Here is a 72,089-nt window from a genome sequence, read left to right as displayed (position 1 = left end):
CCGAGAACTCCCTGCTAGGTTTTGACCATAGCCATGTTTAGATAGTTCATGTTACGAGCTTCGTTTTGATATGTGGTTCGTTTGATTCCGATGTACGGTTTAGGAGAAACGGCCGTTTTAAGTAACGACGTTTCGCGAACGAAACATTACCCCTCGCCTTACTTTGAAACATAGGTTAAAGACCTAAAAAGGGTTAATTAGTCTATGAAACAATTATGTTAAGTGTTTCAGGCAGTTGGTAAGACACTCGCAAAAGAATCGCCTTAAAACTCGTAATGGTTAAATTATTAAAAATGGTGGAGCCGAGGGTACTCGAGTGACTTAAGAGAATCAGTAAGCGCAAAGCGAGCGTTAGAGTCTAATTTGGTTAAAGTATAGATTTACAAGTGACTTTGGTTTAATTCCAACTCACATGTTGTTTATAGGTTACCAGACTCGTCCCGAGCCATTTGTAACCCCCAGTCACTCAGGCAAGTTTTCTACCCGTATAACTGTTGTTGTGATGTATATGTGTATATGCATGATCTTGCGATAAATGCATATTTGTTATTAACAAATTCTTGCGATATATTGTAGCATGTGATATGGTATATATGGATGCCTGTTTCATATTCTTGATTTATATATCTGTTGGTTCAAATGCTTATAGTTGCATAATACCTATGCTAGAGATAAGCAGTATATGAGTTTACCCTTAGTATAGGGGACCCAAAGGTGAATATATTTCTAAATCGGTAGTCGATGTTTCCGAGTATAATATATATATTTATATATATATATGGTTATAGTTTTCAAAACTCTTAATCGAATAAGGTTTATTCGATAACTTTAACTTTATTTTATTTAATGAATATTAATTATAATATTCATTCGAGGGCTTATGACTCAGTTATATTATTTAATGAATATTATTTGAATATTCATTTGAGGATGTATGACTCCGTTTATTTTATTTAATGAATATTAATTATAATATTCATTCGAGGTATTATGACTCCGCTTATTATTTAATAATATTCTTTATTTTATTAAAGAATAATGTTTCGATAATCAAACTTATTTTCGATTATTCAAATAAAGATAGTACTTTCGTATAAGTATATCTTTGGTTATTTAATATTCATTTCAAGTATGAGTTTTAAAACTTCTATTTTGATTATTTTTATAAGGATTATCTTTATGAGAATATTATTTAAATAATAATATTCAGATATTTCTAATATATCGGGACTGATTTATTTTAATAAATCAGCAGTACTCCAAACATTCTTAAAAATGTTTTCGAGTCTTCAAAATGATTTCTAAAAGTTAGGGCGGATCCCAAAACTCATTCTTTTATATTTAAGATCCTCCTTTCGAAGGGGATTTAAATACTCGCTCAAAACCTGGGGGATTCGGCTCTGTGGTGTATTTTACATTCGCAACGTGGTTGCTATTTTGAGAAAACAATTTGATTACTTGCCCAACGTTCGGGAAGTAAGTCCCTCTAATTGAGTCGGCATAAGCGACAGGCCGGGGTACAGTCTATCAAAGTGTAAGTGGCTGGGTGGCAGTCCATCAACGCGTAAGAGGCCGGGTGGCGGTCCAGCACAAGGTCCTTATGTGGCCAGGGTGATGACCGGTGGGGGATTCATCCATCTACTAGTAGAAAAGGTTACTTATTGGTATCTTTGCCTGATCAGCAAGATATCAGGTTTATGCCAAAATTTCTTTTCTTTCCAAATTCATTGGATATTGCAACTCTGTTCATACTTTATATGACAGAGGTTTTCAGGAAATGTATGAGAGATATATATAGGTGTATATATATATCGGGACTTAATGAAGTATCTCGTAAATTCATTTCATTCAATAATATTTCAAAGATTGAATCTATTCAAGTATTATCTTGTAGTCTCATCTATGTGATGAACTTTTGAAACTAATTATAACTTGAACGGTGGTAGTTCAAGTAGTATTTGGAAAAGATATAAGTATATTGGAGTATCTCGTAACTTCATCTTTTAAAGTTATATCTAGTAAATGATTATCTTATGTATGTCAAAGATTTTCAGAAAAACGTTGAGACAAGGTTAGATATATGAGATCACCTTGCAACGATAGTTTTATACAGTTATAAACTGGAACTCTGTGTATATTATGCATGGAAGAGGACTTCCAAGATTTTGAAAAGTATATATATCTATATATACTGAATATTTTGTGACTTCATCGCATAAAGATATCAAACTTGGTCCATTTCTTTCGACCAAGACTTTCATGAGTACTATGAGAAGGCTCATATATTGTTAATCATTATACATTTTATTTTGGTGGGCTTGCTGCTCACCCTTGCTTTCTTCTTTCATCACACAACAACAGATAGAAAAGATGAACAGGACCAAGCTCCCAATTCGCGAGCGGATAGGAAACGTTCCGCAGTTTCCTATAGGCATTGGTGTCGCTGTAGCTGAGGTAGGAACTACCAATAGGCTAGGCTTCAACTTTTGATGTACCAGATTTATGTATATTTATGAATTGTAATAATGGCAAAGAAATGTAAATTATTCAGAAACCCTTTTAAGGTGTATTGGCAGATAATTGTGGAATAAAATGACTTGTGATTATTTTTTGGATATTCATCTCTCAGACTATAACTTGTGGTGTGTGTGTTTATTGTGGGGTCACAGTACAGAGTAGTTGATTATTTATTAAGATTGGGTGTTATTAAGGGAAATGGAACTCGTGACAACCCGGATCCCCGACCCCGGATTTGGGGGTGTTACACTATTCAACAATCACTTCACATACAAGAAAGCTTTGGTCAAGACTGTTAACTTCTTTAAGGTGATTATGGTAGTAACCAAAGATGGTGTCAGGGAAAAGAGAGTTGTGGTCAATATAAATGACTCTGGTGTGGATAGATGTTTACAGGTGTCCATAAATTTTCTCACATCAACGAGGGAGTCTGTGTAACACCCTCCAAATCCGGGGTATAGATTTGGGGCATTATTAATATCAACTAAAAACTAAACCTGCACAAGCGGAATATAAATATAATAATTACCGCGAACTACTGCTACTCGGGATCTTTTAAGGTTAAGAGTTGAAAACAAGAACGACACACTAACTTTATTACAAACCCAAATAAAAATAATCTGTCTCAAAAACTTTATTCTATCTACATTCACATCACACAACTTTTATTCAAACCAACATTACTACTTATCCTGTTACACCTGATCTGATAACTCAAAGCTCTCTTCTGGAATAGGGATGAACACTCTTGGTATAAGAGGGTCCCGCTGCTTGACTCGCTTCTTGACTATGCGGGTTCTGATGGGTTTCATTCTCTACCTTAACTGAAAAACAATATGAATAACAATAAAAGGGGATGAGCCAAAATTGCTCAACAAGCCTGCAACAATATATATAGATATAGTGTAAAGGATAAGAATAAATGGATCGGTAAGCTGTTGGTTTGAACAACCATCTGTTTCTGTAAAGAATAACAATTTTCCAATACTGGCGAGTGCCAAATGAACAAGACTGGAAATAAGAACCAACATATGCATTATAACCTGCTGATCAGTCAGGATACAGTGCGGATCTATACCCACATAGACCCGACCAACATAAGGAGTACTCAGGAAACTATGGCCTATTAATTAAAGGTTTGGGTAAAACCCAGCCCGTATCATATCCATCCAGTCCAAAGCTTAGCATCCGGAACAATGGAATGCTTTTGATGTATCCCGACATCAGGATATATCAGAGTATATATAACAAGGATAAAATTATTGGAATATGAACAGAGGATTCAATAAATTGGGAGAAATCAAGAATCGAAATGAAATAAAAATAAGAATCAATAATTGCGTAACAGTGTATATGAACAAGAATTATCAAAGTGTAACTGATATGAAAAATGGGGCATAATTCACTATTCTGGACTTAGAATTGGGGAAAAACTTGCCTAGCGCGTATTTAACCTGGTTCAACTCACCACCTTCTGTCTCTTGCTTGTTCTACCTTATTGATACTGGATCAATCATAGAAAGATAGTCGTTTAGATAACTTACTTCATACGCGTATCTCGAATTGATACCATGTAAGCTTAATTATCTACCCATACGTTTCTATCTGACTCGCATATCTAAACATATAATTATATAGCACATAAGTTTCATATAATCATGTAAAGCACATAACACATAAAGCACATGATTGATTTTTTTGGACTTATAAATATTTTTAGAATCGATACTAGACTCATACCTGTATTAATTAACCCTATTTGGTTTTATTTATAATTTTTCAGAATTTATTTGACTCGATTCTACCCCTATTAGGGCATATAAACAATTAATTAACACAATACCACTCTCTTTCGGAGGAAATTATGATTTACAATTATTTTTATTAGATTCGTTTCATTTTTCTGAGTCTAAGGGTCTTCGTTTCGCTCAAATCGGACTAACAGTTTAATTACTACGAATTAAACAAGATTTAATTAATTAATAATCAATTATAAATAATTAATTATATTTAAGTAATCCTTAATTATATTTTTAAATAATTATTTGATATTTATTGCATTTTAAAATAATTAATCCTTAATTATTAGGATTAATTACAAATTATTACAATTATTTACAAATTATTATCACTTACTCGATTAGATCGATTATTTACAAATAATCAATCGATACGATTAACTGATACGCTATTTATCGAATAACTAATTATTACTCGCACCATAATCTAACTCCACGATCAACTACTCGTATAAATACGAGCTACTCGCATTCCTCGCATAATTATCGAATTATTATTATAACTTATACGATTAATTAATTATATGTACTTAATTATTCGATACGAATAATCATTTCGACACTCTTCGAATAAATAAATTATCGCTCGAATAATAATTTTAATTATCGAATCACTACTCGTATAGATACTAGTTACTCGTAATATTCAACTAATTATCGAGTTATTAATCATATTATTCAATTATTTTTAATCCTTATTTATTAATTAATTACCTAATTATTAATTAATTAAATAACTAATAATAATTAGATAAATAATTAAATAATTAATTAAATAACTAATTTCAAATTTTTTAAATAAATAAAATAATTAAAAAAAATTATTAATAATAATTTTCAGAATTTAAATCTAATTTTTATTAGATTTTTAGAATTTATAAAACAAAATTTTGATTTTATAAAATAAGAATAAATAATAGAAAAATCAGAAACAGTTTTTAGGAAATGTTTTCAGAGTTTTGAAGATCAAAACCGGGTTTTATTTTCAGAAAAACGGGTCGTATTCGGGTCACCAAGAACTGGGTCGACCCGCCGGAAACTGGAAAGAGCTCTGGCCACCGCCTGCGTTTTCCGGCGAGCCCGATTTCAGCTTACAGGTCATCGTTTCTTCAGGGTCTTGGTTCTGTAATCAGTCCCAATACTCAACAACAATCAAAACATCACCAAAATCACAAAAAACGAATCCAAAAATTTCTAAAAACCCAAGAACTTGAGAACTACCTTCCCGGGGTTATACAAATCAATTAACCCTGCAAAATCATTCCTCAACTTGATATAAAGCTATATAACTTATCAAAACAAACAAACAATTCTCAAATCACAAACGCCTCAAATCACAAACGCCTAATTCAAGCATAAACCCTAAAAATCGAATTGAAAATCAAATCAACAAAATACGAAATTGATGGTATGAATAGAAAGTAGAGATCAAGAGGATTGTTTTGGTTACTCATATGTTTGATTTGGATAACAGAATCACTCCCAAATCTGCAGTTGAATTCCTTAAATGTTCTTTACCAACACTAATTATTTCTTGATTATCTAAATTTTTAATTATAATTAACTAATTAATAATAAAAAAGCTATTTATAGTACTGAAAATAATACCCCTAAATAAAATTAAGGGGCTAATTACATATCTAATAAAAATATTTGGCCCCAATTTTTATAATTTTTGGGTATTGATAATGAATTTTTAAATATCCAATAAATACAAAATTAATGCGAAAATTTCCAAAAATTATGAATATAACACAAATGCAAAGAAAAATGATGTATGATAATTTCATGATCATATAAAAATAAAAATATGATTTTTGTGGGGCTTTTGGTACCCGAAGGGGTCCGGAAAAGTCGTTAAAAAAGGTAAATTTGTAAAACGTCTAGGGGTTCAGAATAGCGTTATGGTATAGGTTGTTTTTGGCAAAATGGGGCCAATGATTTTGTTTAAAATACGGGCTTTTAAAACACGGTTTAAGCTGTACGGGCTTTGATATAAAGTATATAACTTACGATAAAACACTCAGTAAATATCCAAAACACGTTCGGATCAAAACAGACAACTCGTAGCACCTAACAATTAGGGTTTAACTACTCAACACCTTTAATCACATAATAATACACATAATTTATCTTTATTATGATATAATATAAGCGTAGTTTCTCGGTCGTTACATTCTCCCCCCTTAATAGGATTCTGTCCTCAGAATCACACTATGTAAATAACTGAGGATACTTCTCTAACATATCACTCTCAAGCTCCCAGATTGATTCTTCAACCACTGGGTTTCTCCAAAAAATTCTCACTAATGGTACAGACTTATTCCTTAATACCCTCTCTTGCCGATCTAGAATTTTTATCGGCTGCTCTACATACGACAAATCTGCCTGAAGTTCTATTGGCTCATATTCTATTACATGCCTTGTACCAGGGTTATACTTCTTAAGCATAGATACATGAAATACGTTATGAATATGCTGCATATGGGGCGGTAAAGCTAACTCGTACGCAACCTTTCTGACTTTCTTCAAAATTTCAAATGGTTCAACATAGCGAGGTTTCAATTTGCCCTTGTTGCCAAACCTGGTTAGTCCCTTCCATGGTGATACCTTTAGCAGTACATGTTCCCCTTCCTGATAGTCCACATCTTTTCTGGATAGATCTGTATATTTACACTGTCGATTCTGCGCTGCTTCAAGTCGCTTTCGGATAAGTTCTACTTTTTCCTTGGTCTGCTGAATCAGTTATGGACCTAGAATCTTGCGCTCTCCTACTTCATCCCAGCAGGTAGGTGATCTGCATCTTCTTCCGTATAAATCTTTATAAGGTGGCATCCCGATACTTTCTTGATAGCTATTATTGTAAGAAAATTCCACTAGCGGTAAGTGTTCGTCCCAATTGCCTTCAAAGTCTATTGTACACACTCGTAGCATATCTTCAATTGTCTGAATAGTTCTTTCACTTTGCCCGTCCGTTTGTAGATGATAAGCAGTACTCATGTTCAACTTGGTTCCTAGACATTCTTGGAATTATCTCCAAAATCTTGAATTAAAATGGGGATCTCGATCCGATACAATAGATACGGGTACTCCATGATGCATTACGATTTTCTTGAGATATAAGTGAACTAATTTGTCCAGTGAAAACCTTTCGTTGATTGAAGAAAATGTGCTGACTTCGTTAATCGGTCAATGATAACCCAAATTGCATCATGATTTGCTTTCGCCCTTGGAAGTCCCACTACAAAATCCATAGCTAAGTGCTCCCATTTCCATTCAAGAATATTTAGTGGTTGTAGTAATCCGCTCGGGCGTTGATGTTCAACTTTAACCCTTTGGCATGTATAACACTTACTAACCCATTCCGCTATTTCTTTCTTCATGTTTGAACACCAAAAGTTTTCCTTCAGGTCTCTGTACATCTTCGTGCTTCCGGGATGAATCGAATATCTTGAGCTATGAGCGTCTTGTAAAATTTCCGCTTTCAATTCCGATACATTAGGTATCCAGATCCTTGAAGCAACTCGAAAAATTCCTTTGGCATCCTTCTGACTGGTAATCTCTTCTCCTGTCAAATTGTCGATCTCCTGATCCATTACTTCTTCTTGACACCTTCTTATTTTATCTAATAGTTCTAGCTGAAAAGTTATAGCATAAATCATTTCAGTAGAGCTTTCTGGAACACGAACTTCAATCTCCATTTTATCGAATTCCTTGATCAAGTCTTCTGAAGAGGTTAACAGGTTCAATCGTTCCTTTCAACTCAGCGCATCTGCTACTACATTAGCTTTGCCTGGATGATAATTGATTGAGACGTCGTAATCCTTGATTAACTCTAGCCAACGTCGCAGTCGCATATTGAGTTCCTTCTGTGTGAAAATATACTTCAAACTTTTATTGTCCGTGTAAATCTCACATCTTTCACCGTATAGATAGTGTCTCCAGAGCTTCAGTGCAAATACAATTGCTTCTAGTTTGAGATCGTGCATTGGATATTTCTGTTCATGCGACTTTAACTGTCTAGAAGCATATGAGATCACGTTGCCATGTTGCATCAAAACACATCCTAGTCCTCGATAACAAACGTCGCTGTATATGACAAAATCTCCTTGATCGTTAGGTAAAACAAGTACAGGTGCAGTTATCAATCGATTCTTCCATTCTTGGAAACTTACTTCGCATTTCTCGTTCCATTCGAACTTTTCATTCTTTCGTGTCAACTTCGTCAATGGGGTGGCTATCTTTGCAAAATCTTTAACAAATCTTCTGTAGTAACCTGCTAATCCTAAGAAACTTTGGACTTCCGTTGGAGTCTTTGGCCTTTCCCAATTTAGAATAGCTTCAATCTTTGCTGGATCCACTTGAATTCCTTCAATACTAATAATGTGTCCTAAAAATTGCACTTCCTTCAACCAAAATTCACATTTTGAAAATTTTGCATAGAGTTGTTCCTTTCGTAACGTCTCCAATGTCGTTCTTAAGTGCGCTGCATGTTCTTCTTCTGTATTTGAATAGATTAGAATGTCATCAATAAATACAATGATAAACTTATCCAGATACTTCTTGAACACTCGATTCATCAAATCCATCAATGCTGCAGGTGCATTCGTCAGTCCAAAAGCCATCACGAGAAATTCATAGTGTCCATACCTCGTCCTGAATGCAGTCTTTGGAATATCTTCTACCTTGATCTTTAACCGATGATAGCCTGATCGTAAGTTGATTTTCGAAAACCATGCCGCTCCTTTCAGTTGATCAAATAAGTCATCGATGCGAGGTAAAGGATATTTATTCTTGATAGTTAACTTGTTCAACTCACGATAATCAATACATAGTCGCATGCTACCGTCCTTCTTTTTCACGAACAATAGTGGTCCGCCCCATGGGGATACACTCGGCCTTATGATTCCTTTATCGAGAAGATCCTGTAATTGCTTTTCTAATTCCTTTATTTCAACAGGTGCCATTCGATATGGAGCTTTCAAAATTGGTTCAGTGCCTGGTGCCAAATCAATTGTGAACTCGATTTCTCGATCCAGAGGTAGTCCTGGAAGTTCATCTGGAAAGACGTCGGGAAACTGACAAACTACAGGAATATCTTCAATCTTCGGGCTTTCTTTTTCGGTGTCCAATACGTAGGCTAAATAGGCTTGACATCCTTGACGTAGCAATTGTTTCATCTGCATTATTGTTAAGAATCTCTGCTTTTGCTTTTCACCTTTAAATGTTACCGTTGTATTTTCTTTGGTTTGCAATTTCACTTTCTTATTTGCGCAATCAATCTGAGCATTATTACTAGCTAGCCAATCCATTTCTAAAATAACATCAAATTCTCCTAACCTGAAAGGTATCAAGTCAACTGAGAAATGACATCTCCCTATTTCAATATCACAACCTGGGCATACTCGATCTACCGTAACCTGATCATCATATGCTAATTTTATGACTAGCACTTTATCTAACCACTGAACCTCACAATCTATCTTAGTAATAAAACCTTCAGAAATAAAAGATCTCGTAGCTCCTGAATTAATCAATACTTGAGCATTTACGGAATTCACAGGGAGTGTACCTGCAACCACATTCGGACTCTGTACAGCTTCCTTCATTGACATGTTGAAAGTCCTTGCCCTGGGCTGATTTTGTGGTGGTAGTGGAGGCGGAGGTAATGCTAAAACCCTTGGAATGCTAGCGGTCATTGTAACTCCTCTGCAGTCCTTGGCAATATATCCTTTTCTTCCGCACTGGAAACAAATGACTTCTGCCTTTCCCATCGGACATTCTCCAGAGTAGTGTCCCCTCTGCTTGCACTTTAAACACGTGACATTTGGCTTGCTGTAAATCCCAGTATGCTTTTTACCACATGTTCTGTAATCAGGTATAGGTGGTCGGATAAGTCTTTGCTGATTCGGGGCTGGGAGTCGATTACCCATCCTCTGGTTGCCCTATTCTGGTCTCCTGAAGTTTACCTTTCCCCGGGCTTGAAATCCCGGGCTTCTGTTGAAACGGTTCTGGGAATTTCCTGGTCCCTTCTTTTTCTGAGCTGCTTCACTCTCACCTTCAATGAACATGGCCTTCTGAACAACAGCCGTATAAGTCGTCAGCTCAAATACTGCTACTCTGCTACAAATCCAGGGCTTCAGTCCCTGTTGGAATCTCTTGGCCCGCTTTTCATCCGTATCCACTTGCTCAGGAACAAATTTGGCCAATTCAGTGAACTTGGTCTCATAATCCGCGACCGATAAGTTGTCTTGCTTCAGTTCCAGGAACTTAATCTTCATCTGATTCTTTATGTAGCGAGGAAAATATTTCTCCAGGAAAAGATCAGTGAATCTATCCCAGGTCACCACACCTTCTCCTTCCAAAGCTTTCTTTGATTCCCACCAGTAATTAGCTTCGCCCTTCAGAAAATAGCTAGCAAAATCCGTCTTCTGTTCTTCCTCAACCTTAACCAACGTAAAAGCCTTTTCTATCTCCTTCAACCAAGCTCTCGCCTTTGTAGGATCTGTGGAACCGGCAAATTCCGGAGGCTTTATCGACTGGAATTACTTGAAAGTAACTACAGGTGCTGCTGGTGGTCCTTGATGTTCTGGATGAGCAGCTTGCTGTAGCATTTGTTGTTGAAACTGCTACTGTTGCTGCTGCATCTGTTGCTGCATCATCAGCATCTGCTGTTGCATGAGATGAAACATCTGATCCATCTGATTATTATCGTTCTGGCCCTCGGTATTTCCATTAGATGTGTCAGGTCTCGCTTTTCTTTTAGGTGCCATATTTTTGATAATAAAATAATGGGTTCTTTTAATAACAGTTTACTAAACAAGTGTTATGGAATAGAAACAGTCTTTATAATATTAAAACATCATTAAAATAGTTGATATGGGAAAGAAAACAATTTATCAAATATCTAAAATAAGTGAGTAAAAACAGTGTGATGTTTAAATAAATCATTTTGAAATAAATTAATTTTTTTTTGTAAACATAAAAGGTACAACACGATTGTAAATAAAAATAACATTTTAAAATATGCAACAGTAAAACAGTAAAATAAATGTAAATGCTTTAATGACTGGAAAAAATAAAATAAAGAAAACATGAAAAAGTTCATCTTATATATATATGGGTAGGACACCGGCTGCAGGTGTCAATGCTTGATACAAAAGTCTATAATATGTCAGTCGTACTGCTATTGTAATCAATCAAAACTAGTAGCTACACTCATACAAACTAGTCATACAATACCACGCTGCATCTATCTACATATAATATACAAGATACAACACTCCATTGTTTGCCTGCGATATGCTGCCTCTGTACGCATGTCCTGCTGCCATAAGTCAGTAAGCTCCTGAGAACCAGCCCTATGGATCTGGCATAATCTCTCTCTCAAGATGTAGTCTGGTCGAAGTGCTCGAACTGGACCGTCCTCTTGTGTCTCAAACAACCCAAGAATCTCCCTACACTGATCCTGACATCTGACCCTCTCCTCTCTCTCTGACTGGTACATCTGATATGGAACCGTACGAGGCTCGCGAAGATCTGTACGGGAACCTCGAGAAGGCAATGGTAATGGCTGATCCACCACTACCTCATCCATAAACTCTGGCTGCGGGAACTGGTATACTCCGGGCACAGGGGCATAGATAGCTAGCGGTGCAGGAAACAAAACAGGCTGCTCCTGGGGTGCATATACAGGGGCTCTAGCTCTGGCTCCATCTGAGGAATCTCTGGAATCTCAACCGGTGGCGCAGGAACCTGTGGCTCTAAGTCCTTCCACTGTAGAATGTCAACCATATCAGGAACATCAAATATCAAAAACTCCAATGGTGGAAAATCAGGTATCTCTGACACAAAATAAGGGAAATAATCAACAAAGTCTGGTACCTCTGGTGCAGGCCCATGTGGCAATGGAAGAGGTGGTGGTAACGAAGGAAAAACCTGCAGTGATGCTGGGGATAGTACTGGTGCCGCTACTGGGTCTGACTCAGTCCGCTTCGCAGATGATGCTGAAGAAGCCATCTAATATACCTGCTAGCACTACAAAAAGCTCCGGTCTTAACGCCCCATCCATGGACCTTGTATGTCTTAAGACAGTAAAACAATAATAACGCAAGAACAATCAAATCACAATCCTAGATCTCATAACTTCTAATCACATAAACAAACAATCCTAACATTCTTACTTCTATCCTATATGATCTTTCTATCTTATCTTAACCCCAATGTTCTTGTTTTCAAGGGTCAAAACCTATGCTCTGATACCAACTGAAACACCCTCCAAATCCGGGGTATAGATTCGGGGCATTATTAATATCATCTACAAACTTAACCTGCACAAGCGGAATATAAATATAATAATTACCCCAAACTATTGCTACTCAGGATCTTTTAAGGTTAAGAGTTAAAAACAAGAATGACACACTAACTTTATTACAAACCCAAATAAAAATAATCTGTCTCAAGAACTCTCTTTATTACAAAAACTTTATTCTATCTACATTCTCATCACACAACTTTTATTCAAACCAACAAAACTACTTATCCTGTTACACCTGATCTGATAACTCAAAGCTCTCTTCTAGAATAGGGATGAACACTCTTGGTATAAGAGGGTCCCGCTACTTAACTCGCTTCTTGACTATGCGGGTTCGGATGGGTTTTATTCTCTACCTTAACTGAAAAATAATAGGAATAACAATAAAAAGGGATGAGCCAAAATTGCTCAACAAGCCTGCAACAATATATATATAGATATAGTGTAAATGACAAGAATAAATGGATCGGTAAGCTGTTGGTTTGAACAACCATATGTTTCTGTAAAGAATAAAAATTTGCCAATACTGGCGAGTGCCAAATGAACAAGACTGGAAATAAGAACCAAAATATGCACTATAACCTGCTGATCAGTCAGGATACAGTGCGGATCTATACCCAACTGCATAGAGCCGACCAATATAAGGAGTACTCAGGCAACTGTGGCCTATTAATTAAAGGTCTGGGTAAAACCCATCCCGTATCATAACCATCCAGTCCAAAGCTTAGCATCCGGAATAATCGGAATGCTTTTGATGTATCCCAACATCAGGATATATCAGAGTATATATAACAAGGATAAAATTATTGAAATATGAACAGATGATTCAATAAATTGGGAGAAATCAAGAATCGAAATGAAATATAAACAAGAATCAATAATTATGTAACAGTGTATATGAACAAGAATTATCAAAGTGTAACTGATATAGAAAATGGGGTATAATTCACTATTCTGGACTTAGAATAGGGAAAAAACTTGCCTTGCGCGTACTTAACCTGGTTCAACTCACCACCTTCTGTCTCTTGCTTGATCTGCCTTGTTGATACTGGATCAATCATAGAAAGATAGTCGTTTAGATAACTTACTTCATACGCGTATCTCGAATTGATACCATGGAACCTTAATTATCTACCCATAAGTTTCTATCTGACTCACATATCTAAACATATAATTATATAGCACATAAGTTTCATATAATCATGTAAAGCACATAGCACATAAAGCACATGATTGATTTTTTTTTTGACTTATAAATATTTTTAGAATCGATACTAGACTCATACCTATATTAACTAACCCTATTTGGTTTTATTTATAATTTTTCAGAATTTATTTGACTCGATTCGACCCCTATTAGGGCATTAAACAATTAATTAATACAAGACCACTCTCTTTTGGAGGAAATTATGATTTATAATTATTTTTATTGGATTCGTTTCAGTTTTCTGAGTCTAAGGGTCTTCGTTTCGCTCAAATTGGACTAATGGTTTAATTACTACGAATTAAAAAAAATTTAATTAATTAATAATCAATTATAAATAATTAATTATAATTAAATAATCCTTAATTATATATTTAAATAATTATTTGATATTTATTGCATTTAAAAATAATTAATCCTTAATTATTAGGATTAATTACAAATTATTACAATTATTTACAAATTATTATCACTTGATTAGATCGATTATTTACAAATAAGCAATCGATATAATTAACTGATACGCTCTTTATCGAATAACTAATTATTACTCGCACCATAATCTAACTCCACGATCAACTACTCGTATAAATACGAGCTACTCGCATTCCTCGCATAATTATCGAACTATTATTATTATTATTATAACTTATACGATTAATTAATTATCCGTACTTAATTATTCGATACGAATAATCATTACGACACTCTTCGAATAAATAAATTATCGCTCGAATAATAATTTTAATTATCGAATCACTAATCGTATAGATACTAGTTACTCGTAATATTCAACTAATTATCAAGTTTTTAATCATATTATTCAATTATATTTAATCCTTATTTATTAATTAATTACCTAATTATTAATTAACTAAATAACTAATAATAATTAGATAAATAATTAAATAATTAATTAAATAACTAATTTCAAATTTTTTAAATAAATAAAATAATTAAAAAAATTATTAATAATAATTTTCAGAATTTAAATCTAATTTTTATTAGATTTTTAGAATTTATAAAACTAATTTCTGATTTTATAAAATAAGAATAAATAATAGAAATATCAGAAACAGTTTTCAGAGTTTTAAAGATCAAAACCGGGTTTTATTTTCAGAAAAAACGGGTCGTATTCGGGTCACCAAGAACTGGGTCGACCTGCCGGAAACTGGAAAGAGCTCCGGCCACCGCCTGCGTTTTCCAGCGAGCCCGATTTCAGCTTACAGGTCATCGTTTCTTCAGGGTCTTGGTTCCGTTCGATTCCCCGTGACTGTAGCAACGTCCCCAACACACCACCGTCGTCCCGTCGTCCTTCTTCCACCATCTCCGGCCAAAAGGCCGAAGCTTTCCGGCGAGACAATCGGAAAAAGCTCCTCCCCAAAAACGAAACCAAGCTCAGCGATTGTTATACGAAATCGAAGCTCCTGAGTTCTGTAATTAGTCCCAATACACAACAACAATCAAAACATCACCAAAATCACCAAACACGAATTCAAAAATTTCTAAAAACCCAAGAACTCAGGAACTACCTTCCCGGGGTTATACGAATCAATTAACCCTGCAAAATCATTCCTCAACTTGATATAAAGCTATATAACTTATCAAAACAAACAAACGATTCTCAAATCACAAACGCCAAATTCAAGCATAAACCCTAAAAATCGAATTGAAAATCAAATCAACAAAATACGAAATTGATGGTATGAATAGAAAGTAGAGATCAAGAGGATTGTTTTGGTTACTCACGTGTTTGATTTGGATAACAGAATCACTCCCAAATCTGCAGTTGAATTCCTTGAATGTTCTTAACCAACACTAATTATTTCTTGATTTTCTGAATTTTTAATTATAATTAACTAATTAATTAATAATAAAACAGCTATTTATAGTACTGAAAATAATACCCCTAAATAAAATTAAGGGGCTAATTACACATCTAATAAAAATATTTGGCCCCAATTTTTATAATTTTTGGGTATTAATAATGAATTTTTAAATATCCAATTAATACAAAATTAATGCTAAAATTCCCAAAAATTATGAATATTACAAAAATGCAAAGAAAAATGATGTATGATAATTTCATGATCATATAAAAATAAAAATGTGATTTTTGTGGGGCTTTTGGTACCCGAAGGGGTCCGGAAAAGTCATTTTTCGCGAAAAAAGGTAAATATGTAAAACGTCTAGGGGTTCGGAATAGCGATATGGTATAGGTTGTTTTTGGCAAAATAGGGCCAATGATTTTGTTTGAAATACGGGCTTTTAAAACACGGTTTGAGCTATACGGGCTTTGATATAATTATATAACTTACGATAAAACACTCAATAAATATCCAAAACACGTTCGGATCAAAACAGACAACTCGTAGCACATAACAATTAGGGTTTAACGACTCAACACCTTTAATCATATAATAATACACATAATTTATCTTTATTATGATATAATACAAGCGTAGTTTCTCGGTCGTTATAATTTGAAATGGACATTTTGATTAACAAAGTAAATAGAGTGATTCCTGAAGACACTATCTTGCTGACTGAATTGAAGAATGCTCAAACAACTGCTTTTCCAGAAACATATCTACAGCCAAGCAAGGGAGTGGTATACATATGTCCAACCACCAAACATTACAAACATTTCCAAATTCCAAAATAATGTGTCATAGCAAATAAGAAGCTAATAATGTTCATTGAGACTGGTTTGAAGACTAAGAAGAACTAGACAGTTGAGGACATTGAGATGATAAAGATTTTGGGGAGATACTTAAGAAATGCTGAAACTATGCTGCCTCAAACTAAAATTAACACTAAGGATGATTTGGATGATGATGAGCAGAAGAAAGATGATCAAAAACCTTCTGGCTCAAATCCAAGTCAATCCTCTAAGGCAGCTGGAAGCAAGGTGTATGAAAAGAGGAGAGGTCAAGATGACAAGAAGGGGGATGGGAAAAGAAATAGGTAGGAGGGAGAAGGGGATTCCAAGAAGAAATGTGTCCAAGTCCAACAAATCCACTCAAACTAATCAGACCCCTAAACCTAAATCCTTAAATATTCAACCACCTTTAACCACTAATCCCAAGTTTTTGTACAAGCCAACTGCAGACACCCTACCCAAAATACCAATCACATCTAGCCAATCCACCTTGAGGAAAATCACAAGCCTATCCTCATTCAAGCCGCCAATCAAGACTCACTAAAAAATTGTTGGAAGAAAACCAAAGAAACTGTAAGTTACTGAGAGGGCTATCTGGAACTGTTTTAATCAAAATAATTTTCTACCTCTAAACTGGTGCACAACAGATTAAGACTACTTTCAACAATTATCTGAAGAAATAATCAGAGTTTGTGTTGAATCATTAAGAGATGTCAAAATCTACTATCAAGATGGCTCATTCACTCTACTTAGCAGGGATTTAATGGATACAAATTCAACCACAGAACTCAAGAGGATGATTACCTTAATGAAGGATAAGGATACTAGTACAAGGGCATGGAGGGCTGTGATGTGTGTTTGATTGAGAAGAAGGGATGATATAAGTGCAAAAAGAAAGGCTGAAAAAGAAGACAATGATAGGAAGTATGTAGAAAAAAATTTCTATATTTGAACAAAGATCAAATAAGTTAAAGTGTGACGGCCTCAACCCCGGGGTCAGGAGTTGACGTCACCAACAACAATAATAACAGTCATAATTCAATCCAAATAATTAATAATACACAACTACGACCCCCTTTACCAAGACCTTTTCCAGGTTTAAGTATGAATTAGGTTACACTTAATATAAAACTAACCTATAACAATAATCTGAACAATAATATCTTAATACAACAACTCAACAGACCTTCTTTGGTCCAACACAACTGCCTCAGAGGAGCCTGACGCGAAAGAAACTGGAACTCTGCCCTGACTACCGCGGAAGAATCTCCTAGGCATCTGCAATACATATATAAAACATTCTGCAAGGGTGAGCAATCAATTGCTCGGCAGTACCACTATATGAATAACAAGTAAATAAGTGTATAATAAAGCAGTGATAGGAACAGAGATTATAGCTCACTTGCAAAACATGTAAAACATTCATAAAATGGATATTCAAAACTAGCATGCTTTCAACAAAACAAACGTAGTAGTGTGCTGTGTACAAATACCAGAGTTTAATGCTAGCATGCCATTTTCATTTCCAAATCCACTGTATAACTCACTTGTTCCGTTACGAGAATCACAAATCCAAATCAGATACGGATATATGAAGACAGCTGATCAGGCTATCAACACCAGACGGCTCTAACTGCCATCCCATTTACCTGTTCCAGAACTCAGAGACTAGCTAGGTCTCTGACCTCCTGGACTAATCGGTTATATATTGCGCCCAATCGAATTAGCCTCTTACGCCACCTCAATAGCGCCTACTCTGGCCCCTATGTATCCTATATCTGATCGTTTTATCCTGTTTTCAAAACACTTGTACCTATCTCATTTTCAAAATCATTTATTTAACCAGCACACATATAAAATCCAGTTCGTAATTCATTTCATTCGAGATAGGTACCTTTCGAAGTTACTTTTCCCCAATACAATTTGATAACAGTGTTTTATAACTACAGGGGATACGTAACTTAAAATGTTTCTGTTCCATTACGAGAATAAAACATTTAGCTATTCATACATACTGAACCATAAAAGAATGGTCAGAGGTACTTGCCTTGCAGAGCTTTACAACTATCACTGATCGACTCTGATCCGACTCGGATGCTCAGGCTTTATCGTCTAACCACTAGATCACCTTGGGTTCGACTTCAGTACTCAAGTCCTTCGGTTAAAACCCTACTGAGCTCGTCATCTGTCCACTAGGTTATCTTTAGTCCCACGTCCACTTTCGGTTTCCCGACTAGAACCTACAGGGTCGAAATATCCTACGTTAGACGTCCAGGTATGCTTGACATATCCTCAATAACACATCTACCCTTCGATATCTAATCTCGACTCGTACTTACATACATTATTACATTAAACACATCAATTTAGGGTTCACATTCTCGAAAAATCGGTTCGGTTTTCGTTTTCGGAAAATACATATACTTGTCATTTTACAAAACTAGGGTTATTACTTGGAAAAACAGTTCACCACCACATACAATCAGATTTCGTATACAACATATATATGTGTTTATATACTCGTTCAACAGCCCGATAATTACTGGATACGCCCCCCGTATTTCCGTAGTTCGATTTATCAGAAATTAGGCAACACCTCCTTTATTTATCGGACTAACCCGTCGAACAATTCGACGTCAAACCAATTCACAACAACTATAACGACAACCCAATCACAATCCAATTGTACAAATCCCAATCACCGATTCATACCAGTAGTATCAATCGAAATCCATAAATTTCCAAAGTTCAAATCAATTATACTTACTAATTATTATCCGTCTTTTATATTTTTAATTTGTAGGACTCAGAACAACGTCATCACCGTCCACCGTCGGCTCGCCAAGGCTCATCGCCGACGGCGGTAAAACCCGGAGGTACCCAAATCGGATTCCAAAATTGCGGGTTTCACCGATTAACTCGTAATCTTTAAAAATAAAATTCGAGTAATTATGGGGATTTATTCGAAATATTTACCAAATAATTCGAGTAAATATTTTAAGTATTTACTTCAAATTTTCAGAAGTTACTCGAATAACCCAATTAATCAATCGAATTTTACCAATTTCAGTTCATCCAAATTCAGAAAGAAAACAGAGATGACCATCAACTTTGAGCAACACATGCACACGCGTGTATTACAAAATCAGCTGCCGGAAACAAAACGTCCAGCCGAAAGAACAGAGCAACAGGAACACATGAACATAGGTACACACAGAGATATCAGCCAAATAACAACAATACTCTCTACTAGGATATACACACACGCATGTGCGTGTATAAACATCCAAACCAACAGCTAAACCGATACCAAGGAGGCAGAATCGCCGGACTACCGCTGGCAACGAAGACAAAATAATAGGGTGCGGTAGTAATTACTGATAAAGGAAAGAGACATAGCAAGAGAAGAGACACAGCTGCCGAATCGAAGAGAGCACCAAAGCAAAAAGAAATAAAATAGGGAAGTAAAAGGGGAAGATGAGAAATAAAAATAAAAGAACCCGAATTGTATTAATCTGCCATGTATTACTCGATTGACAAGGAAGCAACAAGTGTATATTATATCACCTGACAACTTAATTTTTAATCACATTTTCACAATTTATCGAACCAAGTAGCACATAAAATAAATTCATAAAATTATGAAAATAGTCTTAAAAGGTTAAAAATATCCCGAAGTTTATAAAAACATAAATTTCGAAATTTTAAAATAATTTTTGAAACGTAATTTATACCCGCTTTTAACAAATAAACGAATCAACGCGCGGGTGAAATTAACCTCAAAAATCCCCAAAATAATTTTAAAATTCCCAGAATATTCCCAACCTAAATAAATATGAGTTTCGTAATTTTGGAAGAATTCGGGAATTAAATATAGATTTTATAAATAAATGCAATCAGAAAATCATATAGGGTTAAATAACTGATGAAATATTGATTTCTGAATTTTATAAAATCCCAAAAATAAATTTTGAGATTATTAAGTCATAAAAATAATTTTAGAAACAATTCACATATTTACACAAATAAACTTGTATTAAATTCACTTTTAAAAGTGAGAACAATTCAATATAAGTCCATAATTAATTACACGAACCACCCTGGACACCATAATTCACACACATATATAAAAGTAAAACAACATATAGCTGACAGATGCTATACACATATATTATTCATTTAATAATTCCATAATTACACTTTAATTAAATATAAAAGTATACGAGTCGTTACATAAAGGCAAAGGGATTGAACAGAGTTTCAAAGGATGAAGTTCTTCTTAATATAAAAATTGGCACTCGTTCAAGATTCTTGGTCAATTACTTAAACGTCTACAGACTAGATGAATGGCTCAAGCTGGTGGAAGCTTAAGAGGGACTCAAATTATTAAATAGCTAAATGTACTTATAAATCTCAAAGACCTCATTAGGGTAGAGCCAGACTATGAAAACTTCACCTAGTTTCTGTACTGCTGAACAAATGTATTGACTTAATGAAAATGTGTAAGTAGTAATGTTTGCCAATTGTTCATGTATTTGATTTTAGCTTGGGGTTAGTCTTGTTATCATTCATGAATTTGTGATAAGCAATCTTCTCACAAATTGGGGGATATTGTTGTGCAACACATGCCTATACAATAACAAGACTAAGTCAAATTGACAACCCTAAGATTCAGTTGTATTGGTAATTAAATTTGTATTCTGTATTGTATTACTTAAGTCTATAAAATGGTTAAAAGATCAAACTGAAGTATTTTCTTATAAACAGTTCAAGCCTAAGGAATAAACTCCGTAAGAAGATCTAGACAGATCATGCCTCAGAGAAATGATACAGAAGCTTGGAGTTGAATAAATCTATTTATGGAATATATTCTAAGTCAAGATATCGATAAGTCACAGATTAAGTCATATAGAGAAGTCATTCGAGAAGTCCAGAATGACTTATCGAGAAGTCCAGAATGACTTATCTAGAAGTCCTGAAGAACTTATTGAGAAATCTAAGAGATATCGACAAGTCAAATGAACACATGAATATTGGAGATATCGACAAGATATTGCTACATATCGAGAACTAGGAGATATCGACAAGTCAAAATGAATACATGAAGATTGAAGATATCGACAAGTCAGTTTCTCACATAGAGATCTCAGAGATATCGACAAGTCAAAATGTATATAGAAATCTCTGAGATATCAACAAGTCAGTTCCACATGTAGAAATCTCAGACATATCGACAAGTCAATTCAAGTGAAAGTATTTAGAGACCTCAACAAGTCAAGTATACCTATAGAGAACTCAGAGATCTCGATAAGTCATTATACGTATCGAGATGTCACTGCTCTATAGATCAAACTAGAGATCTCGATATACTTTTCAAGTACAGAATGCAGACAAGTTAAAGATCCAATATTATCAATCAACAAATAATTCATTCAATAAATTGAAAAGTCTACAAAAGTAGCTTAAAGAGTACAAGATCAAGGGCAAAGAGTAACTGAAAAAGGAAGGTCACAGATCTACAAGATATGGAAAGATTTTCTAAGCCAGAAATGGGAAGTATTAGTGACAGCTTAGAAAAGGGTTTAGTACATCATATTACATGTCGTGTAAACCGGTGTGTCACTAATGTATAAAGTAAACACTGGTCCTTTGTTAGAAAAATAACAAAACATATCTAGATTTTCTTGTAACTCTCTCAAGATAGAAGCTGAGTTCTTTACTTACAAAGAACCCATAAATTTGTAGCAAGACATACTTAATTTTAATACAATGTTAAGTGAGTTTTGAAAATACTGTGTTTATTGTGCATGCTTTATTAATTCTGTTTAAACACAATATCTCTACAAATTAGACTTCTTTGTTCACCATTCTAAATAGTTGTAAAAAGACTTAAAAATATTAAAAACACATTCACCCCCATATTGTATTCAATATCTAACAATATTCATTATAAATAATCATCGATTAATTGAGGAAAATTTATTAAAAATTCCTTGGATAGTTGAAATAAAGTATAAATAGCGCTGAGTTGAACAAGAAGGTCATAATCTATGAATGAAAGTTCAGGGATCAACTAAAAGAATTGAACAAGTCCTGATGCGGAGAAAGACTATTCAAGTTGTTGGTCACATCAGAAGTTCAAAGTAGGGAACTAAAAGGATTGACTGATATGACTTATCAAGGCTATGCGAATGATAAAAAGTTTGGAGGGAGTAGTTTGACGGTGAGTAGATGCCAAAATAATTCACTGATTATCCTAACCCTCGTTATTATCCATCCGAGGATGATCCCATCTCTTTGTTTTCATAATTCCATGTTTCAACCAGTGTCTCCCTCAACATCATTTCGAAGTCACTTACTAAATTGACTTTTTCAAGTATATCTATCATTCCGGTGTTTTACCTTGAAGACCTTTCTCATAATTATTCCAAAAGTATCTGTTAAGCCGATGGGGGCCTGCTACACGCATCCTTTACTAATTACAAGTGGCTAGTTTCCCCTGGGAACAGATCAAAGAGATCTCTCAGGGATCTCAATATAGTCCTTAAGTTCGGTGGCATGTGTGTGTAAGTGAACATACATTACCAAGTATATTAGAGGTCTACGAGTATATATACGTCTAACATCATTTCTACCGAAGAATTCCACTCTAGACTCTCTATTCTTTTAGAAGGTTCTAAGATCGAACCATCACTCGTTGTAATCTTACGCCATTTAATTGTAGACATGCATCAATTCTCGACGCTATTGATCTCTATGCTAAACCATCATAACCTTACATTTTAAGCACATTAATAATATCATGTAGTGTAATCGTTTCACGATAAATTTCTTATATTACATTCAAATCTTCGTTAATAGAGATAAAATCCTTAAGGGTATATTGGACACTATCTCTGACGAATTTGTTATTAATACGATATTCAAATCCTCATTGGTAAAATGAAACCTTCCACTAGTGTGGGTCAATAACCTCAACTGTAAATTAATAATTAGACTTTATTATTCTCACATGTGATTCCCCCTCATGGGCAACCTATAAGGAACTACGAGTAACTAGACTCGTGTTATCAAAATGAACATATGGTGTTGGTAATACCATCTTTACCCCAAATGCTCTGGAGACGAGTTCTACATCCACATCCTTGCCAAATCATATATGATTCTAAATTTTCTTCTCATCATTCTGGTAATCTCCAATGGTTCTATTAGTCATACTTTAATACCTCAAATATACACTTATCTGAACCTACACATTGGGGCTACATCCGGTAGTCCAATGATGAACTCTCTATGAGTTCTTACGCAATCTCGTATCTAGACAGACTCCTAACACTCTCATCTCTGAGTACTATAACTTATTGCTCTGATACCATTTTTGTAAAGCCCCCAAATCCGGGGTCAGGAATCTGGGTCGTCACACAATTCTTCAATCATATGTAACCTGTATTAACTCAATAAACCAGTAACTCTATGTCATCAGAATTGAGAAATTCTATAGCTCGAATATAGACCCCCAATCTCACACATACACACACACAAGTTATAGCCTTAGAAACGATGTACATAATGTAATCTTATTTTATTACAACTCAAATGTACTTTATAGGATCTTAAATAATTATTCGTAACCTCTACATGAAGTTACAATAATTACTACTAACATCTTATGCCTATCTGAATATTCTGGTTCACCTGAGACAAAGTTGTAAGGGATTCTCCCCACGATTTCAAGTGACTAGGTTCCACGCCAACATACTGGTAATATGTTGTGTTGTAACATTTAAAAGAGAGCAAGAGTGAGCAAGAATGCTCAGCCATAATAATCAACAGTATAAAAAGATTGTTATTAATCTGTGTAAGGATATGTATTTATTCAAAGTAGTTTTCTTGGTGAGACACACCTCTTTTCAAATTTTTTTTTTGATTGACTTATTAGTCTAAAAATACCTTAATGGTAAACCCAGCATATAGGCTTGGGTTACGGCATTGCATCACAATTCCAATTGGAAGAATGGGACAATCTCCAGAGCCCTACTATACGATGATCATTCATACATCTAAATAACATTGTTCTCTACTTTTATTTATTTTAGAGTCACAATTTGACATGTAGAAGGAAGACTTCCTTACTCCCGGTTATCACCCTGGCCGCATATGGACTATGTGTCCCATTCTGGGTGTACACACACTTCGTAGGTCCTTGAGTACACATGGTACTGTCTCCTATGGTACTAGTAGTCTCCGCAGTACACGAAGTACTGGATCTCTACCCCTCACTTGTCGTGGAAGAATCCTACCATATTTCTGGAACTCGAACTATATCAAAGTTCCCCAAGCGTTTTACTTGTTGATAAGCACAACTCATCTCATATATGTATATATGTACTTCCAAAAATTTTCGGAGGGAGTACTAAGATAATGTGAGTTGACCGTTGTCAACAGATAAATAAATAAAGGGGAGTTTCTTTTGACGTTGTAGTCAAATTATTTAAAGTATGTCGAGATAATATTTAAAATAGTTTTTATGATTTTTAAATGATATTAATCATTTAATAAATATTTAATAATTAAATAATAATTATTAAATAATTAAACCTCGAATAATTAAATTTTAAAAAAATATTTGAAATAATATTCCTCAACTAATTTATGTTTAAGTTTATATTGATTTATAATAATATTAAATAACTGAATTTAAAATAAAATAATTATTGGAGAATACTTCTCCTATTTAAATGAATATCCGAAATACTATTCATTGATCGAGTAATTAAATATAGTTGAGGGAATACGATCTTTAGAAATTGTTTTAATTAAATTCGAGGTAATTAATCTTTCGCAAGAGGGCATCGAGTCCTTTGGAATAAAATAGCTATAAACTTTATTGTCCAAAATATCTCCGGGATGATTCTCGGGTTTATACTTATAAAATATGACCGACTCTCATTCTTACAACTTATACATCACGCTCTACTATAGCATTAATATTCTTAAATAAAAGACCTCCGGAATACTTCTGGTTTTCATCAAATTATACTGACCAATCCTCGGTCTAAAATATACAGCTCATATATACAACGCTACTTTCTAGCGTTATCGATTGAAATTCGGTAATATTCATAAACCAAAATCATTAACATATCGTATGATATTATATATCACAATTTGTAAAATATCGTAATACAATATCACATATATATAGCATTTATTTGAGAACAAACACAACACAACAGTTTTAAAAGGTTGGGTTTGAAAACTTCCCTTGGTTCTAGGGAGTGCACGACCTCGATTTCTCGGATGACAACCTATAACAAAGGTCACGTTCTCGGTTAGCACCCGACTAACGTCCTAGTTTAACTATTAACTTCCGTAAAAATGTAAATGCAACTAATTTCTGTTTTACCCATACTTGGCACTTAAACAATATATTTACGACCTTGACAGGTTTTCTTATCGCTCGTGAGAAAACGTGCGTCGAATCATCCTTTTTACGCGTTTTCTCCTTGCGCGCTTTTAACTTGAACATTTTTATAAAATCAAAATATTCAATTTTTAACCCAATTCTTTTTAGGATGTTTTCTTTCTCTCTTAGCCAGTTTTTGAAATTTTTCCAAATCCTTGGAATGCTTTTAAGGGTTACAAAAGCGTCCAACTCTAAGACCAATTTTCTGCAGTTTGCACTCGTGTAAGTGTTTTATTAAAATAGTCATATCTCCTAAACCGTAAATTGCCTTGATCCGTTCTTTATATGTACGTAAACTAAAAATCAAGGGCTAGCTTGAAATGTCCAGTGGGTTTTAATTTATATAACTTATATGGCTTAAACCTTCTATTTAACCAGTTTATGTGCAATCAAAGTCTCGAATCCAGAACAACATCAAATCCTTGAGTTTTTCATTCCTCAAATCTCATACCAACACTCAAACTCACCAATATTCATCCATTAACATGTATTTCAGTTTATATTAATCAACATCCAAAATTCAAATCTTCAAAATAAGCATTACTCATCAAGATTCGATCTTAAGTGTACTAAACTTTGAAGAACTCAACATACTAAATCTTATCTCAACATCAATCATAAAACTCATCCAAGAAATATTTAAAAGTAAGTGTTTATACCTTCTTGAGTAAAAGGGATGCTAGAACTATGTTTTTTAGGACTTGTATGGCTTGGATGATGCTTATACTGGGTAGATCCTTCAAAACCTAAGCCAAGAATACAAAGTTAATTTTCGGATTTACTATTCATCACCAACTTTGAGCAAGGATGCGACTATGCTATACTAATCCAAAGGCCATAAAATTTTGAACACACCTTGTAAATGATATGAGGAATATTTGATTAAAATTTTGTGATTTTTGAATTCCTAGAACTCGATATATGGATTTTTTTCTTGGTGGTTTCTGCTGGGCAGTTTCCATACATCTCTGCAAAGATCTGGATAAATGAGGGACTTACATTGCTTAAATGGAAAAGTCGTGTGAGATAATAAATAAGGGAGATACATCCTTTATAAGCTAATGTTCTCAGTCAGGCAGGGTAGAAGAAAAGAAAGAGAATTTAGCTTGCTTGCTTGGTTGCTTCCTTGATAAGTGTTGACTCATTTAATGTATATAATCTATATATGCATATCTTGATCAAATATAGTAGCTTGGTCATTTTTCAAAGCCTAAAACCTAGCCAAGTACTATGGTTACTATTCTTGCTACTATTCACCATACTAGGTTACTCTTCTCCTTAGCTAGGTTACTATTCTCCTTAGCTAGGTTACTATGCCCCTTGGTTGATCACTATTTGATTTAATATACATGATAACATTTTTACTAATTAGTTTTCATGGCTTGATACATTTTATTTATTCGCTTACGTATTTGCTTGGTCGTTTATTCATTTTCGTAATAAATCTTCGTAAGCGATTCGCGGGGTAAATCTTTTCTTATAAATCCTTTATGCTTTGAAACCTTGTACTTGGATTTTAATTTATAGAATTATAAATTCTTAATCGTAATGTGATTCTCGTATTCCTCTATAGTCCGTAAGATAAGGTCATTTTATAAAGTTCATTTTCTCCGAAAACGAATGGCTTTTACATACACTCATTTGGTACGTATAATCACAATATCAACTCGGAATCTTAAATTAAAAACTAGTATATGGTGTGGTCGCAAAAGTTTTTATTAAACTGCAAGGTTAATATTCATAAAGGTCTTTTACCGATGACAAAAATTCAGTTTTTACAACTAATATATTGTTGTAATGATCATAAACGTTTTACTCTTAATCACGTGCGTAAAGTTGATATGCAATTTTGATTGTGTTATTCAACCTTAAAAATTTATCATATTAAGTGAACTCATCATGCTATTTAATATCCACCAAATTGCATATACCTGAAATGCTCAGTTTTAGCCACTTTCAGTACTTTGGCCAACACTAACATTTTGTTACAATGATTAATCACGTTTAACTCTCATTCATCTTAAAAATATTGTTAATGTGCAATATAATATGCACATTCACATCAAACATTACATAATATATTTCTATATGGGCTTACCAAAATTTTCTAACATTTTGTAAGTCTCCAACATTAATTAGTCTGTCTTCATAAATCGTGATAAAATCAATCATCTTTTCTTGTCAATCTTTTCGATATGTCCCAATCTATTGAAAAGTTGACAATTAATTGCTGTACTCAATCTCGAAGATTGTACTTGTTTAATTTAAGAAGAATTATTTCTAAAAAGACATGTAAGAGTCAATCACTGATGACTAATACCATCACAATAATATTGTGTCCTTTCATTAATTTCCTGCAACAATCCTAAAAGATTACTGAAATAATGTTGTTATCTAGTTTATTTCCAGAAAACCTTCATTGATGTCATTATTTATTGTATATATTGAGTAGAGATAAAATTTAGAACAAACTTATAAAATATTAACCATCATAGATGTCGTTATTTATTGTAGATTGTATTAAAAATGCAAGAGACGTGCCCAAATTATATTTATGATGGCTAATTTATTTTTATCTATCAACATTATACTATTATAAGAAGAACAACATCTATTTGGTAGTTGTTATTCGGTTGTTCGGTACAGTAAATAACAATCATTAGATCTTAAGTCAGATAGATGGGAACCGCTAGACGTAATAATAAAAATAATATTCGATATACTAATATCCCAAACTAGTTTTAGCTTCAGAGTTCAAATCCCATCAAAAATATATTATAGTTACACATTTATATTCTTTATTTCTATATTCTGTATTTTCTAAACAATAATTACAGGTTCAATGTTTGAGTCATGTCAACAACATATTATATTTTGACTTAATATTATCTATTTTCTTTCATGACTCAAAATACCATAAAATATATAATATTATAACTTATTATCTTCTTTAATTTATTTTCCAACTATAGAAAATATATATATTAAAATATAAATAAAATTAAGATAAAATATATTATTAAAAAATTATTTGTGTTCCAAGTTATTTTTGCATCGCATATGTTATAAGTGTTGTGGAATAAAAACTAGGATTTCATTTGTAGTTAATGTTATATTTGTTGAGCTTCGAACTTTAATGGTCGTGCATGTGTTCGAGACCAAACGGTCCTTACAAGATGGTTACGTATCTCCGCGTTGTAGAAATTCAAGCAAAAAACATAGTTTTAGGTTGAGGGGTAAAGCCCTTTATATAGATGTTGAGTCTAGGGTTAGACTTAGGTTGGGAGACTTGGTGGACAAGTCTCCAACTTATATGGTAAGTAGAATTTCTCAAGATGGTGGATTCTTGATCCTTACTTGTAAGAGTCCATTTCCATGTTATACATTACTTTGGTGTCATTGTGGACCTCATTTTCAGGTCACCTCGACGGGCCTATCATGTAACTTATTTTGGGTCATGGACGTCACGACGCACTTTAGATCGTGGCCGTCATGACCTACCCGGGTCACTAGAACTAACATTGGGGTGTGGTAGCCATGACCCACTTTGGTTATGGTGTTCATGGGCTTTGACTGCGGACTTTCAAGTCAATATCGGACAAAATTAATTTAGCATTAATTATATCTTTACATATTACTTTTCATCCATATAATTTGACCCCCAACTTTCGGAAAAACTTCTTGAGTTTCGTGGAAGTTCTAATGGTCTAATCGCGACTCAAAGGTTATTTCGTCTCTTTTTGGGTTCGGTCATATTCTGAAGTATGGAGCAACCTACACCTTCATAGTGACTTCATATATTTAAAGTTGGTTTCACACTTTGGGTCTTTACGAGGCTAATTTGATAGAGTTTGAAAATAATGTGTAATGCCCCCAAATCCGAGGTCAGGAATCTGGGTCATCACGTAATCATCCAATCATCTGAAATATGTATTACTTCAATAATACAATAAATCTACATCACAAACCCCCAATCTCTCATACACACAAGTTATAGTATTAGAAACGATATACAACAAGTAACATCTATTATTACAAACTAAATGCACTTTCAAGGATCTTACACAATTATTCACAACCTGTACATCAAATTGTAATAATTTTTAATAATAACCGGAACCTATCTGAATGCTCTGGCCTACCCGAGGCAAAGCCGTAAAGAGTTTACGAAAGACCTCTACATTTTCCATATGATTTGTTGTGAATATGTTGTGTACTTGATGATCACCTTAACAAAATGTCTAAGTAGATTTTACTTAGTGAAATTATATAGCACTCGACGGATAAGAGTTTTAGTCCCGACGGATAACTCATTATAGTCCCGACGGATGATTAACTTATTATCCATCGAGTGAGTAGCTTATGTAATAATAAGTTTGTAGCACAGTGATGTATGCACCTTTGTATAGAATCTGTAGTAGCATATAAGTCATGTTGACTTTAACTAGATATGTAGAATAGGTTGATTAACTGTACATAAGCAATGTTTTGTAATTCTGTATAAGTGAAATGAAGTCAAGTGCCAAAATAGCTACCGACAGATGATTAACAAAGCTTCGACGGATGATCAAATGACTATCAACGGATATTTAACATAGCAGTCGACGGATGATCAATTAAGTCATCGACGGATCATCTGAAAGTTGACGGATGATCATATCAAGATTCAAACATCAGTTGAACAGTGAAAGCTGATATTTTGATTACTTATATTTTGATTCATTCAAGTTTACATTCCGCATTGTGCTAATCAAAACAAATATATCCATAATCGAGTTGAACATTTTTATTTCAAGAAAAAGGTTCAAGAATTCCATTCAACCCCCCTTCTGTAATTCTTGCTATATTGTTAAGGGACTAACAATTGGTATCAGAGCAAGCTCTTAATCTACAAAGAGTTTAAAGATTAAAACAATTCAGCAAGATGAACAAGAAAGATGTTGGAGTCAAGATTCCTTTTCTTGATAAAGATAATTACCATCATTGGAAGGTAAAGATGCATCTTCATATGCTTTCTCAAGATGAGGCCTATGTGGACTGCATAGAAAGAGGCCCTCATGTTCCAATGAGAGCTGCAACAGGAAATGAACCATCTGTTCCAAAGCCAAGGCATAAATGGTCTGATCCTGATATTGAACAAGTCAGGAAAGATAAAAAGGCCATGAACATTCTGTTCAATGGTGTTGATGCAGACATGTTTGATAACATTATCAACTGCAAGACTGCCAAGGAAGTTTGGACACAATACAGATAATCTGTGATGGTACTGAGCAAGTAAGAGAAAATAAAATGCAGCTCCTGATTCAGCAATATGAGCATTTTCATAATGAAGAAAGTGAGTCACTCACTGACATTTTTAGTAGATTCCAAAAGCTACTAAATGCTCTTAAATTGCATGGAAGAGTCTATCAGACTAAAGACTCCAATATGAAATTTCTCAGATCTCTTCCAAAGGAATGGAAACCAATGACAGTCTCATTGAGAAACTCACAAAATTATAAGGAGTTTACTTTGGAGAGACTGTATGGCATTCTGAAGACCTATGAGCTTGAAATAGAGCAGGATGAAAGAATGGAGAGAGGAAAGAAGAAAGGAGGATCCATTGCACTAGTTGCTGATCTGGAAAAGGAGAAGAAAGTGAAGATGGAAGCTGTGGAATCAACTTCAAAGGCCTGTGAAAGCAAGGGTAAAGGGCTAGCTGCAGAAAATGAAGATTCATTGAGCCAAGATGACATGGAGGACATTGATGAGCACCTAGCATTCCTTTCAAGAAGATTTGCCAAGCTCAAGTTCAAGAAGAACTTTGGAGCTACCAAGCCAAATAGAAACATGGTGGATAAATCAAAATTCAAGTGTTTCAAATGTGGCTTGGCAGGGCATTTTGCAAATGAGTGTAAAAAGTCAGATTCCAGTAAGAAAAGATTTGAGTCTGTAGATTACAAGCAAAAATACTTTGATCTACTCAAACAAAAGGAAAGGGCTTTTATTATACAAGAGAATGACTGGGCAGCTGATGGCTTGGATGAAGATGAAGATGTCAGCTATGTCAATCTAGCCCTTATGGCCAAGTCTGATGAAACAGAGACAAGTTCCTCAAGCAATCAGGTAATCACTACAAACCTTGCACATTTATCTAAAGCTGAGTGTAATGATGCAATAAATGACATGTCTACAGAATTGTATCATTTGCGTGTTACACTTAAGTCCCTCACTAAAGAAAATGCTAAAATCAAAGAAAACAACTTGTTTTTGAGTGAGAGGAATAATGTGCTTGAGTCTCAGTTTGTTGAGTTTGAGAAACTAAAAATTGAGTGTAGAATTGCCAAGGAGGAATTAACTGAGTCCTTGAAAAAGGAAGAAATTTTAAAGAAGCAGCTCGATCGTGAACAAGAGGTGATTAAAGCATGGAAAACATCCAGAGATGTTCATGCTCAAATCACCAAGGTTTAAGGAATTGAGTCTTTTTGTGATGAAGCCTGGAAAAAGAATAAGGAGAAACTAGAACCTATTTTGGTAGATGGGTTGCTGACAGATGTAGACTCGACGGATGATGAGGACTATCCGTCGGATAACAAAAAGTGTTATCCGTCGAATGATAAAAATCCTCATCCGTCGGCTATAAGCAAACCCATTAGCAAAGCCAAATTAACCAAGCTAAATGATAAGTATGGGTCTGTTTCCAAGAACTTTGTTTCAGGAGAGTCAAGTCAAGCCAAGAAAAGGAACAAGGCTAATGTTGGTCACATGACTGTCAAACAGTTAAGTGACAGACTTGAGAAGATAGAGGTAAAAACAGAGACTAAAAGGAAAAACAATAGAAATGGTAAAGTAGGGATTAACAAACGCAATAACTACACACCTGATAAATATGCTCCTAGAAAAATCTGTGTCAAGTGTGGTAGTGTAAATCATTTGTCTGTTAATTGCAAATCTGCCATCCCTACTCCCATATCTATTCAGCCTCAATTCTCTAACATGAATGCCATGCCTCCCATGCCTGTTAATGCTATGCCTACACAGAACATGAATGCACAGTTTGCTAATATGCCATTTGCACCTAATCCATATTATGCTGCATACAATATGCCTCAAATGCCATTTAGCATGCCTTACTGGAATAACATGTTTGCACCAAGCATGCCATTTCCTGTTAGCCATAACATGCATGATAATTCTGTTGCATCTAGTGGTTTCAAAGGCCCAACCCAAATGACTAAGGAAGAATCTGAAATTCCTAAGTCAAATGAGTTAAGACCTAAGAAACAGAAGAAGAAAGCTAACACAGCAGGACCCAAGGAAACTTGGGTACCAAAATCAACTTGATTTGATTTTGATGTGTGCAGGGAAACAGAAGGAATCTTTGGTACTTGGATAGTGGTTGTTCAAGACACATGACTGGTGATTCTACCCTGCTCACAGAGTTTGAAGAGAGAGCTGTCCCAAGTATCACTTTTGGAGATAACAACAAAGGTTATACTGTGGGATATGGCTTGATTTCAAAGGACAATGTCATCATTAAAGAGGTTGCCTTAGTGGATGGTCTCAAACACAATCTGTTGAGTATCAGCCAGCTTTGTGACAAAGGCAACTCAGTAACCTTCAACAAAGAAACCTGTGTTGTGATTAACAATCAAAACAACAAAGTGGTTCTCACTGGTGTGAGAAGAGGAAATGTGTATCTAGCTGACTTCAACTCAACTAAAGCAGAATCTGTAACTTATCTTCTCAGTAAAGCAAGTCAAGATGAAAGTTGGTTATGGCACAAGAAGCTATCCCATTTAAACTTCAAGACCATGAATGAGCTCGTAAAGAAAGAACTAGTAAGAGGCATTCCTCTAGTGGAGTTTACAAAGGATGGACTGTGTGATGCCTGCCAAAAGGGAAAGCAGATCAAAGCATCATTCAGGAAGAAACTTGATTCAGCAATTGAAGAGCCTCTGAAACTACTCCATATGGATTTGTTTGGACCAGTCAATGTATTGTCAATTTCAAAGAAAAGATTTTGCCTAGTAATTGTAGATGATTTCTCAAAGTTCTCTTGGACATATTTCCTAAAGTCCAAAGATGAGGCTAGTGAAATCATCATTAATCACATAAGGCAAGTTAACAATCATCCTGATTTCAAAGTTAGAAGAATCAGGAGTGACAATGGAACTGAGTTCAAGAACTATGTCATGAGAGTATTTTATGAGGAAAATGGGATCTTGCATGAGTTTTCAGCAGCAAGGACTCCACAACAGAATGGAGTAGTGGAAAGAAAGAATAGATCTCTTATTGAAGCTACAAGGACAATGCTTGAAGAATCAAAATTACCAACTTATTTTTGGGCTGAAGCTGTAAACACTGCATGCTACACTCAGAACATCTCTCTGATTAATCAAGCAAGATGCATGACACCTTATCAATTGTTCAAGAACAAGAAGCCAACTCTAAACTTTCTTCATGTCTTTGGCTGTAAATGCTATATTCTAAAAAATCAAACTGACCAAAATGGGAAGTTTGATGCTAAAGCAGATGAAGGAATTTTTATTGGATATGCTGTTGGTAAAACATATAGAGTCTACAATCTAAGAACCAACATTGTTGTTGAATCTATACATGTTGTGTTTGATGATAAAAAGATTGAAGGACTAAGAGATGGAGATTACCATGAAAGCCTCAAATTTGACAATGTTGAGATGGTCAGTGATGAAAGTGATGATGAGAGTGATCAAGAAACAGTGTCTAAGGATAATGCAGACAAATCTACCACAAATAAAGCACAAAACTCAACATCCGTCGAGTTACATAATGCTTCATCCGCCGGAAGGCAATCTGTATTATCCGTCGGAAGACAACCTGCCTCATCCGTCGGTACTCAAGATTCACCATCCGTCGGGTTATCAAAAGGAGCAGGAAGTCAAGGCAGATCACCCATAAAAAGTACCCCTATCTCAAATCAAAGATCCATAAACTCAGGGGGGAGTTTCTAGCAATCAAAACTCAATCACACATCAAGACAACATTGAGGTCTCTTCATCTAGGGCTAATCTACCTCAATCAAGAAAATGGACAAAAGATCACCCCTTTGAACTGAGTATTGGTGATGTTTCTTCCAGAGTTCAAACCAGGAGAGCAACTCAAGAAGAATGTCTATACAGCAGCTTCCTGTCTAAGGAAGAACCAAAGAAGGTAGAAGAAGCCTTGTTAGATCCTGATTGGATTTTAGCTATGCAGGAGGAGCTAAACCAATTTGAAAGGAATAAAGTATGGAAGCTGGTATCAAGCCTAAAGGAAAGAATCCAATAGACACCAAATGGGTATTCAGAAACAAGATGGATGAAAATGGCATAGTAGTAAGGAACAAAGCAAGATTGGTTGCTAAAGGCTATTGCCAGCAAGAAGGGATAGATTTTGATGAAACATTTGCTCCTGTTGCAAGACTTGAAGCCATCAGAATCTTCTTAGCCTATGCAGCCCATGCCAATTTCAAGGTCTATCAAATGGATGTCAAAAGTGCCTTTCTGAATGGAGATTTGGAGGAAGAAGTGTATGTAAGTCAACCTCCTGGCTTTGAAGATCCAAGTTTCCCAGAGTATGTCTATTATCTACTGAAAGCACTTTATGGACTAAAGCAAGCACCTAGAGCCTGGTATGACACTTTATCAAAGTTCCTTTTGGAAAATCACTTCATAAGAGGTACTGTAGATAAAACTTTATTTTTCAGAAATGTTAATGGCTCTAGCATACTTGTTCAAATTTATGTAGATGATATTATATTTGGCTCTACAGATGAGAAACTTTGTAAAAAGTTTGCCAAACTGATGCAAAGTAAGTATGAAATGAGTATGATGGGAGAACTAACTTACTTTCTTGGTTTACAAGTTAAGCAAGTTAGTGATGGAATATTCATTAGTCAAACTAAATATATTTTTGATCTTTTAAAGAAGTTTGATCTAATGGATTGCACATCTGCAAAAACTCCCATGGCCACTGCAACTAAGCTTGAACTAAACACTACTGAAAAGTCTGTGGATATTTCAAGTTATAGAGGCATGGTTGGCTCACTTCTGTACTTAACAGCTAGTAGGCCAGATATAATGTTTGCTACATGTTTATGTGCTAGATTTCAGGCTGATCCTAGAGAGTCTCACTTAATAGCTATTAAGAGAATTTTCAGATATCTCAAAGGAACATCAAAACTTGGCATTTGGTATCCTAGAGATTCTGGTTTTGATCTAACTGGTTATTCAGATGCAGACTATGCAGGTTGCAGAATTGACAGAAAAAGCACAACAGGAACCTGTCAATTTTTAGGAGACAAGCTTGTGTCCTGGTTCAGTAAAAAGCAAAATTCAGTTTCTACTTCTACAGCTGAAGCTGAATATATTGCTGCTGGCAGTTGCTGTGCACAGATTTTATGGATAAAAAATCAATTGCTAGACTATGGTTTGCAAGTTGAAAGGATTGCTATTTTCTGTGACAACACAAGTGCAATTGCCATCACTGAAAATCCAGTGCAACATTCAAGGACAAAGCATATAGACATCAAGTACCATTTCATAAGGGAACATGTAATGAATGGTACCGTAGAGTTACATTTTGTTCCAAGTGAGAAGCAACTTGCAGATATTTTTACCAAGCCACTGGATGAATCCACCTTTTCTAGGTTGGTAAGTGAGTTAGGTATGCTTAATTACTCTTGAATTTATCTGAATTATTTTGCAAGTTGAAAAGTAGCCAGAAATTTAGTTGATTTTTAGTCTTGGATGAAATTTTGGCTAAGTCAAAATTTGCATCTCGACGGATGACCATTATCCATCGGGTTGAGTCATCCGTCGATATACAAATTGTAAATAGAAATCAATTACTTTTCTGGAATATTTTAAAGCTCGACGGATAACAGTTTATCCTCATCCGTCGAAGTGTCTAAATCTTAACCGTTAATTCACTGAACATAATCCATCGAGTATACTTACAGTTTGTAAGCATTACACGACGGATAATGGGTGGAATTTTTACAGTTTATTTTAAAACGGCTATTTTAGGCAATTTCTATTGGGTAATTTACTTCTCTTTATTATTTTTATCCGTTGATTTTGAGTAAAGTATAAAAGCTTATTTCATTCTAATCATTTTCTTTTATCACTCTCAAATTCAACTATGTTATTTCATTCTCTCTCAAGCAAAAATCGTCTTTCTCTTCAAGCTTTTCTTCTCTAACAATGGCACCCGTAGTAAAGATCATGTCACAGATTGGGTTCATCTATGAGAAGAACAACTTCACTGCTTTGGTCAATAAGGGTATTCAGCAATCTGAAGACTATCATAAGATGATGGACTTCATGAAGAACTGCAAGTTAAGTTTTGCCATGCTGGAATCACCCACAATTTATTGTGAAATTGTTGAGGAGATGTGGACAACAACAATCTACAACTCTACTGACAAAACCATCACTCTGACCATCATAGGTAATGATTTCTGTATCAATAGTGATGTAATAAAAGCATGTTTCAAGATTCCTGATGATAATGTAACTGCACCACACACTGACACTGATATTGTCAATATGCTCAATTCCATTCATTATGCACTTCCTACTACAAAACTAATTGAAATTAGAAGATTAGGTCTTAGGAAGGAATTGAGTTATTTGTGTGATGTTGTAACTAAAGTCTTTATTGGAAAAATCAGTAATTTTGATTCTGTGAACATTTCCATGCTTAACATGCTATACATGCTAGTTACAGACAAATATTACAATTTCAGTGACCTTGTTGTGTATGAGTTAGGTTTTAAACTAGGTGAGTTAGCCAAAAGAGGAAAGAATATTTACTATGCTAGATTTTTTATGCTTTTGGATAACCATCTTTGTCAAGAGATTGTACTTGAGAACCCAGACAACAAATTAGCTTGTTGGGTTCAAGAGAGAAGAATCAATGCAGACTTGAACAGAGCCAACCATCACAGGGATGTGCCAATGTTCTATTTCCCTGCAATGCTGGCACCTCAGGTAAGTGAGGTAAGTTCATCCATACCCTCAACTACTCCAATCTCCTCTATTTCTTTGACTTCAGGCATAGCTATGGCAACTGTGACAATGACCAAACAGTTGCCTACCAAAGCTGCCAAATCAACTGTAATTTCCAAATCCAAATCAAAGAAAACCCCCTCTGGTATCTCTCAAAAGGTACCAGTTGAAAAATCTACCAAAGCCAAAGAGGGGAGTGTGAAGGAGAGTAAGATAGGTGAGGGAAGGGGTGAACATCAAAGAAACCCCAAGGATAAGGTTGGAGAGTTGAGTGAATCACAGCCTAGCCACACTGCAGTTTCCCAACAAACTGCAGTGCTTAAAAAGGACAAAAGCTCACTTCTAGCTGCATCCTCCCAAAAGGATGTGGCTATTGAACAAAGCTGTCATCCAAGAGCACAGGCCAAAAGGGTTAGGGACACAAGATCACCCCAAACTTACACCAGAAAGAAGAAATCCAAAACAACTGGGGATGCACAGGGCATACACTTAGTGCAAACTGGTGCTAAAGACACAGTCCCTGCACCTTCTCAAATTCAGATTGATGTGGCTCCAATAAATGTGGAGTCACAGCCAAAATCTCTCATTATAGAAGCCACTGAAACACCATACTCACCAACTAACTCACTGGAAGTGCACATGATAAACACTTCAATTCCCTTCTTTAACTCTGTTGGGGAAGCCAAAATCTAGTGCAAGTGAGCATCATCTTTTAGATGATTTGTTGGCTCACTTGCCAATTCTTTCAGATTCTATTGTGACATCTGTGCCTCAAATAACTTCAATCAACACAGAGTCAACAATAGTTTCTCTTCCCACCTCATTCATTTCTACTCTCTCGATGGATATTGCTCATCCATCGAGTAGTGATTCTATCCCGACGGATAAGCTTAACAGCAGTTATCCGTCGGATAGCTTTACCACTCACCCGACGGATATCACTTATCCGTCGAGTGTCTCTGCACAACTTCAAACTTCAATAATTTCAAGTGCAGAAGATTTAGTGGTAATACAATCACTCTTAGGACTGAGAGAGGAGAGTGCATTGAGTGAGAGGCTGGGTTGCTCCCAGGCAAAAGGAGAGGAAAATAGTGAATCTCAGCAATCCATTCATTCAGGATTGGCAAAAGTGAGTGAGAGGAGTCCCACCTTAGTAGGTGAAGGTGAGGGTGTGAGGGTGGGGAGCCAGGGTGAAACCCTGATGTAACAAAAGAGAGAATATGAGAGAAAGGCAGGTACAGGAGAAATAAGGATGGAACCAGCCATTGCTAGTGAGTCAATGATTGTGGATGATGCTGAAAAGGAAAGACAATTTTAGCAACATTACAAAGCTGTAATTGATAACATTTCCTTGGATGCTGACACTTTTACTCACCCTGTTTCAGCCTATCAATTATTGGCTGCTCAGGGCAATGTGGAGGCAGAGCAGACTTTGAATTTGGTGCACACCACAGAATCCCTTCAAAGAGATAAAGCTGCTGTGAATAGAATGCCTTCTCAAGCTGGAGATCCATCTGAAGAATTTGGAGTAAATTCTGATGATGATGACTCTGGTTCTTTGGATGGAAGCATGAACTTATGGGGAGCTGAAGGCCCAAGTTCTGCTTTAAGTTTACCTGAATGGGCATGGCAAAGGAATCTACACCAGGACAATTTGAGGTGTCTTTGGTCAAACAAGTAATAGCTATTTAACAGGCCCTTCAGGAAACTTCAGATGCTGGTACCAAGGCTGTTCTTCAAGCTCACCTGGACTCTCTACATCTAATGAAGATCCAGCACTTAAGACAGAATCTCAGTGTGGATGAATTGAAAAGAGATATAGCTGACTTGAAGACCTATAACCTGAGAAGCTGGATTCAGTAATGCCATATAGTACCATGCAAGATCTATTACTGAGATTAAGGAGAGAATCAGATTCTGACAAGAAGATAGCCAAGTTGGAGAACAGAGTTCAAGTTTTTGAGAATTCAGTAGCTCTACTTCTTCAAAATTAACAGACTCAGACAAATCTTCTTATGCAACTGGCTAAAGCACAAGGCCTAACTCCTCCACTTGATGATAACAAAAAGGGGGAGAGAGAATCAAGTAAGGGGGAGAAAGGACCAACTGAGGGGGAGAAACTTCTAGTTCAAATCAGCAAAGTAATTGTACCTTCAATTACTATCTCCAAGCCACCAGTTGCAGATGGTATAGATCTTATCAATACAGCAGCAGAAAATTTGAAAGATGCTGATAAAGGAAAGTTGACTCTGATCAACTGGAAAAAGATTGATGATGACATACAGAAAAAGTTTGAATTAGTCAAGGAACCAGTTCAGTCAGCCATCCATCACTCTCATGTCAAGCCAATCAGTGTGAATGAGATGAGCATGAACTATCTGGAGAAAGGACAATCTTCCTGCATCAAGACTACAAAGGCTGAGATAATTCTTAAACCAAGGGCAAACTATCCAAAGTCATCTTTGAAGAACCCTATGGATACTGTGTATGAGACACCCAAGCCTGATGAAAAGAAGCTTCTGTCAAGATCTATTATCTTCTACAAAGATCCAGCTGATTCAGCCTCAAGAAAGAGAATTGCAAAGATATTCAGAAATGGGAAGGAAATTTGTATGGTAGCTGGACATCCACAATTTGCTCATGCAAAGAAAGAAGAAAAAGCCAGATTGAAGCAGGAAAAGAGGCAAGCTGCTCTAGATGCAAAGAAGTCTAAACAAAAGAAAGAACAGTTTGCTATCTCGGCCAAGCTACAGGCTGTGAATTCTTCTCAACAAATTCCCTCTCAACCATCTCAAGCTACTGAATCAAAGAAGAAGATTGAAGAACAGAAGAAATCCCCAAGAAAGAAAGAACTGGCTAAAAGAACAAAAAGTAAATTGGATGTTGTTGACAAGGAATTGGAAGATCAATTTCCTAAGGAATCCACTCAAGCTAAAACTCAATCATCAAAGCCCTATGTGGTATTTGAAGATATAAGGGTGGTGGACCCCTACAGGAACATACATGGAGTGTCTATTGTGCCAAAGGATGAGCCAATAGAGTGGGATAAACTACCAATTCCTGACTTCAACTTGCCAATTCTTACTAAGCCAAGAAGGACAAAGTCAAGGGTAGTCAAGAAAGTGAAGTTGTCACCTCTCAAATCCAAGTCAGTAGTCAAAGCTCAACCCAAGGTCAACAGGGGAGACTAATTGTACTTATGTGACATCAAAGAATTCTCAAATCTAAACCTTTATCTGGAGGAGCTGGATGAGGTAAGGGCAATTGATGCATACAGAAACCTACCTGAAAGGTTGGTGTTCAAGTACAAATGAGGAAAGGAGATTCAGTGGCCTCTTCACAGGATACTTAAGAAAGCCAAGTTGTATTGATCAAAGTCTATTCATCCTTCAAGAAAAACTTTGGGTTCAATATAACTGCAAGAAGATTAGTATTGAAGAAGATTGAAGAGCTAAGGAGTGTTAGAGCCAAAGATGCACTTCCCAAGACTCTTATCATCCCATACACAGGGAGAAGAGTGCATCTAAGGCCCTACTGGCTGATGGAATTCATGGATGACAAGGGTGTGAGAAGATTCTTCAGATTAAAAGACCAATTGAGTATCTCTAGCAATGAGACTCTCTTGGAGATGCAAGAAATGTTAGATCTCTCAGAATCTGATGAATTAGAATTCCACAGGCAGCTCCAGAATCAAATTGAAGAAAACAACAGAAAGCTTGGAAGAAGATCCAGACCTTCAAGAAACTAGAAAAATCTGCTCAGGCTAGAGGAGCATCTTGAACTGACTGTGAGCCAAACCTTGTACATTTTGTTTAAATTGAAGCACTTTCAGTTTTATCTACTTATCTTTAAAGATATATGTTAAGGATGTTTTGTAATCATCAAGTGTCTCTTAATTTATGGCTACAATTCCAGTAGACATAAATTGGGGGAGATTGTTGTGAATATGTTGTGTACTTGATGATCACTTTAACAAAATGTCTAAGTAGATTTTACTTAGTGAAATTATGTAGCACTCGACGGATAAGAGTTTTAGTCCCGACGGATAACTCATTATAGTCCTGACGGATGATTAACTTATTATCCATCGAGTGAGTAGCTTATGTAATAATAAGTTTGTAGCACAGTGATGTATGCACCTTTGTATAGAATCTGTAGTAGCATATAAGTCATGTTGACTTTAACTAGATATGCAGAATAGGTTGATTAAATATACATAAGCAATGTCTTGTAATTCTGTATAAGTGAAATGAAGTCAAGTGCCAAAATAACTACCGACGGATGATTAACAAAGCTTCGACGGATGATCAAATGACTATCAACGGATGTTTAACATAGCAGTCGACGGATGATCAATTAAGTCATCAACGGATGATCTGAAAGTCGACGGATGATCATATCAAGATTCAAACATTAGTTGAACAGTGAAAGCTGACACACAGCCGTCGAGTTGGATACAAACACACTGTGGAAGCCCATTAACTGGGTAATAGAGGACGAAAAGCAGCAAAGATCAAGACTGTTAGATTTTATATTTGTTCAGTTCTTTTGACTTTGTAATCTTGGTAATATATAAACCAAGAGAGTAGCAAATAGAAATATAACTGAGATAGCTGAGAAACATATAAACAGAGAAATCTTTGTAAGCACAATCTTTAGCATTTCCTGTATTCTCAGCAGTTCTATTTTGTAAGCAGCTGTGAGCATTTCTGCACACAGAGTCCTCTCGATATATTATATATATCTCTGGTGGAATTGTTTAAATCCACCAGAAAGTTTTTAAAGACTCTTGTTTTTTATTACTTATGTTTTGATTCATTCAAGTTTACATTCCGCATTGTGCTAATCAAAACAAATATATCCATAATCGAGTTGAACATTTTTATTTCAAGAAAAAGGTTCAAGAATTCCATTCAACCCCCCTTCTGTAATTCTTGCTATATTGTTAAGGGACTAACATGATTGTAGAAGATTAAATTCCTCACTGGCATCCTGATTATCTGTTGTGTTATGACATTTAAAGGAAAGCAAGAGTGAGCAATAATGTCCAGCCATAGTATAAAACAGTTTGATAATGACTGTTAAATAAAGTAATACTTAAGTACGTTAACGTAAAATAGGAAAATGAAATCCTGGTGATATACACCTTTTCCTATTTAAATCATATTAGTTATTTATTTATATCAAAATATCTTATCAATACTCTCGGTAACTAAGCACCTTGGCTTTAGTTACAATATTGCATAACAATTCCAAAATTGAAGAATTGGACATTTTCTGGAGCCACCGTTATACAATAATCAGTTGTATATTGGAAAATTTTGTAAACTTTTCTACCAGTAGAAGGACGACACCTTCAATCCCGGTTATCACCCTGGCTGCATACGGGCTATGTGTCCCATTTTTGGGTATACACATACTTCACAAATTCCTGAGTACACATGGTACATTCGCATGCAGTACCTGTCTCCCTAGTACCCGTAGTACTAGAATCTACCCTTCCCCGTCCTTTTAAACAATCCCATCATATATATGGAACTCGAATTATATCTAAGTTTCCCAAGTGCAATACTTGTTGATAGGCACATATCATCATGTGTATACATATATAGATATGTACTTCCGGGAAATTTTGGGGAAGTAATTTACGAAATGTGGGTTGACCATTGTCAACAAATAATTATATAAAGGGGAATTTCTTTTGACACTATAGTCAAACTATTCAAAGTAAGTTAAATTAATAATTTCTGAGTATATGAAAGTGTTTTAGTGATTTTCTGAAAGTCAGAAAATATTTTTAAAATAGGATTTATGATTTCTAATCATTTAAATCTTTAATAAATCTTTAATATTTATTAATAATTATAAAACAGTAACCGTTAAATAAAATCTTTTTTAAAAAAAATATTCAAAATAATAATCAATGATTAGATAATATTTAATAATAATTAATATTTGTTTCTCAACATAATATTTGTGGAAAACGTTTGATAAAACTCAGTGTATTTATTACGTCGTAAGGAACGTCGCGTCCTTAAAATAGTAGTACAAGTATTTAAGATAAGTTTATACAATATAATAGCCTCCAGAATACTTTCAGGTTTTTGAATAACCTTTAACCGACCATTTCTCGGTCTAAATTATAACACAACATGCTACTCACTAGCATTATCATTATATACCGGTATAACACTTATACCAAATCATCAATAATTGAATAAATCAGTCGATCTGAACTCATAAATCAATATATTTAAACTTGTAAATATCTTAATATAATATCATGCATTCATCATAGTTATTTAAAAACAATCCCAACACAACAGTTCTTAAAAGTATGGTTTGTAAACTTTCCTGAAGTCCAAGATACATTCTCTAAGTTCCACTCCTTTAGGGTTTTTTAATCAATAGATGTCATAATCCTGATTAATATTCTTAATCTCATCACCGACTACTTATAATAGTACTAAGTATAAACTTTACAAATTTCGTTATTTGACCGACTCAAGATATATATTAATTCTTGGTTGTAATGGACGATCGAAGCGGTAGTCTAGAGTTGACTTTCCCGAAAATTACTATTATGCGACTCACACTCTAATATTTTTAATAAATTCAAAAATTAATATTTAAATATGAAACCACCTCAAGGAGATTTTTGAGTAATTATAATATTTATCATAAAATTTTAATTTTTAAAACATGAATTTAAATGGGTGAAAAATATTTTAAAAGTTTGGTCAACTATGGAGTTTTACTATTCATACCTCTTTCACTAAAATAATGATTTCTCTCAACACACCGTTTTTGCATGCACAATCTAGAAAAAATTTAGAACAAATTACTTGAAAATAGTTTTCTGGGAAGATGGGTGAAAATCCCGAAGTAGCAGCTCTATTTGGTGGATATGCTGTGGTCATTTTTGGTATTTTCACTTTGCGTGACCTTGGCACCGACATTTTTATAAAATCAAATTTTCAACCGTTTAAGCTAAAATTTTATAGAGGACTTCCTTCCTGTATAACTCTGTTATGGACCAACTTTCATAATTTTTAAAAAAATTAATGGCCTCCTTTGGACTCTCAAAGTCAGTACTACGAAGGAGTTTGGTTTTCTTGACCACATTCAATAAAATGAACTTTTCTCCTAAACCGTAAATCTTATCAACACGATCTTTATAAGGTTACAAACTAAAAAATAATACCTTTACATTCATATCCAGTGGTGTTCAAAAATATCAAATTTACAGTTCGTATTTCTTTTTTAAAGCAGTCCTAACATTAAATGGACATTACCACGGCTATACGAGTAACGATCCCCGATTTTTATTATGTTAAACCCATTTAACAACAAACCATTCACTGAATCGACCTAGTTATTATATCATCAGTCCATAAAATTCAAGGATTAGTCAATAAAAATCAATCCCAACACCCATCATCAAGATTTTTCAATCCAAACTCTATTATCCAAGATTCATGTCATACTTGAATATATCTTGTAACTATGCTTAAACTCAAATAAATACAAAGATTGGAGGATTTTTATACCTTTATTGAAGCTTGTTGATACTTAAAAAGGCCTAAGATCCTTGAGGAGTGCTTGGTCTAGCTTTAGGAGCCTTAAACTTCCATGAAAATCAAGAAAATAAATTAGTAATTTTCGGAGTTACTATTTACCTCAAATTTGAGCATGGATTTAAACATGCTAACCTTAATTGATGATCATGAAACTTGGTTCTAGTCTTGATCTATGTAAGAGCTTTCCAAAGACCTATGGTTTGTAATGTTTGAAGCTTGGGAGCTAGGATTTTGAATATTTATTCTTCATGAAGATGATAAAGTTGAATGGAAGTTTCATGGAAAGGGAGAGAAGATGAGAAATTGTATTACCTTCTTTTGCAAGTGTTGGTGACTTTAGTGATATGTATTATGTATGTGTATTGTATAATTACAAGATGCATCCATTTTTCCCAGCCTAGGCCTAGCTTGCACACCAATTGTCAAGCTTTTTAATAATCATTAACATGAACCCTTGTTTTAAGGAATTATGCTTCTAACTAGATTCTTAGATTGTTAACTTACTTGGTTGGCTTGTAACTAATTGGTTTGTATGGATTTTGCATGGGGTATCACTTGGTTACTCGTCATCCAATATTTATCCCGCATTCCTTTTCATACGTTTAAATTAATTTCTATAAATGCTTCGTCGAATAAATCCTTTTATCATAAATCCTTTCCCTTTCTAGTACTCGTACTTGGTTATAATTTATGAAATTTCAGTCCTCATAATTCTCTGGGTCGTAGTGTAATTATCGCATTGCTCGGTATCTCGTAAAATATGGCCCTTTTGAAAAAATGGCTTTCTTCGAAAACTAACGACTTTTACATACACTAATTTGTTATGTATAATCATAATATCAACTTCGAAACTTAAATTAAATACTCGTATATGGTCTGGTCGCAAAATTTTTTATTAAACCGCAAGACTACTATTCATAACGGTCTTTCACGGATGTCAAAATTTTGGGTTTTTACATAATGTGCCCTACTCTGGGCTAATAAACGAGCATTGATCACATTTTAACCTTAACAAAGGTTAATTGCAGAGTGATAACTACTAATTGACCCTAATCCAGGCTAATCGATCTTAATCCGGGCTAATTGACTCTAATCCGGGCTAATTATTGATCGTATGTTGTTAAATAATCTTAACTAAGGTTATTTATAAACTATATTATGCTAATTGGCCTTGATAGAGGTTAATTAGCCCTAATCTGGGCTAATATTTTACTATTTTCACTAATCATCCCTAATTAGTGCTAATTAGTAAATCTGAAAAAAATTGGCGAAAATCATCAAAATATTTTGTCTGTGTTTGCCACAGAGAACCAAAAATTTTATCCATGGTCGCGTTGGAGGCCCGGAGGATCCAATAGAGCCTACTCCGCTCCTCTTACTCGGTCGGGAGCCCCATAAAAGCCTACTCGGCTGCACCCTGGTGGTCTACTAGACCGAATTTCCTTTCCCTTATTTTTTTGTGGTGACAGCCTACTTGGCCGGGAGGCTCCCTTGAAGCCTACTCGGCTGCGACTACTCGGCCAGGCTCCAGGGAGCTACTCGGCTGGAGTGGCTCTCATGAAGCCTCCTTGGTTGGGCCCTATTATTATCTTGGTCGTACGTTACTTGGTTGGGTTTTTCTTCCGGGAGTTCGAAGTGTAGACGCTCTACACTTTCGGGAGCCTGAGTAGGCGTCCTAGTCGGATAAAGAGCCTCCAAAATGAGCCTACTCTTCTAAGTCTACTCTTTTGAGAGTAAATAGAGTAGGCATCCTAGTCGGCTGTAAATCCTTCAAAATGAACATACTCTTCCGAGTCTACTCTCCCGAGAGTATGTGCAGTAGACGTCCTAGATGACTGAAAAGCCTTCAAAATGAGCCTACTCTTCCGAGTATACTCTTCTGAGTATACTCTTCGAAGAGTTTTACTCGTGACGTCCATGACCTGGGGAGTCTAAGCCTTAAAGTTGTTTCTAGAAATTCATTTCTAAATTTTGAACTAATTTGTAACTTGAGTGATTAGTGTTGCTAATCCTAGTTTAAGACTAATCCTTTGATATTAGCTTACGTTAAGCATACTTAGGATTGTCTCCGTGAATTCAGCTCTAGCTGAATATTTATTCGTTCTTAATTTGTGTACTTTTCCTACTTTTAGCGAGTAGTTTTTATCGTTTGTTGGTGTTAACCTATAAATAACCTGCAAATGTGAACCAACCTTAGTTGTGACTTGCTATAGCAGGTGCCTCTTTTATATAAAAGAGGAGGAGACGCATTTGTTAGATATATTTGATAATGTCATGGCTAATATGTTTTATGTTTAGCTTTCAGATCTTGTGTGAACAGGATAGATCAGTACTTAACTGTTGATCAGTACTTATACTGGAAGTCAGGACTTAAGGATATCAGTACTTATATTATCAGGAGATAATCATCAGAAGATAGATATCAGAACTTAAGTGCTGAAGGACGATCAGATAAGGACAGTAGCTGATTAAAGGAAAGAAGATAGAGATAAAACATAAGAAGAGATATGCATGAAGAAGGAATTCCGTGAAGAATGGAATACTTGGAATAGAAGATATCTGATTGATATATTTTAGGAAGCAGAATTATATTCCATATCAATTAGCGATTATCTTGTAACTGTGTAGTATATAAACACAGGCATAGGGTTTACACTATAAGTGTTATCATTATCGAAGTTATTATTCTATATAACCCTAGCAGCTCTCGTGATATTTGTTCATCACTGAGAGGTAACAGTTCTATATTGTAACAGAGTTTATTGTTTCAATAAAGTTTGTTTTCTGTTACTCAAGTTCTTTAAGTTCGATTTGAGTGTGTGTGACCTAACAATTGGTATCAGAGCCTATCTGTTGACTTACATACAGTTAAAGATCCAAACACAATCATGTCGGACACAGAAACTCCAACTAAGCCTACCACAACTGAGGAACCACCAAAGACACAAATTCAGAGTCGGTATGAGACCATTAGAGTCCCCATACTGAGACCATCTGAATATCCCATATGGAAGGTAAGGATGACCATGTTCCTGGAAGCAACAGATCCAGAATACCTGGATAGAATCAAGGAAGGTCCTCACAAACCAACCAAACTCGCTGTTGCAGTTGCAGGTGAAGCAGCAACGACCGTACCAAAGGAGAAGAGTGATTATACTGCTGAGGACATAGCATCAATTGCTAAGGATGCTAAGGTACGACACTTACTGCATAGTGCCATTGATAATGTAATGTCAAACAGGGTAATCAACTGCAAGACTGCTAAGGAGATATGGGATGCTCTGGAAACAAGATGTCAGGGAACTGATACAATTAAGAAGAATAGGAAGACAATACTCACTCAAGAGTATGAACACTTTGACTCAAAGACTAATGAGTCATTGAATGATTTATATGATAGATTTGTCAAACTTTTGAATGATTTGTCACTGGTTGATAAAGAGTATGATCTTGAAGATTGAAACCTTAAGTTCCTGTTAGCTCTTCCTGAATGCTGGGATTTGAAGGCAACGACAATAAGAGACAACTACAATCTTGATGAAATAACTCTTGACGAAATCTATGGAATGCTCAAGACACACGAGCTGGAGATGGAACAAAGAAGCAAGAGGAAAGGAGGAAAGTCAAGGACAGTTGCTCTTAAGGCTGAAGAAGAAATTCCCAAAGCAGCTTCCTCAAAGAAAGACAAGGGTAAAGCTCTTTTCATAAAGTCTGATACTGAGTCATCAAGTTCTGAGAGTGATGATAACTCAGATTCTGAAAGCTTGCCTGAGACTGATGCTGATGAGGAGATGATGAAACTGTGTGCTCTTATGGTGAAAGGAATCACAAAGATTGCATACAAGAAGTTCAGGAAGGGAAAGAAGTTTCCCAGGAAAAGCATAAGTTCTGATAAGAAGAATTTCAGAAGATCTGAAGGAAGAGGAGGAAAGTCTGACAGAGGAGATTACACCAATGTTAAATGCTATAACTGTGGTGAGAAAGGCCACATATCTCCTGACTGCAAGAAGGTAAAGGGTGACAAAGGCAAGGCTCTTGTCACAAAGCAGAAAAGCTGGACAGACACCTCAGACTCTGAAAGTGAGGAGAACTATGCATTAATGTCAAATGCTGATAAAGAAATTGCTGAGAGCAGTTCTGAAGCTGCTGAAACAAAGGTACCTCAGACTACTTATGCTTTTCATACTGATGATATTAATGAGTTGAGAAGATATCTTAAAACCATGTTTGTTAGCTATAGAGATCAAACTTTAACATGTGAAAGATTAACTTCTGAAAATCTTGCATATAAGAAAAGAAATGATTTCTTAGAAAAAGAGTTAGTCATATTCCATCAAACTCAGAAGGATAGAGATGATGCTTTTTATGTTAGGGATGAAGTGCTAAAAATGAATGAATCTCTAAAAACTGAGTTAGAAAAGGAAAGAGAGATAATCAGGACTTGGACTAACTCTGGCAGAACAACTCAAAATTTGCTAAGTAGTGAAAATTGGAAAGAGGGCTTAAGTTATGGAGAAAATAAGAATGATAAAGGAACTGAAGAAATTAAGCCTGTTGTTAAGCAAAAGCCAAAGTTAAAACCTGTTAAGTTTGTAACTGTAAAGTCTGATAATGAGAAATCAGAAGTTAAAGAGGAATTAACTTCTGACAAACTAAAACAGGAAAAGACAGCTGAAGTAAACATAGGCTTAATGACAAAGAAGCAGCTTAAGCATAAGCTGAAAGATGTCAAGAATGCAAACAAGGTAAAATTACCTAGGAAAAATAGGAATGGAAAGGAAGGTGTGAATAAAAGCAATGATTATAAACCTGTTCCTGATGCACCTAGGAAAATATGTCATAACTGTGGAAGTTCTAACCATCTGGCTTCTTTTTGCAGGAAAAATAAGAATATTAACTCCTTACCTTCGAAATCAGGAGTTAAGAGTCAGTCAGTTAGATACAAACCACAAAATCCTTGTTTTCATTGTGGTAGTTTATGGCATTCCATTTATACTTGTAAGGAATATCATAGTCTGTACTATGATTATTATCAAATAAAACCTTCTTTGAAGAAAGTTTCTATTGTTCCTTCTAGTATAAATTCTGATTCAAAGTCTGATAATGTAAATTCTGATAAGAAAAATGTTAACATAAACTCTGATGCTAAATCCGCTGCAAATGTTAACAAACTTAATAAGACCAAAGGATCCAAGCAAGTCTGGGTCCTTAAAACTAATAATTAGTGGTCTTTATGATTGCAGGGCAACAGGAAAAATATTCTAGTTCTGGACAGTGGATGTTCAGGTCATATGACTGGAAATAAGGCCCTGCTATCAGACTTTGTGGAGAAAGCTGGCCCAAGTGTTTCTTATGGAGATGGCAACATTGGAAAAACATTGGGATATGGCAATATCAATCTTGGGAATGTCATCATTAAAGAAGTAGCTCTGGCCTCAGGACTTAAACACAACCTTCTGAGTATAAGTCAAATCTGTGACAGAGGTTATCATGTTGATTTTTTTGAAGAACACTGTGAAATTGTGAGTAAATCTAAAGGCAAAGTTGTTCTGAAAGGATATAGACGTGGTAACATTTATGAAGCTAAGCTTTCAACAAGTACTGATGGCTCTGCAATCTGTCTGTTAAGTAAAGCATCAATTGAAGAAAGATGGAATTGGCATAAGAAACTCTCTCATTTAAATTTCAACAATATAAATGAACTGGTCAAGAAAGATCTTGTGAGAGGATTTCCAAACACAGTATTTGCTCCTGATGGTCTTTGTGATTCATGTCAGAAAGCCAAACAAAGAAAATCTTCATTCAAGAGCAAGACTGAATCATCAATTCTTGAGCCTTATCATCTTATACATGTTGATCTATTTGGTCCAGTAAATGTCATGTCTATTGCAAAGAAGAAGTATGCGTTGGTCATAGTGGATGAGTTCACCAGATACACATGGGTGTATTTCTTGCACACAAAAAGTGAAACTGTATCTATCTTGATTGATCATGTCAAACAGCTGGATAAAATGGTCAAAGATTCTGTGAAAATTTTAAGAAGTGATAATGGCACTGAGTTCAAGAATTTGATAATGGAAGAGTTCTGCAAAAGCCATGGAATAAAGCAGGAATTTTCTGCTCCTGGAACTCCACAGCAAAATAGAGTTGTTGAAAGGAAGAATAGAACTCTCATTGAAGCTGCACGTACAATGCTTGAAGAAGCAAAGCTTCCAACCTATTTCTGGGCTGAAGCTGTGCAGACTGCTTGTTTTACTCAAAATGCAACACTCATTAACAAGCATGGAAAAACACCATATGAGATGGTAAAGAAAAAGAAGCCAAATCTGAAATATTTTCATGTATTTGGATGCAAGTGTTTTGTTCTCAAGACTCATCCTGAACAGCTATCAAAGTTTGATCTAAAAGCTGATGAAGGAATCTTTGTTGGATATCCACTTTCCACAAAAGCCTTCAGAGTCTATAATTTGAGAACAAAAGTGGTCATGGAATCTATCAATGTCTCTTTTGATGACAAGAAGATCACTGGTCTTAAAGATTTCGTTGACCATGATCAGCTGAGATTTGAAAATGAAGACTCATATTCTGATACTGAAAAACCTGACAGTCTAAGTCCTGATACTACAAATTCTGACGGATTAAACTCTGATGTTATTGAAACTGTGGTGACTACGTTAAAGGAAGATGCACCTATGCAGGGGGAGCATACTCAAGATCCTATCACATCTCAAGAAACATCAGAACATGCATCTGGCTCTTCAAGTTCTGATTCGTCAAGTTCTGATAAGCCAAGTTCTGATAGTGCTGAAAATCTAAATACTGAAGAATCCAACTCAGAGAGCATAGTTTCAGGGGGAGTATCAGAAAATGAAAATGAAGATAGCATGGATCATGGGGGAGCATCCATATCTAGAGAAAACCTTCCATCTGCAAGGAAGTGGACAAAATCACATACACCTGATTTGATAATTGGAAATCCTGATGCAGGTGTCAGAACTAGAACAGGCACTTCAAATGAGTGTCTATACAATTCTTTTCTCTCTCAGACTGAGCCAAAGAAAGTAGAAGAAGCTCTTCAAGATGCTGATTGGGTGCAAGCAATGCAGGAAGAGTTGAATGAATTTGAAAGAAACAAAGTCTGGACCCTAGTGCCAAGACCAAAGAATAGATCTGTTGTTGGTACAAAGTGGGTATTCAGAAACAAAACTGACAGTGATGGCATAATTACAAGGAATAAGGCAAGGCTGGTTGCAAAAAGATATTCTCAACAGGAGGGAATTGATTATGATGAAACATTTGCACCAGTTGCTAGGTTAGAAGCCATAAGGATATTTTTGGCTTATGCTGCTCACAAAAAGTTTACTGTCTTTCAAATGGATGTGAAAAGTGCTTTTCTCAATGGAGAATTGGAGGAAGAGGTATATGTTGAACAGCCTCCAGGTTTTGTAGATACCAAACATTCAGATTATGTCTACAGGCTTGATAAAGCACTTTATGGACTTAAGCACTTTATAGACAAAACACTGTTCTACCTCAACCATGGAAAGGACTTACTTCTTGTCCAGATTTATGTTGATGATATCATTTTTGGATCTACAAATGACAAACTTTGCAAGAAGTTTGCCAAACTAATGCAGTCAAGATATCAGATGAGTATGATGGGGGAACTTAGCTATTTTCTGGGCCTTCAAGTCAAGCAGAATGAGGAAGGCACTTTTATTTGTCAAACCAAGTACACCAGAAACTTGCTAAAGAAATTTGGAATGCAAGATTGTTCAAGTGCATCCACTCCAATGGCCACTGCAACAAAACTGGATAAGGATACCGGTAAATCAGTAGATATTACTGACTACAGAGGTATGATTGGCTCTCTACTCTATCTAACTGCTAGTAGACCTGATATCATGTATGCTACCTGTCTTTGTGCAAGATTTCAAGCAGATCCAAGAGAACCTCACTTAACAGCTGTAAAAAGAATCTTTAAGTATCTTAAAGGAACAGCTGCTCTGGGATTATGGTATCCTAGAGAATCAGATTTTAAACTAATAGGTTACTCAGATGCAGATTTTGCAGGTTGCAAAATTGACAGGAAAAGCACAAGTGGAAGCTGCCAATTTCTTGGAGGCAGATTGGTTTCTTGGTACAGCAAGAAACAAAAGTCAATTTCCACATCAACTGCAGAAGCAGAGTATATTGCTGCAGGAAGCTGTTGTGCACAGATTCTTTGGATGAAGAATCAGTTACTGGATTATGGGTTAATATATTTCAAAATCCCTATTTACTGTGATAATCAAAGTGCTATTGTTATGACAGGTAATCCAGTTCAACACTCAATGACAAAGCACATCAGCATCAGGTACCACTTCATCAGGGAACATGTGGATGAAGGTACAGTGGAATTGCATTTTGTTCCCACAGATCAACAGTTGGCAGATATCTTCACAAAACCATTATGTGAAGCTACTTTTACAAGATTGGTAAATGAACTTGGAATGGTTTCAGGTTCTTTCTTTAAATCTGCTTAGACTTGTTCTGTGTTATCAGACTTTATGCTCAGTATTTACAAAGTTAATCTCATTGTGTATTCTGTGCTTAATTGATAAATGTCTTTAAGTACTGACTGTTGTCTGATATATGTTTCTAAACTCTGATAAGTGATATGTTTGTTCTAGTACCTATTTAATCCTATGAGGATAACTGTGCTAGATACTGACCTAGTAGTTTTCAATAAACAAATGATTCCATGGAAGAAGTAATTATTTCAGTGGAAATCTTATGACACTAGCAAATTCTGATAATTGAGCTTAGTTAAGTTTACTTTGTATATCTTATTACTAAGTCACAAATTAGAATAATGCTACTCATCTATTAAGTTCTGATACTAGTAAAACTGCTGAATGTACTAAGTGCTGATAGACCTCTCTTATCAAAAGAAAAAGCAAAAAGATCAAAGATTAAAATCAGTTACTCCTTTGAGATCTAGAGTAAAATTGTGGAAGGGACGACCCAAGTGCATTGCTGGTATTAAGTAAATATGCATTAGAAAAGCAAAATATTTTCTTGGTGACTTTTCACACTCTATGATTACTGGAGAAATACTCTGATAATAGCATAAATTCTGATAAACAGTCGTGACTCACTTACACTGAGAAGCCACTGTAAAATAGAATTTCAAAAGATGCATACAATTAGCATAAAACAGTTGAGGTGGACTCAAGCATAAACTCATTCTTCAGTAGGTTTCAGGACCATGACAGATCTTTAGCAAACTTTTAGTTATGCCTTATTTCTAAGATGTACTGAAGTGAATCAGACTTTACTCTTTGTCTGTTTTTAGCTTAATGCACACACTATCACTCCATCTGAATGATGAAAATTTCTGTGGTGGTCTATGTTATTTTAGATAAACAGTCATTGTGTCATTATTGCACAAATTCTGAGGACAAGTTCTAAGTTACACGTTCTGATGATTAAGTTCTGACGTCCATAACTCAGAACTTGTATGAGTATTTACTAAGATGAGCATTCCTTTTTCGAGTTAAGAAATTATGTTCTGATGACTGTTAAGTTCTGGTATAGGTCTAAGTTCTGATTTCTCCGTCTAATCCTTTACTTGGCTTATCTTTGAATGAAATTTAATAACAGTCTCAGTTTGTACACAAATATGTTGAAGTGGAAGATTAATAGTCACTATGCTGAGGATTAATGGTTTTGTACTTGAACAGTCCACTGTTTCTTGTGTCTTGTGCTGTCTAGACCATGATTCCTCTTTCCAATGACTGTTATTCTTTTTCAAAGTCTAGGGAGATGAGGTAGAATTAATTCTACCTGTCAGCATTAAATATCTTTGCGTCTCTTGGCATTCTTTTGCCTATATAAACAACCACTTCACATCAGTCTTTCCATCACATTCTTCTCATACACTTATCCTCCTTCTTCTGTCAAAAACACAATGGTTCGATACAACATGTTTTTGAACACACAAACCTTCACAATGGAGCTCAGTTGTGCCGACTGGCAGCAGGAGTGGCATATAACAGCCATTCCTGAGGAGATCTGGGACTCTGTCCCACAGGAGGTGCTGGCTCACCTTCTATTCTTCGAGATGGATTATCATCGCCATCTGGAGCGCCTGGAGGAGGAAAGGCGGGAAGCTATCCGTCAGCAAGAGCGAATCATACGACTCGCCATCCTGTTCGTCGAAGATAGGAAGAGGAAGATGACTTAATCTCGTCTTCTTCCTGTTCTTCTTCATCCTCAGCTTTGTCAGGCTTCTTAGCTAGGACTAAAGCTGTTGACGTTAGGATTAGGAGCTTAGGGAAAATCTTGTATAAGTACTGATGTAATTTCTATTTCATATATGTATTGACTTGATATATTAATGAAAACTGTTTTTACTTCAAGATTTTGTCTCTGAGTTATTTTATCTTGTGTTGTTAAATCCTGCTTGATATTCTGATGACCATTTAAATTTTGTCTTCATTTAAGTTCTGATTCTCTGTCAGCACTTAATCATCGAAATTATCTCGGTCATTTTTAACATTATTCATTTTCAGAATATTACTGTTGTAGTGAAAAATAATTCAATCAGTGCTAACGGTTTAAATTTTGAATTAAAACTGTGTCTCTTGATAAATGGAACGGTTTTTCCTTGAAACAAGGCAACTGGGTAAGTAATCATTCCTGTTTTCTCGAGCCCAGTAACTATCCGTTATTACTGCATGTCTGACAGGTGTCCAACGGTAACATTTTTTTTCAGAGTATAAGAACAACAGAGAGAAGATTTCTTTAATCTTTTATTTTCTTTATACTTTACCTCTCTTCTTACTTTTACTCTCTTTCTCATTCTTTCTCACATTGGTTTTTCATATAGACATTATCTCAAACACCTAACAGGCATACTTGAATCTCAATATTTTTTCATATGGCACCAAAGGATTTAATCATTGATGGAGCAAAGTTTGTTCCAAACAACTATGCTGCAATTCTTGATCATGCTGAAGCTCCATCTGACTTGCACTTTGTGCAAGATCTTCTTGCACATAGTGAGGTTGGGTACTCCTTAACTCAGCCTGAATTATTTTCAAGTCAACAAGTTCTGCGGTTCTGGAGGACTGGAGTTTTTGATGATGGTGGTAAATGAGGAACTCCCAGTATTATCTTCCAAGTGGGTGATTCATCCTATGTAGTCACTCCTGGTACAGTACGAAGAGCATTACATCTTCCAGAAGATTGTACCTTCTCTATACCAGAGGAATCAGAATTTCGGGGGTTAATGACTGATTTGGGATATGAAAAGAGTCTGACGAAACTTGGACAGTTGAAACGGGCTAATATCAGAAGAGAATGGAGTTTCTTCTTCGATTGCATCACCAAGGCTTTTGGCAACAAGTGTTCAAATTTTGATGCTATTCCCATTATGAGTCAGCACATCGGGTATGCAATTATAAATCAAACTCATTTTGATTTTGCAACTGCTTTAATTGGTTTTATTGGGGATAGGATGACAGAGGATCGAGATGTTGTTTATTTTGCTAGATTCTGTCAACTTATTTACACTTATTGTACTGATGAACCTCAGTTAGTCAGCACCCAAACCCCACCTTTTAAGGTTGCAAAAAGGTACTTTAATGATATGGTAAATGCTGACACAAAGAAATCAATGGTGAGACAATTACAGATTCCTCAGTCTGTGAAACAGATTCTGGTAAATGCTGATCCTGCTACTTACAAATCTGTTTACTCAAATGTTCAACCAACTCACCATAACCAAAATCCATCAACCTCAGTACCTACCTCTCATTCTACTCAACCTACCCTCAGAACTTATCTCAAATCCTATCTCTCCACTTCACAGACTGCTCAACCTTCTCCTTCAGCACCTACTGTGAAGCCTACATCCTCTAAGCCAAAGAGAACAAAGACTGTTCCTCAAACACCTCAAAAGAGGAGGAGAATTACTTTGCGAGATGAATCAGATTCTGAGGATCAGATTCCTTTTTCAGAACCTGTGGTAAATGAAGCTGAGAAGGCAACTTCTTAGAAGGATTCTGCAATTGGGGGTTCTAGGCTTCTCAAGAGGCTTAGACGTATGACGGTTCCTGAAACTCCCAAGGAATCCAAATCAACAAGGAAGTACAAGAAACAGAGGGCACAAAGGCCAGTTTCAGATGATGAGGAGGAAGCAGCTAAGGAAGGGGATCAGGAATCTCTGATCTCACAAGACAAGGAATTTGCTCCAGTCACTTCTTCTCCATCAACTCCATCTCAGGAACCTGTATCTGACAAGGCTAATTCACCTTCTGTGTCTCTTGTTGATCCAGGTACAAGTGCTGAAATTGATATTCAGAACCTGGTTGTGCCTGAAATACTTTTCTTAGAAACTCCAACAGCAAATAATCCTTCCACAACACCTGTTACTGATGCTGTTCAAACTCCTGAGTTATCACTAACATCTTCTCTGCATCAAGATGCTGATGATCAGATTTTAGTTGAGCATCAGGATATGGCTGTTGATCAGAACTTAGTATCAGATCAGCAATTAGAGGATGCTGAAGCCTCCATTGCTACTCACACTGTTGTCTTATCAGAAGATACTGATTCTCTAAGTTCTGATGCTGCAAATGTTGGAGACACTGGTGAGGCTGCTACAACTGTAGATGCTGATGAAGTAGGTCCTTCAGGACATACTCCTCCACTGACTCTTCCTAAGTCTGAACTGGTAAAGGAGTTTGTTTTCAGGGATCCACCAGTACCTTGGAGTGAAACTCCTGCAGGTCAGGAGTGGACTAAGGAATGGAACTCAGTTTCATGTGTTCCAAATGCTTTACATCTTGCTGAGCACTTGACTAAAGATGATGAAATGTTACATTTTGATGATTTTAAAACCCAGCTTAGAGTCACTGCATTGAGTACTAAACATATACAAGGTCTTCATTCCAACACTCATGCAGAGCTACACAAGATTCAGGAGAACTTTATCAAACAGGAACAAGTTTGGAAAATTAATAAGAAAAAGTTCTTACAACCTACCATTGACAGGGTTGCTTATATTGAGAAAACTCAAGAGAATCAACAAGCTCAGATTGATCAAATTCTGACAAATCAAGCTTCTCAGCAATCGCAACTTACTGAAATCCAGACCTCAGTGGAACTACTTATCTCTCTTTTATTACCTGCTGATGCCAAAAAGGGGGAGAAGGTAATTAAGTCCAAATGCAAAACCAACAAGACACTGCAAGGAAAGGATGATGGAAAAGATGACCAAGGAAACTCTGGAATGGGTAGTGGTCATAGTCAAGGTAGAAGGTTTACATCAAGACAAGCTAGTCACAGAACAAGTTCTGATACTGGGAAAAGAATAAGTTATGCTGCTGGTAAAAGGATAAGTTCTGATGAACTTCTAGATCTTGATGAGGAAATGTCAAGACAGTTATTTCTTCAAGAAAATCCAGGGATGGACTTGGAAAGTTTAAAGGAAGAAGAAGCCAGACTTAAATCAGAGAAAGTCACATCTATATCTGAAGCTTCTGGTAAAAAGTTACTTCCAAAACCTAAAGGCATTGTGATCAAAGAAAGGATACATACTGAAGAAACTTTGGCTAGATCACAACCACAGATAGATCCAAGATCCAAGGGTAAAGAAAAGGTTGGTGAACCTATCAAGCCTTATGTACCTCCTGAGGAAGAAGAAATTACTGGTGGAAAAGATGATCTTGCTCTGACTTCAAGAAAAGTTCTTAAAACAACCTCTAACATGGCTCAAGTTGTTCAGAGTCAAGAAATTGTAAGTTCTGATATTCAGAAGAAGCAAGTAACCTCTGACAGTGCTCAAGTTAACTTGATATCAGAAAATAGATCTAAAACACTCCTACCAGGATTCACTAAAGCAAAACAGACTCAATCTTTGAAGACTACTCCAAGTGGTTTTGAAGCAAGAGTAGTTACTGGAAAGGAAGCTAAAGATAAAACTGGATTGGGAAGTGCTGATGAAAGAAGAGTACACAACACTACCGATGATCCAACTTCCTTGAGTGAACCAGGTATTGGAGCAACTCCTGAGAGATTGAATCAACTAGAATCTGTACAGATGGTTTACCATACCTACTTGAAAGAATACATCATGTTGTATTTCATGACAGATGGTAGGGTTTATCATATAAGACAAAATGCCATTCCTTTGAAGTATTTTGAAGAATTGGAGCATGTACTTTTCTTACTTCAAGTGGATGACAGAATAACAGAGACTGCTGCAAACTACTTAAAAGAACAGATTCAGAGACAGAAAAGGCTTTATTCTGTTAAGTCTGACAGCAGATATGTTCCAAAGTACAGAGATCACAATGGGTATATTGTTGATATGAAGCCTAATACTGCACAGATCAGAACGTATCTTGGTATTAAGGGACTTGAATTCAATCTTGAATCTGACAAAACTTATGTCATAAGACTAGACCAGGAGTTAAGGAAAGCAAAGATTAATGATCTCAGAGCTGCAATCTTTCAAACTGGTAAAGATACTGCAGAGTTTAAAGGTGTTAAAAGGAGAATGATTGATGAACTAAGATATGCTGAGAAATGTTTGTTGAAGAACTATCTCAGAACAACTCCTGACATCAGAGAGATCAGAAGAAGATGAAGCCAAGTCGAAGATCTACAACTGCTTAAATTCTGATATTTATGCAGATTGAAGTTGTTATCAGAAGTTGAAATTGGTAAAACTTTAAGGACTGTAAGTTGTAGTTATCTAGTCTATTTCTCATGCATTTGTACTTAATGTTTTTGACATCATCAAATATCTGTTTAACTTGTATATTTTGTTAATTTACAAGTTGGGGGAGATTGTTAGATATATTTGATAATGTCATGGCTAATATGTTTTATGTTTAGCTTTCAGATCTTGTGTGAACAGGATAGATCAGTACTTAACTGTTGATCAGTACTTATAATGGAAGTCAGGACTTAAGGATATCAGTACTTATATTATCAGGAGATAATCATCAGAAGATAGATATCAAAACTTAAGTGCTGAAGGACGATCAGATAAGGACAGTAGCTGATTAAAGGAAAGAAGATAGAGATAAAATATAAGAAGAGATATGCATGAAGAAGGAATTCCGTGAAGAATGGAATACTTGGAATAGAAGATATCTGATTGATATATTTTAGGAAGCAGAATTATATTCCATATCAATTAGCGATTATCTTGTAACTGTGTAGTATATAAACACAGGCATAGGGTTTACACTATAAGTGTTATCATTATCGAAGTTATTATTCTATATAACCCTAGCAGCTCTCGTGATATTTGTTCATCACTGAGAGGTAACAGTTCTATATTGTAACAGAGTTTATTGTTTCAATAAAGTTTGTTTTCTGTTACTCAAGTTCTTTAAGTTCGATTTGAGTGTGTGTGACCTAACAGCATTCATTTTGATTCACTTCTTATTTATCAACTTCTCAAATTCTCTCTAGTTTTAGTTTCTTCAAGTTTCTCAAGCCTTTCTCGAAGATGTCTGAGGGGAACAACGGTCCTTCTATCTCTGTGAACGAGGCCATGACCCTTCGTGTCAAGGCGATATCTCAAAGATGTATGTTACTTAACTCTTCCCTATCTTTACAGCCTTGTTCAGCAGCTAAGAGCACGGAGAATATGTTTCAAGAGTTAGCGGAAGAATTTCCTTCTAGTGTTTACCTTGACTCTTTTCGTCATATAAGTGAACTTAAGAAAAGTGAGTTGAGGCAGATCAAACAACTATACAACTTCCCTAGAGGGGTTAAAGTTCGTCTAGCGTGTGACAACGACCGAACTTCTAATTGAGATCTAAAAAGGTTGCGCGTCTTCAAGAGCGCCATGACTACATGATTGAGATTTTCTATTCATTCATTTATTGTGAGATTACTAGTGGAGATAAGAGCTCATCCCTGCCATCTTTACATGAATGCTTGGGCAATCATCATAATTTTCATAATAATATATCATCAGTTGAGGGTATTGTTAGGAATAGTATTGTTAGTGGTCTTTTATTTGAGGGTCTTAGTAGCGAACAAAACTAACTAAACTAACTACCATGGTAAGAAACTAACCATGGTTAAATTATTAAATAGTAACTTTACCTAGATAGCATGATGACCTAAAGGCTAGAATAGTAAACCTAGAATCTAAACTAGATAGATTAGCTTGTAAACCTAATAATCTAGCTAATATATGCAAAGATATACTAGTACTAGGTTATATACTAAATCATATCTTCAAAATCTTCCAAGAGAAGCATTCAAGAAAGCACAAAACTCTCTCTTTCTCTCTCTTTCTCTTCAAAATACAATGCTGATTTCAAGAACACCATGGAAAGAAAAAATTATATCTCATGTTATACTCATTCACAAATCACCAAATTTTTACCAAACGTCTTCCATATCATGGTTAAGTCACGCACCAAATTTCATGCCCATCCATGAATTTTCCAATTTTATAAAAATGTTTGAAGTTGAGGGTGAATAGTAACTCCAAAAATCACTAACTTGTTTTTTTAATTTTTCATGAAAGTTTAAGGCTCCTAAAGCTAGAATAAGGCTTCATCAAGGATCTTAGGACTTTATTAAGTATTAAAAAGCTTCAATGAAGGTATAAACATTCATCCAAACTTTGTTTAAGTTTTAAGTTTCAAGAAAAGTAAGGATCTTGGATATAAGTATGGTTTTGATGATTGATTTGATATTATCTTGATGTTTAGTTAATTAGTTCTAAGGTTGATCATTTTTGTATCAAGAACATGATTTTATTGAGAGGAGTTAGTGTTGATATGATGAATTTATGATTGTGGATGGTGGTATAATAATTTAAGACATAAACGAAACTCGAATCGTAATCGTAACCTCGTTAAAACGAATAAAACTCAACTTTAGTTTCTGCAGAAGTTCCTGAATGTATAAACTGCAGTTTCTTAAAAAAGTGAGACTTGATTATGATAGAAAATGTTATGAGGATCATTTAGGTTTTGAATCGCTTGATTTCAATTTACGGATCAAAAGTTATGACCGTTTTAGTAAAAGGGATTTACGCGACGAAACTGCTACAAATTACGAACTTTGTAAATATAAATGATCGACTTAAAAATATTTAAAATTAATGAAATTTTTAAAGAGATCAATAAATAGAGTTTATTAGATCCCATAAAAATTTCAAGTAAAATTGTTGAATTTTCAATTTTATACAAATGTCAGAGCCGAGGTTGCGCGGAGTACGAACGTCAAAAACAACTCCTGTTAGGAAACTGCCACTTTGGGATTTTTCAGCCTGTTACCAGAAAACTATTTTCAAATGATGTGTTCTAAATTTTTTCTAGATCGCACACGCGAAAACGGTGTGTCAATTGAGTTAACGGTTTGAGAGATATCAACATTTTAGTGAAAGCGGTTTGAATAGTAAAACTCAGTAGTTGACCAAACTTTTGAAATACTTTTCACCTAATTAAATTCATTTCATCAAAATGAAACTTTTATGATAAATATTAAAAGCACTCAAGAAGCCCGAATATCAAAATATTAGTTTTACAATTTATTAAAAATGATAGAGTGCGAGTCGCGTAATAGTAACATTCGGTAAAGTCAACTATAGAAGACTACTTTGACCGTCCGTTTCGACCAAGAATTGATACTTATTTTGAGTCGATCGAATATTAAAAAATATGAAGTATTGAACTTACTAGAATATAAGTTGGTGATGAGAGTAGGAATACTGATTAAGATTATGATATTTGTTGATTATAAAACCCGAAACGAGAGGAAGTCGGGAAACGTATCTTGGACTCCAGGAAAATTTTCAAACCCTACCTTTTAAAACTGTTGTGTTGTGTTTATTTTCAAATAAATGCTATAAATACATGATGTTTTACGAATTGTGATTATTAATATCATACGATATGTTAATGATTTTGGTATATGAATATTACCGAATTTCAATCAATAACGCCATAGAGTAGCGGTTTATATATGAGGTGTATATTTTAGACCGATGATTCATCAATATAATTTGATGAGAACCCGAAAGTATTCCGGAGGTATTTTATTTAAGAATATTAATGCTATAGAAGAGCGTGATGTATAAGTTGTAAGACTGAGGATCGGTCAGTTTTTATAAAGTATAAACTCGGGAATCATCCCTAAGATATTTTGGACAATCAAAAGTCCGCACTTATTTTATTCCAAGGGACTCGATGTTCACTTGCGAAATATTAGAATACCTCGAATTTAGTTAAAACGATTTCCAAAGATCGTATTCCCTCAACTATATTTTATTGTTCGAATAATGAATATTATTCTAACTATTCATTTATTATAGGAGAAGTATTCTTCAACGATTATTTATTTCAAACTTGATTAATTATATTGATAAAGGTTACCCTAATTATCTAAAAGTAAAATAGTTGGGGAATATTATTTCAAATATTCTTTTAAAACATAATCATTTGAGGTTAATTACTTAATAATTATTATTTAATTATTATTTATTTATTAAATGATTTATGTGATTTAAAAATTATAAAATCTAGTTTAGAATATTTTATGAGTTTCAGAAAATCATTCGAACATTTTCAGGCCGTCAATGAATATATCTCGACTTATTTTAAATATTTAAACATAGTTTTAAAGGAAACTCTCCCCCTTATTTATTTATCTGTTGACAACGGTCAACTCACATCCTTAGTACTTCCTCCGAAAACTTTTAAAAGTACATATATATATATATATATATATATGAGGTAAAGCTGTGCCTATCAACAAGCAAAACGCTTGGGGAACTTCGATATAGTTCGATGATTCCAAGTATATGATGGGATTCTTAAAAGGACAAGGAGGGGTAGAGATCCAGTACTTCGTGGACTGGGGAGACTGCCATATTTATTTTCCGTATGAGAAGGTACCATGTGTACTGAAGGACATACGAAGTATGCAAAATAAACCCGGGTGGAATGGGGAAGCATATAAAGCCCGAATGCGGCTTGGGTGACAACCAGGATGTTAGGAAGTCACCCCTCTACATGTAGAAAGGTTACTGTTACCGTTATACGACTGATCATCGTATCTCGGGGGCTCCAGTGAATGTCCTAAATTCTTCCAATTGGAATTGTGATGCAATACCGTAACCCAAGCCTAGGTGCTGGGGTTTACCATTAAGGTATTCACAGGATAATAAGTCGACAAAAGAATTATTTTCGGCTGAGGATCCCTATTCATTCTGTGACAGATTTGATTATTTTCCTTCCAATATTAAAGTGATGACAAGCTGTCATAAATTGAGAGTAGATCTCAAGGAAGTTAAAATTGGATCTACAGCTATAAAGGAAAATGCAAATCAATCAATAAATACTATTCTTTTTTAATCATCAAATTCTACTTCTACAACTTCTGTGAAAAAGAATAAGGAACCTACCACTGCTTGGGTAGCTAAATACACTTAATCCTCATTGTGTGCATGGAAAAATGAAGAGAGTCATATGGATCATTGACAGTGGATGATCCAGACATATGACAAGTGATAAGGCCCTGCTATCACAATTTGAGGAGATGGCTGGCCCATTGGTGACTTTTGGAGACAACAATAAATGATTCACAATGGGATATGACAAGCTAGTTTTCAGGAAATATTGTCATAGATGATGTAGAACTAGTTGTTGGACTTGAAGTAAATCTTCTAAGTGTCAGCCAATTTGCTGACAAGGGATTCAAGGTGAATTTTGAATAAGAAGAATGTTCAATTATCGGCAAGAAGACTGGTGAAATTTCTCTGAAAGGAGTAATAAAAGGAAGCTTGTTTATTGCAGATCTGAGTTTAGCAAACAAGGATGGAATTTATTGTTTCTATACCAAGGCATCCATTAAGCAAAGCAAGCTATGGCACAAGAAACTATCTCACCTGAATTACAAAGTAATTAATACCTTGGTGAAAAAGGAATTAGTGAGGGACATGCCAAATTTGGAATTTGCTTAAGATGAAGTTTGTGAGGCTTTTCAGAAAGGATAAATGAAGAGGTCCAGTCACAAGAGCAAAACTGTGAATTCCTTAAGCGCACCATTGTAACTAATTCACATGGACCTATTTGGACCAGTTAATGTCTTATCAATTTCTAGAAAAAAATATGCACTAATGATGGTGGATGACTACTCAAGGTATACATGGGTAGAGTTTATGCATTCAAAGGATGAAACTCCAAACATCATTATTGAACACATTAAGAAAGTTGAAAAGCAGGCTGAAGATCAAAATTATGTAAAAATATTGAGAAGTGATAATGGCACAGAATTCAGGAATGCAGCATTGAGTGAATTCTGCAAAGACAAAGGTATTGTTCAAGAATTTTCAGCTGCAAGAAACACCTCAATAAAATGGTATTGTTGAGAGGAAAAATAGAACTCTAGTTGAAGCTGCCAGAATTATGTTGCAAGATGCCAATCTGCCAACAAGTTTTTGGGAAGAAGCTGTGCATACTGCATGCTATATTCAAAATATATATTTGATAAGCAAAAATAATGGAAAATCACCTTACTCAATTATATAAAAAAGAAAGCATACTGTGAAGCATCTGCATATGTTTAGAAGCAAATACTTTGTGCTCAAAGAAAACTTTGGATATGTGGGAAAATTTGACTCTGACATTTTTGAAGCAATTTTCTGGGATATTCATTGGAAAGAACTGCCTACAGAGTTTTTGTGCTTGGACAAAAGAAAATTATGGAAAGCACATATGTGACTTTTGATGATGACAAGTGTCCAGGCTTGAGAATCTCAATATTGACAATGATTCTGAGGAAGATGCTGAGATCAATACATAAAATAGAATGGAGCAAAGAACAACTGAACAATTGTTCCATGAAAATGAAAATTATAATCAAGAAAGAATTTCATCTGAGTTTGAGAGCACAAACTCAGGGGGAGAAGAAGATGGTGGTTCTGCAAGTCATGCCAATAATGGGAACAATTCTAGTCAACAAGATCACACCAAGAAATAAAATATAAGTCATGCTAGAGATGCAATAATTGGTAATCCTGATGCAGGAGTGAGAACTAAAAGTGTTATTGCAAATGAATGTTTACATGCATGTTTTCTGTTTCAAATTGAGCCAAAAAAAATGAAGAGTCCTTGTTTGATCCTGACTGGATAACTACAATGCGGGAAGAATTAAATCATTTGAGAGAATTAAAGTTTGGGAATTGGTTCCTGCACCAAGAAACAGGAGCATTATTGGAACAAAATGGGTGTATAGGAACAAGATGGATGAAAATGGAATTGTGACAAGAAACAAAGTAAAATAGGTTGCTAAAGGCTACTCACAAGAAGAAGGAATTGACTATGATGAAACTTTTGCTCCAGTTGCAAGACTTGAAGCAATAAGAAATTTCCTTGCATTTGCTGCACACTCAAATTTTAAGGTGTATTTGTTGGGTTTCGAGCACATAAACGCAACGGAAACATTAATTAAAACGTGAAAAACCAAAAAAATCGAAAACCACCGCAGGATCCATACAAAAATTAATATTTAATTCGTAGATTGGATTGTTTACCTTAAGAAGCTTTACAAATTGGTTGACTAATGGAGATCTAAAGATTGTTCAATCACCACAAATCTCGCTCTCGTGATCTACGCTCTATCGGTGTCCACACGAATGCTTGAACTCAAGGATTAGATGTGTACTATCACAAACTCGTTTCTTCTTGCTCTCTCTATCTTCTCTCTCGGTGGCTAGGGTTTTAGTAAAAGTTTTTCTCACACAAAAAATCAGCCACACACGAGATATTATATAGACATTAGAAAAACGAATTATAACTCTTAACTAATTAGAATTTATTATTTGTTCGAAATTCCTATTTATATTATAATTAAGTCTCACTTAATTATTTAATAAATAAATTTCATAATTAATATTAGTAAATTCGAATATCAATATTTATCTAATTAATTAAGTCATACTTAATTAATATTATAAATAATTTGAATTACTTTAATATAATTTAAATCCAATTTAAATTAAATAATCCTTCAAGCATTTTTAGTGTGTGACCCTATAGGTTATTATTACGTTGGCAACGAATTTTGAATCTAATTTGAAATCGTAAACAATGAGCGGCATCTAGTAATACATCGTTGCTACCCAAGTAATAATAATTGAATTGGTGATCGATTAAACCTTTTGTGAATAATGTACAATGTAATATAATCCCTTTAACCAAATATTATAGATTAAACTAGAGGCATGTTATGTGTCATCCTCATCATAGTTTAAACTTGGTTTCCTTGATCAATGAGTAGACTATCATATCAAATCAACATTTGAGCGTGGCCACGCATTTCATAGTTTAGTTCACACAAGAGGCCAATAATATCACTCCTAAAATAGGAGGGTTAAATCCCATCTAGATCATTCATATTTCTCATACGATTCATAACATACACAATGTCCACTTTTATCATTACCCGGTTAAGAATAACTTTTAATGGAATCAATGTATAGTAATTCTCATATAGAAATATAATGACTTCATTTCTAAGGACCATTACATCATTATCACTGCGAGAATTACTTATGACACAAAAGACATCTTGAATCTCACATTGGGTCTGTCCAGCACCATGTACATATACAACTGCCTGTGTTTTTGACTTTAGTATCATCATACCTATGATCAACGAGATGTGATCATCGGTCAACAAACACACCAGTCTAAATGCATTATTATTGTCTCTTAATAATAATACTCGACTAGGGACCTTTAGGAATATTGATACTATCCTCATAATCTCATTTTTAAGTCACATACTTAGAGATATCACTACCACATAAATGGCCTACAACAACATCAAAAAAAAAATGTGAAAAATGCTAAAAAATGTTGCCACAAAGCCTAAGGCAACACTTTGGTCAATTTTGAGGGTGTTGGAAATTTGTATGTGGCCTTTGATGTTTTGCCAATACATTTTACAGAACAATGTCAACACCCAAAATGTGTTATTGTAGACCTCTATGGCAACATTATAATGTCAATAGCAACATCTGAACCGGTGTTGGCTTTAAGTTTATGGCAACACTGGGTTTTTAAAGGCAACACAAATTTGATGTTGCCTTAATTCTTATGGAAACACAGTCTCAGTCTAAGCAACACCAATTTTATTAACATTTCTTATCTTTGCCAACACTTACCTGGCTATAGCAACATCTTTTGATTTATTTTTGCCAACATTATTTTAGGATAAGGCAACATGTTTAGTAAAAAAAATTGACAGGTTCTTGCTTAAATTATAACATCCCAATATAGTTCAAATCCAACCACAATAACACAAAAACCAAATCCCCAGATGCAAGCCAAGTTAAAAACTACTTAGAAAACTTGAATACATACTTTCAGTCATACAAGCACTACATAATGCCAATATCAATTCCAACATTCTGATTTGATTCTACTTAAATAAAATGAAGTACTTCATTTACAGTCTACAGCCACAAGAACATTTTTAAAAATTACCATATATGGTCTAATATCGCAAAAGGCATCATTATAACTACGATATGTAGGATCAAGGACTGGAATTGCTTGCTTCGGTTGCATCACTTGGTGGCTGCTTGCTTGTTCCAGTTGCATCACTTGGTGGTTGCATCTTGCTCAGCTCTTCAATATCAATCTGCAGCTCCGGATTCTTTTCCTCCAACTTGGACATCATCACCTTGATACTGTCTCGAAGCTCTCGAACATTCCGATCCATTTTCTCTTCCATCTCCTGCTTAAGTTCATCCCTGATCTTTTCAGTCAAGCTTGCCAAGTACTGATCAGCCGCACGTGTTGGGGAATTACCCTTTGACTCTTTTTTTTGAATAAGCCTCCCTACTAAATAAGAGCGGGTGTTCTTTCCCAACACGAACTAATTCATTAGCAGCATCAATATTGCCATCCTTGAGATTTTTCTTAACATCCTCCTGCAAAAAGAAAAGTTAAAACAATAATATATAAAAAATGCAGCAAATAAATACATCCTCATGCAAAAAGAAAAGTTAAAACAATAATATTTAAAAAATGCAGCAAATATATTTAATTACGGAAAGATAACTTACAATATTCTTTTCAACCACATCAGTAGGTAACTTATATTCTCGTTTGGCATCTCTTTTGCGTGTTTTAACGTAAACATCAGCATCCGATATTGGTACAATTGGTTCATCAGGTTTAGCAAGGCGCTCCCTCTCAATTGCCTTACATATATGACAAAGATTTTGATTTAAAAATTACGGAATTGCGGAAATTTTAATAAACAGCGGAAACAAATATTTTGACTTACCATTTTATGGCAGACTTGCGCGAAACTCCTAGGCCCAACACTATGTGTTTCTGTTATCTTATTTCGGGCCTCTGCATTTTTTTTCGGCCCTTTCCTATATGACACAATAACAAATTTAATTGGATGATTTGATTAATTATGAGATATCAATTATAAAATTAAAAAGTATTGGATGAATATATTTGTTACCTGGACTTTTTCATCAACCCAATAATTCAAAAGTATCTTAAAATCTTTCAAAGGAACCTCCCTAGGCCTGTTTTGCAGCCTTAACTGATCGATATCATACTTACTATAATGATCCTTCTTGATGGAAGCTTTATATCCCCTAAACTGATCACGCATTATTGTCATTACGTATTTATACCCCTCCTCGGAAATGATGTACTTGTCCTAAACACGAAACAAATCAAGTAAAATCAGGTAAAAACCTGATTCAAGAAATTCAAGAAAATCAAGTAAACTAATCCCAATATTTTTCTGATGTGAAATGATGTACTTGTCCAATATTTGCATTTTCACTTGCAATTTTGTAGTTTCATTTTGATCAAAACAAAGCTAAATTCTATGCTTAATTACCATACTTAGTTTTCCAGGCAAGGATCCCTTTCCTAAATAAAGTACTATGATTAATCTCGATTATTTAAATTTCAGTTTGAATTGATCATATTATATGCTTAATTATGTTCTAAGAAGGTGGTTGAAAGCTTTTACAATTTATCAATCCTGCCATAAATTATACGAAGAAATGCAAAGCAAAAAAATTAATCTAAAAGTAAATAATGATAATAAGTAATTATCAGGAGATTATTCGAACAGATGATATAATAATTTACCTTAACATATTGCCATAATATTTCATTATCAGGAACTTCAGACCATATACGACATGTCATATAAACAAACTCCCTTACCGTTGTTCCCAAAAAATTACTGAACTCAGATAGCAAGCGATCATCATCTGATATTGGTTGGCCCAGCTTTGACAGCATGATCTCTCTCTTCTCACCTCGTGTATGGACATGCTTCATTTTTGACTTGCCTCGAGGCTTTTTGATTTTTTCTGCAGGTGCATCTTCTAAAAATTAAGAAAACTGTAAGCATACAATTAATTACCAAGGCGTACAAAATACGAGTGAAATGGAGAATATTACCCTGAACTTGTTGAGACTGAAATATATCATGAAGGGACTCTATTTGACCCTCCATTTCAGCCTCTTTTTCACGCTCACGTAATTCTAAATATCTCTCCATCGTACCAGGACCGTGATTTTTTAGTTGCATCAGCTTCTCCACAATAGGAACAATAGGAACTTCAGAAGCATCATTCTCCTGAAAGAGACATTAATTACTATGTTTAATTTTTTATTTTAGAAAAAATAAAAAATTGAATATTGGTTTACCTCAGGCTCTATTGTGTTCACCGGTTTGTCACATGGAAGTGACATTTTAGATGCCCGAGAACGTGTTTTTGGGCCATCAGTCTTAACCACAACCTTCTCAGCCTTTTTCTTACCCTACACAAAATATATGTTAATATTATAATCGTAATTAAACATGTTGTTAATAATAAACATCATTTAATTCTGAATTATACCTTTTGCTTAACAATATGCTCTTCCTCATTACTTTCTCGGTCCAAATCCTTTTCTGGGCAGCGATATTCGCTTTCATCTTCATCACTCTGTATGTTGGGCCTTACATCTTTCTTTTTGATCAATTTTCCAGTCAATGGTTTTATCCCAAGTTCCTTTATTTTCTTCATATTTTCCTCGACATTTTTATTTCTTTGCATTTCATAAGCATTTAACGCATTGCCTCCATCAGGTCTTTCCCCAGCTCCTTCCCCCAAATTCTTGTTCGTATCAGGAATTTCAAATCTTTTCATATACTCTGCCATTCCCATCAGGTCAGACTGATCAGATTTCCTCTTTATCGCAACTGCTTTTGAAACTTTGTCAGTAGATTGTGTTTTCTTCCGGGACTTGTTCATTTTCCTGGTCTTCTCTTCATTGATATCTTTTAATGTCACAAACTGACGCTTTTTAGGATTATCCTCTTTCGGATTAACGGGGCTTCTTTTGGGCCTTACAATGACATGAGGTTGCATTTGACGCATTGCCGACACATTTTTATCGACATCGCAGTCGATAAATAAGTCCAGTTCAGAAGCCTCGCTTTTGAAAGTATACTCATTTAAGGCAGCGTC

The sequence above is a fragment of the Apium graveolens genome, chromosome 5, assembly GCF_009905375.1.
Source record: "Apium graveolens cultivar Ventura chromosome 5, ASM990537v1, whole genome shotgun sequence".
Taxonomy (NCBI): domain Eukaryota; kingdom Viridiplantae; phylum Streptophyta; class Magnoliopsida; order Apiales; family Apiaceae; genus Apium; species Apium graveolens.
The sequence above is the reverse complement of the archived record's forward strand: the minus strand, read 5'-3'. Positions refer to the sequence as shown.